Source organism: Lepidochelys olivacea, assembly GCF_965140295.1.
Source record: "Lepidochelys olivacea isolate rLepOli2 genome assembly, chromosome: 20".
Lineage (NCBI taxonomy): Eukaryota > Metazoa > Chordata > Testudines > Cheloniidae > Lepidochelys > Lepidochelys olivacea.
The window spans coordinates 18,237,656-18,298,954 of NC_140430.1; the positions used below are offsets into that span (position 1 = coordinate 18,237,656).

Consider the following 61,299-nt stretch of genomic DNA (forward strand, 5'->3'; position numbering starts at 1 on the left):
AGACTCACACAATAACAGGCAGACACACAACTGCACGCATACACCACACAGACACAATCACACGAGGACAGAGTCACACAATAACAGCCAGACACACGCCCACATACACACACACTCTCACAAACAAAAGAGATACAATGACATGCACAATAACACAGACACAACCCCCCACACACACACAGAGTTACACAGGTGCACACACATACACACAAAATAGGCTCACACAATGATGCATGCACGGGTACACGCCCAATCACACATAGACTCGCACAATCCCACACACGCAGATAACCCCACAATCCCGTGTGCTACACAATCACACAGCTACACCAGGACACAGTCAGCAAGTCACGCCTATGATAACACACAGACACATGGACTCACTCCCACACAGTGTCACACACGCCCAGAAAGAGGTTCCTGGAGACACACAATCACACACCCAGACGCTCACACACAACTCTTCCCTCTTTGATCACCCGGCTAGTTCATCCCTCTCAAACTCTGCTTTATTCTCTCTCTCTCTTTATTTCTCGTTCCTTTCCTCCATTTATCTCCTTCTTTTCTTCTGGGGCCAGTTCCCTAGAGGGGCAGATGTGGGGGTGCAGGGATCTCTCTCTTTCTCTCTCTTTCTGTTGGATTTTCCCTCTCCCCCTTTCTCTCCTTCAACAAAGAACTAATTTGGGCCTCTTGTCCGCTTTGCGTTTCCCTTTTCCCTGCTGCCTCAGCCCCCACCCGTCCCTCACCCATCCCTTCCCCAGCTCAATCCAAGAAACTCCCTCCCCGCCCCACCCAGCCTCAAGCTGGGGGGTGAAGGACCCAACCGCCGGCTCGGGATGGGGCAGCGCTGGCTGCAGGGGAGAGAGTCTGGAGAAGAGCCACAGAACCGATCCGGGCTTCAGAGAACCGGAAAGGTTAAAACCCCCTGGCTGTGTTGAGTCTTGAGAAGAGAAGGCACAGGGGGGACCCGAGAACAGTGTGTACACCCGTCAAGGCAGTGGGCCCCAAACTTTTTCGGTCCCGCCCCCATAACGGGCCGTCCCCGGCAACCCCCAGAGCCACAGTCAGGAGCCGAGGCCGGGCGCTGGGGCTGCAGTCGGGGCCAGGAAGCGGGGGCCGAGGCCGGGTGCAGAAGCCAGGGGCCGCGGGCCACGGTGAGGGCTGGGGCCGTGGCCGGGAGCGGAGCTGCTGCTGGGGCTGGAGCCAGGAGTGGGGCCAGGGCGTGCAGCCCAAATATTCCTCCCCGCACCCCCCTAAGATGTGCCCCACAGCTTGGGGACCACCGCATTCGGGGCTGTTCTAAAGAGGACGGGGGTCAGTTCTCCATGTCCCCAGAAGGTAGGACAAGAAGCAACGGGCTTAATCTGCAGCGGGGCAGAAGTCGGGTAGAACTGGGGAAAACTTTCTACCTCCAAGGTAGATCTGCTCTGGATCAGGCTTCAGGGGGCTCAGGGACTCCCCATCCCGAGAGGTTTTTAAGGACAGGTGGGGCAAACCCCAGCCCTTGGTCCTGCCTCAGCGCGGGGGGCTGGAGTTGCCGACCTCTCGAGGTGGGTCCCCTCCCGTCCGACGTTTCTACAATTCGATGTGCTGAGCTGCCCTGCGCCCGCCCTTTTCTTTAGGCACAGAGGAGGTGATGGGACCCCCAGCGCTCCCGACGGGGCGCAAGGACCCCAGCTTTGCGCCGGCTCTGTCCCTCCCTCCCAGCTTTGCTCCCTCGGAGGTGTGGGACAGTGAGTTGAAGGCCAGAAGGGACCGTTGGGTCGTCTCTTCCAACCTCTCCTCTAGCGCAGGCCAGCAAATGTCACACCCGTCCCCCCCCCCGTACTGAGTCCTACGCCTGGCGAAAGCGTCTTCCAGAAAGGCCTCCTGTCCAGGAGCAGCAGAAGCTCCTTAGAAGTGGGGGGGGGGCGCCCAAACCATAGCCCCACCTGTTTGCCCTGCCCCTTCCCCTGAAGCCCTACCCCCACACCGTCCCTTCCCACGAGGCCCCGCCCCTGCCCCGCCCCCTTTCCCCCTGCCCTTGCACCACCCCTTCCCAAGAGACCCCGCCCCTTCCTCACAAGGCCACGCCCTCGCACCACCTCTTCCCCCCCCATTCCTCCCGACTCTCCCTCACTCCTCTCCACCCCCTCACCCCAGTTGCTCGGCCTCCCACTTTTAAAAGTGATGGGGGCCCTGGTCCCCTGGCGGCCCCTGTTCCGGCGCCCCTACTCCCGCCTGGATCTGGAGAGTTCAAGAGACAGTGAACCCTCCACTTCCCCGGGGAGTTCGATCCAGGGCTTAATCCCCCTCCCTGCTAAAAATCGGTGCCTCGTTTTGACTTTGAATCCACCTGGCTTTAAAGTCTCGCCGTTGGCTCTTGTGAGAAGCTGAACAGATCGGACCCTTGAAGCCGTTCACCAACAAGCATTTTTCTCCAGCCCTTGGATCATTTCTGACTCTTCTTGCTGCATCCCCTAGGCCATGGGTAGGGTGTAGACCCCCGCATTTGGGGAGGCTAGCCCCACGGCCCCGTCTCTTCCACATGAGGCCCCTGCGGGCAGAGAAGCCCTGGGCTGGCCAGACCCCCGAGCCCACCGCCCATGCCCTAGACCCCCCTGCTCCTTCAGAGCTGGGCCAGAACCCAGGTGTCCTGACTCGGAACAAAGAACATCGGCTGCACTCTCAGGGTGGGAGGGACTCTATCCCGGGAAGCAGTGACCCTGACCAAGATCCGGGAGCCGTGGTGGAGAATCAGCTGAACGTGATGCATGACACTGGGGCCAAAAGGGCTAATGGGATCCCAGGATGCATCAACGAGGGAATCTGGAGTAGGGGCAGAGAGGTGATTTTCCCTCTGTGTCAGGCACTGGTGTGACCGCTGCTGGGATCCTGTGGCCGGTTCCGGCACCCACAATTCAAGCAGGACGTTGACAGATCGAAGAGGGTTTGGAAGAGCTACGAGAATGATCAAAGCGTTGGAAATAACAGTGATAGACTCCAGGAGCTCAATTCTGTCAGCTTACCCACAAGAGGTGAAGGGGTGACCTGATCGCAGGCTCTACGCACCTCCGTGGGGAACAGATATTTAACAGGGGGCTCTTCGGGCTAGCAGAGAACGAGATAACACGGGCCAGTGGCTGGAAGTTGAAGCTAGACAAATTCAGACTGAAATAAGGGGTAAATATTTAACAGGGAGAGTAACCCAGGGTCGTGGTGGATTCTTCATCACGGACAATTTTTAAACCAAGCTTGGATGAGTTTCTAAAGTTCTGCTCTAAGGGCAGTTCTCCGGCCTGGGTTATCCAGGGGGTCAGACTAGATGATCAAAATGAACCTTTCTGGCTTTGGAATCTATCAATCCCCCCCCCCACACACACACTTTAACCATTAGACTCCACTCCCCTATCCCAGAGCTGGGGATAGAACCCAGAAGTCCGGACTCCCAGCCCCTCCCACTCCAATTTTTCAACTTTTCCTCAGTTTCCCCACCTGTAAAATGAGGACAATATTTTTTCCTTTTCTGTCTTGCCTATTTCAATGTTGGGCTCTTTGGGGCAGGGTCTGGCTCTCACTCTGTGATTGTGCAGCACCCATTGCGATGGGGTCTGGAGCTCAGCTGGGGTCCGTGCAGTGCCTGGCATTCTGGGAGGGGAGGGGAGTGGGGGGGTCTAGTGGTTAGAGCTGGGAGTCAAGACTCCTGGGCTCTATTCCCAGCTCTGGGAGGGGAGTGGGATCTAGTGGTTAGAGCTCAGGGGGGCTGGGTGTCAGAACAATAGTGGGCTCCAAGGAGCCCCTGGCGGTCGTCCTGTGTCTTGTTCTAGGCTCCTAAGAGAACCTGGTGCCTCCCTAGAGCAGTTCAACGCCCCCGCCCCGACCTCTTGGTGCCATCTAATGGCGACAACGGGGAGTTCCCTCCTCCAGACTCAGCCCCAGCCCCGCCGGATTCCCAGCCAAAACAGGCATCCCTGCTCCCAGCACAAACTGGAACAGGCTGCAGGGGAGAAGTGCAACCAGCCAGAGATTATAAACCCCCCTCCCTCATGGCCCTATCCTCTGATCTGGGTTCACTCCTGGATGGGGGAGATGGGAGGGAGCGTCACATGCCTGCTTCTCGTTAAATTGCACAGCCCCTTACATGCTGAAGAGAAAAGGCCGAGGGGTGAGGCGGGGGGGGCAGAGGGTCCTTCACATTACATGGGGTTGAGCAGCAAGCTTAGATGCTGATCCAGATCGGAGCTTCCTGGCAGGCTGGGGAATTAGGGACTGGGGTACTGGGTAACTGGTAGATAGATATGGAAGAGGAATGCAAGATGGATAGGACCGTTAACCCCATTTTACAGATGGGAAACCTGAGGCACAGAAGGGGCCTTGTCTCTGTCCTTCCCAAAAGTCTCCTCCCGCCTTCTGTTACCAGCGTTGCCCGTTACTTTGGGGTCCACTCATTTATTAGGGTCACTCTTCTGGGGTGGAGGGTTCTGTACTTCTATCAATGCGCCGTTTGTGTCACTTGTGTTGTCATACGAGCTCTGCTTCGCCCTGCTGCAAGTTCCCTCTCAATGGGCGATACCCGTCAGCTCTGTGTTCTTGGGGAAGCAGGGCACAGTATCCAGCCTGCCTGACTCATGAAGGACAGTCCCTCCTCAGTCTCTGCTTGAACCAAACCCGATCAGAAAAAAGACTTACAGAAAGCAATGAAAAGACCATAGGAGACATGCCTAAACCTCCGCTGATAAGGGTGACAGGATTATGGCAACTCCCCTAGCCTCATCTGCATTGAAGATGGGACAAGACGGCATCTCCATGAACATACAGAATGGAGAACGGAGATTCCAGGGCAAGAACCGCAGGGAACTCTGGGATCAGAAAAGCAGGGAAGCATGGCATGCTGGGGGATCTCTGCTCCATATGTTAATGAACCCACGCCTGCACACCCCCAGCTCAGCAGTGATCAGACCAATTCTAGTAATGAATCCTTGATTGGTATCCAAAATACTGAAGCTGCCTGTTGCATTGTGAGCTCCCTGAAAGGAACACCACCCATAGCCAGGAATGACCAGTTCCTATTGTCTAGCCGAAAAGTCGTCAGTTTACCCATAAACAAATCAAGTTTTCTCCCTTGAACCATTATTGTTTCTCTGCAAAAACCCCGACCCACACCCAAATAAGTGTTCTGATGCCTGAATCCAAACTCAGTTCCACTGGGACTTCATCTTCTCCTGACTGATCGGGCTGGGGGCTCTGCCTGTCTCCAGCACTCAGGACCCTGAGCTACCACCATCACCTGGGACCCCCGACCAGTTCAAGCTTCATGGAGTGGTGAGACACCCCCCCCTCTCTGTTTTCATTTCTACCACAGGTATAACTTTTTAACCCTGACTTGTTTGATCAGGTATAGTTTTGTATATCTGACCTTTGTAATCTTTAATAATGTAACTGTTATTTTGGTTCAGGCTCTCCTTGTGTAGTTATCACTGTTAGTCAATAAATAACTTTTATGGTTAAGCTGGTTGCTTCCCTCCCTCTCTCTCTCTCTCTGAACTTTACTGTTTTCTGGTTTTGGCTTCCCCATTTACTCTGAAGCAACGCTCCTCTTACCTAAGCTAAAGATCCCTATAGCGCCCCAAAATCCTGTGGGGTTTGCTCATCAAGTGGGTTACGACCAGAACAATTATAACGTGAAAGTGGGGATAGGGACGTGCTGAACCTGGGACATACAAAGGTGGCAGCTTGGAAGTCCTTCTCGACCCAGTCTGCTGAGGCCAGGGCCATATAAGGGGTCAGCTGGAGAGTGCTGATTGACCCGGTCCACTCAGACTTGCTCTATTAGTGTATGTGTGTGTGTGGGTGGGTGGGTGTGTTTTCATCCCATTCTGGGGCTGGAGGGAACCCAGCCCTGGGGAACCGAGGTCCTGCAGGATAGCTCCACTGGGAGGGGACTTGCAGCAGGGAGAAGCAGAGCTCCGTATGAGAACACAAGTCACACAAGCAGTCAGAAGTACAGCACCCCCCCACACCCCCCGCGAAGAGTAACCCTAATAAATTATCATACCCCAAAGTAACGGGCAAATCTGGTAACATGAGGCTATCCTGCAGGACCTAGGTTCCCCCGGGGCTGGGTTCTTCCAGCCCCAGGATCGGACGAACACACACACACACACTAACAGAGCGCGTCTGAGAGGAGTTAATCAGCACTCTCAAGATGACCCCTTATATGTCCCTGGCCTCAGCAGACTGGCTCGAGAAGCACTTTCAAGCTGCCACCCTCGTATGCCCCAGGTTCAGCACGTCCCTATCCCCACGTTCCCGTTACAATTGTTCTGGTCATAACCCACTTGATGAGCAAACCCCACAGGATTGTTGGGCGCTGCAGGGATCTCTAGCTTCGGTACGAGGAGCGTTGCTGCAGAAAGAATGAGGAAACCCAAAAACACCCATGAGGGGGAGAGAGAGAGAAGCACCCAGCTTAATCATGAAAGTTGGTTATTGCCCGATAACCATAGGGAAGCCAAACGAACAAAGCAGAGATAATATTAAATCTAACTTAAATGTGATTGTAAAAGTCACAAACTAGAACTGATCACACAAGCCAGGGTCAGAAGGCTACACCTAGAGCGAGAGAGAGAGCTGGGTTCTCACCACTCCATGAAGCTTGAATTGATCGGGGGTCCCAGGTGGTGGTGGTAACTTAGGGTCTGGAGTGCTGCAGACAGGCAGAGCCCCCAGCACGATCAGTCAGGAGAAGATGAAGTCCCAGTGGAACTGATGCAGATTTTGGATCCAGGCATCAGAACACCGAGGCATCCAGAGCATGGGTCGGGGTTTGTCTAGAGAAACAGCAATGGTCCACTGGAGAATACTAGATTTGTTTATCTGTAAACAAGGGAGGGTACCAAAGTTGATTTGTTCAGGCTAGACATGGGAGCTAATCATTCCTGGCTTTGGGCCCTGTTCCTTGGAGGGAGCTCACAATGCAGTTAGGGAGCTTCACTATTTTGGATACCAATACAGGATTTATTACTAGAATTGGTCTGATCACTACTGAGCTGGGGGTGTGCAGGCGTGGGTTCATTAACATCTGGAGCAGATGCTTCCCTGCTTTTCTGGTCCCAGAGTTCCCTGCGGTTCTTGCCTTGGAATCTCCATTCTCATTCTGGATGCTCATGGAGATGCCTCCTTGTCCCATCCTGGATGCAAATGAGGCCAGGGGAATTTCCTTAATCCTGTCACCTTTATCCCAGAGGTTTAGGGGTGTCTCCCACGACCTTGTCGTTACTTTTTGTCAGTCTTTCTTCTGATTGGTTTTGGTTCAAGCAGAGGCAGGGGGCGGGGGTGGTAGGGGAGGGTCTTTTGTGAGTCAGACAGGCTGGGTCCTGCGCCCTGGTTCCCCAAGAACACAGAGCTGTTAGGTAACACTTCCTATTGCTGGATCTCCCCCACGCCACACACAATATTTAACCTGCCTTCGAGCAGGCCCAGGAGAGCGTCTCTCTGCTCAGGTCTTCATTCCAGGCTCTCTGTGGGGCCTGCTGCTTGCTTAGGGGACGGGAATGGGTAAGCAGCTGGCGCATGGAGTAGCCACGGTGTGCGGCCCAGCGCTCGAGTGCAACCCTACAATAATAAGCCGAGACATGCAGGCCAGACATCACGAGCAACCCTACAATAATGAACCAGCGCCCACAGCCCAGCACTCTTGACTGCAGCCTGTTCTCATCCGATCCCCCTCCCTGCCCAAGCGCACAGCCCCATTACTTCCAACAGGCCAGCAGCAACACTGGCTCCATGGCAGAGGTGGGCAAACTATGGCCTGCGGGCCACATCCGGCCCACGGGACCGTCCTGCCTGGCCCTTGAACTCCCGGCTGGGGAGGCTAGCCCCTGGGCCTTCCCCTGCTGTCCCCACTCCCCCGCAGCCTCAGCTCGCCGTGCCGTGGCTGGCTCCGGCCAGTAAAGTGGTGGGGAGAGGGGTAGGGGGTGTGGATAAGGGGCAGGGGGGCCCAGGGGGCAGTCAGGGGACAGGGAGCGGGGGGGGGTTGGATGAGGGGTGGGATCCCAGGGGGCGGTTAGGCGCAGAGGGTCCCGGTAGGGGGCAGTCAGGGGACAGGGAGCTGGGGGGGTTGGATGGGGGGTGGGATCCCCGGGGGGCAGTTAGGCACGGGGTGTCCCAGTAGGGGGCAGTCAGGGGACAGGGAGCAGGGGGGGTTGGATGGGGGGTGGGATCCCCGGGGGGCAGTTAGGCACGGGGTGTCCCAGTAGGGGGCAGTCAGGGGACAAGGAGCAGGCGGGGTTGGATGGGTCGGAGGTTCTGAGGGGGGCAGTCAGGGGGCAGGAAATGGGAGGAGGCAGGGGCAAGGCTGTTCAGGGAGGCACAGTCTTCCCTACCTGGCCCGCCGTACAGTTTGGCAAACCCGACGTGGCCCTCGGGCCAAAATGTTTGCCCACCCCTGCTCTATTGGGAGGTTGGAGGCGATGAGGAGCTTTTCTCAAACTCACCAGCAGGGGGAGCTCAGCTCCCATCCATGGCCCCATCGGTCCTCGCCCTCCTAGTCCCCTCCTGACATACCGGTGGCCAAGCTGCCCCTGCCCTACTATGGGCTGTCCACGCTCCCCAGCAGGGGGCGCTGCATGCATCAGCTGCACAAAGTCGCCTTTGGCCTGTTCCCAGCCCCTGAGAAGCACCTGGTGGAACTGGGAGGATGGGAAATGCGCTGACGGGCAATGCACAGACCCCTCCCAGAGGCCCCTCTTCAGCTGCTCTGTCAAACTCCTCTGCCCCAGGCGTGGGTGCGAAGGGAGGGGAGAGCAACGGAAACAGCCCCGGGCTTCTCCTGAATCACCTCAGCTACTACTGCAGGGTTGTTGTTATTTGTGTAACCACCAAGCTTTAGAAGTGCCCAGCTAAGATCGGAGCCCCGTCGTGCCAGGCGCTGCACAGACCCCGACCGAGATCAGGGCCCCCCGTCGTGCCAGGCGCTGCACAGACCCCAGCCGAGATCAGGGCCCCCCCTTGTGCCAGGCGCTGCACAGACCCCGACCGAGATCAGGGCCCCCCCTTGTGCCAGGCGCTGCACAGACCCCGACCGAGATCAGGGCCCCCCCTTGTGCCAGGCGCTGCACAGACCCCGACCGAGATCAGGGCCCCCCGTCGTGCCAGGCGCTGCACAGACCCCGACCGAGATCAGGGCCCCCCGTCGTGCCAGGCGCTGCACAGACCCCGACCGAGATCAGGGCCCCCCCTTGTGCCAGGCGCTGCACAGACCCCGACCGAGATCAGGGCCCCCTTGTGCCAGGCGCTGCACAGACCCCGACCGAGATCAGGGCCCCCTTGTGCCAGGCGCTGCACAGACCCCGACCTCGCTCTCAATCCCCTGATGCTAGCTGCTGTAAAGTGAGAGATGGCCCAATGCCCCAAGCAGTTTATAATCTAAACAGACACAGCAAACAAAGGCAAGAAGAGACTTATCTGGATATAGAACCAAGGTGTCCTGAGGCCCAGTCCAGGGCACCATCCCACACCGCCTACCAGTTACAGAGTCTGCTTTTGCCATTGGCTGAGACCCAATCCTCTCAGTGTACATACTGAAAAACTTCCCCCCACACCGCCCCCTGCTGTTCTGATTCACCCCCGCCCTGGGGCGAGCAGGGAGCCCACACCCTGGTCAGCAGGGAGGGGAATCAGGGTCCATTGTGGGTATTTATGGCCGTAGATACCAGCCCTGGTAGGATCTGGGCTGAGACCCCACTCAACTCATTTCACCTGGAGGTCGCCCGATGGCCTTAAGCTGGGATAGGCTGAGCTCAGGGACCCCAGCGTGGATTCAGAGTGAGTCTGGATTGGCTCAGGTTTAAGAGGGAAGGCCAGAATCCACCCATCTAGTGATTTAGAGATGAAAGGATCCCTAATCTGTTATAGGCCAGCCATCCCACCCCCTGCCAATCTAGCGGGGAGTTCAAAGTCACTCCCTTTGTTTGCTCTTCCCTCAAAGAGGCCGGCACAACGTTGCCCTACCAGAGCTGTGACCTTCCCTACTGTTCCTAGCTGGCTGCCAAATCATTTAACCCTTTCACTGCCGCCTCCCCCCCCCCCCCCGCCCCCATTTGAAGAAACTTAAAGCAACGACGTTTTCATGCTGTGATTGTCATTTGGATTCCTTTTATCCGTGGACAGTTAGGAGGGGCCCAGGGGGTTGGGCACCAGCCAGGGAGCCAGAACGCCTGGGTTCTCTTCCACAGCTTCGCCTCTCAACTGCAGGGTGAGACCTTGAGCAAGGGGGTTGGACTGAGGACACACAGACAGCAGAGCTTGGCTTTGCACCCTTAATAGCCATTGAACCGAGTTTTTGTCTTCATTATGTGTAGTGATTATTTTTACAACACCTAGGAGCCCCAGTCGTGGCCCAGGACTCCATGGTGCCAGGTGCTGTGGGTTATTTATTAGGCGTATTACAGTAGCGCCTAGGCACCCAGTCGTGGCCCAGGACCCCGTGGTGCCAGGTGCTGTGTGTTATTTATTAGGCGTATTACGGTAGCGCTTAGGCACCCAGTCGTGGCCCAGGACCCCGTGGTGCCGGGTGCTGTGCCTTATTTATTAGGCGTATTACGGTAGCGCCTAGGCGCCCAGTCGTGGCCCAGGACCCCGTGGTGCAAGGTGCTGTACAGGCGCAATTTGTTGTGCTGTATTGCCAAGGCCAGGACTGAGCTCTGGGCCCGGTCATGCCGGGAGCTGCAGACACCCGGCAAGTGACAGTCCCCGCCCCACAGAGCTCACAGTCTAACCCTGCTAACACTGACTGCGCTTGGACTGAACCAGTGTGGGGTTAAAGTCGTACAAGCCCGAGTGCGGACCCAGGGCTACCAGCATAAAGGTACTTGTGCCAGGGGAGTTTCTTCCTGTCCGGGAAGGGCAATAAGCTACACTGGTGTAAAGCAGCTTTATACTGGTCTGATGACATCCATACATGGGGTTGTATCCTGATCAGTCCCCACACCCCCGCTGGGCCCCTAACTCCCCTCTCTGGCCAGCCCCTCACCCCCCACTCCAGTCCAGTCCACCCCTCCCCTACCAGCCCTCACCCCTCCACTCTGGCCAGCCCCCACCCAGCCACTCCCCCATAGCCAGACCTCTCTCCCCACAATCCTCCCCATCCCAGCTGGGTCCCACGCCCCCTACTCAGTCCAGCTTGCCAGCCAGGCCCCTTGTCCCCCCATTCCAGCCTGCCCCCCCTTCCCGCTGTGCCTTTTGCCCCCTCACTCCAGCCAGCTCCCCAGCCAAGTCCTTCACCACCACCGCACACACACACACACACACGCTTACTGCTCTTTCAGGCCTCCATTTGCACTTTAAAAGTTGCATGACGCCCAGAGTTAGGCCAACTCGCAGGAAGCCTGCGACCCCTCTCTGTACCGGTAACCCCCCCCCCCCCAACCCTGAGTGGTGTGGTTAAGAGCAGTGCCTAGGGGACAGGGAGACAACTTCTGCCCTTAAAAGTCAGCGGGCATGCAGAGACGGGGGCAAAGCTGGGGTGCAAACATAGACTCGGAGACTTTGAGGTCAGAAGGGACCGTTGTGGTCCTCCAGTCTGACTTCCTGCAGATCGCAGGCCACAGAACCTCACCCACCCACTCCTGGAATAGACGCCGAACCTCTTGCTGTGTCACTGACATCCACAAATCACAGGTGAAAGACTTCAAGTTACAGAGAATCCCCCATGTACTCTCGTCCAAACCAACGAGTGACCCCACACTGCAGAGGAAGGTGAAAACCCCCCAGGGTCTCTGCCAATCTGACCCAGGGGCCAATTCCTTCGTGACCCCAAACCTGGCGATCAGTTGGACCCTGAGCATGTAGGCGAGACCCACCAGCCGGACACCTGGGAAAGAATTCTCTGGAGTAACTCAGAGCCCTCCCCATCTTGTGTCCCATCTCCAGCCATTGGGGATATTAGCTGCTAGCAATCGCCCATCGGCTCTGTGCCACAGAATCATAGAATATCAGGGACCTCAGGAGGTCATCTAGTCCAACCCCCTGCTCAAAGCAGGACCAATCCCCAATTTTTGCCCCAGATCCCTAAATGACCCCCTCAAGGATTGAACTCACAACCCTGGGTTGAGCAGGCCAATGCTCAAACCACTGAGCTATCCCTCCCCCTCCCATTGTAGGCCCTCCTGTCATACCATCCCATCCAGAAACGTATCAGCTCAGTTAGGCTTTTCCCCCCACGGCTCCGGGGACGGATTCCAATAGAAGGGTCCAGCCCCTCCCCCTCACACACATTTTAGGAGTTGCTGTTTCCACCGGCCTTCCTGGTTTTCCCCAGTGCAAAACAGCCCCCTCTTTTCTTCACAAAGTCGAGGGGACAAAATCGTGCCCAGAAATATCCCCGCCCCGACTTGGGGGTTTCTTCCACTATTGCCACAAGGTGGAGCTGTGTCCCCCAAGGGTGCAAAATCAGAAGCCATTTAAAGCCATCTGTGCAAAAGGTAACTTTCCCTGCTGCTGGGGAGGGTTTGGTTTGCACAGGTCCTGGGGCTGGGGAAAGATCCGAGAGCTTAGCCACCATGTCCTGCCCCACTGAACTCAGTGTGGGTGTTACCGTTGCCTTCAGGGGGTGCAGAATGGAGCGCTGAAGGCCTGCTAAACCTAGCAATGGCCCAGCTAGGGCGTTGCATGGCTGTGGGCATCCTCACTTGGAGAGACAGGCCTGGAAAGTGCCAACACAGGCCTGTGAATAACTTTATGCATGGGAGCGGGCTATTATGCAGGTATGCAGTTTAATGCAGGGGGAAAGGCCCCTATAACTCAATAGGGACTGGGGTGAGGGTTTGCAGGGCCGGGGGGGGGGGATAGTCAGAGAGTGGGGGTTCCTGGGGATAGATAGCTAGATAGAGGAATGTGAATGGGGATGCATAGATAGAAAGGTAAACGACTAGTGCAGTGGTTCCTATGTGGGACCCCACCGTGCCCCGCCTGGAAATCCCTCTCCCAGCTCTTCCTGCTCTCTAGATTCACAGCGGGGAAGCCAGCCACAGGGGACCATGGCGGTGATCTGGACAGACCTGCCGCATGGCGCAAGCCAGAGGTTCCAGCCTGGCCAGGGAGCTAACACAGATGTCTTAACTCAATCTAAGGTCTTTATCTGGACCCCCTGAGCACCTCACAGCCGCTCTGTTTATCCTCACACACGCCCATCCCGCGGGGGAGGGCAAAGCTGTTCATCCCCATTGGAGATGGGGAAACTGAGGCACGCCACGGTAAAGTGACAGGCCCAAGGTCGCAGCAGGGAATAGAACCCAGGTTCCCGCAAAGCGGAGGCCTGAACCCCTCTCACCGGGCCAGCTGGGCTTTGGAGACCCCCTCTCGCCACCCCTGCTCAGTCCTCCCCCCTGCCCCATGGCCTTGGGGCTGGGGCTCCCGGAGTGTGGGGGGGGGGGTCGAACAGGTGGGGGGGGGGTCGCGACCCCTTGCTGGAGGGTCCCAGGCTGGAGAGACGCTGAGCTCCGCCAGCCAATCCCGCCCGTCTCTCCCCCGCACCGATCCGTGCTCCAGCCCCTGGGAAGCCCAGAGCCCGCGTGGGGCAGGACGGGGAGGGAGGAGCCCCAGTCCCAGCAGCTGGAGGTGGAAGGAGCAGCCGTCGGCGCCTCTCAGTCCGGCGCTGGGCTGATCAGGAGCCCGGGGAACGAGCCCCCCAGCCCGGCTACAGGGAGACCCCCTGCCCCGCTCCCCCGGCGGCGGGGACAGGAGACCGGCCCCAGCGAGCCGGGAGCGCAACGGGGGAGCCCAGGGCCGGCGAGCGCGGCAGCGGCCAACAGGTACCTGGAAGGGCTTCCCCGGGGGGAGCTGGGACCCCTGGCTGGCCCCCCTGTCCCGGGACTCCCCAGTCTCCGGCCCCCTGCCATCCGAACCTCTCCTTCCCTGGGGGGAGCTGGGACCCCTAGCTGGCCCCGGTTCCCGGGCCCCATTTTCCGGGCCTCTTGCTCCCCGAGCCTCCGCTTCCCGGGACCCCTGAACCTCCCTTTCCCTGGTGGAAGCTGGGCCCCCTTCCCGGGATCCCCAGACTCTCCTTCTTGGGACCCCTGCCCCCCAAATCTCTTCTCCACTGAGGGGAGCTGGGACCCCTGGCTGGACCCCTTCTTCTGAGGATCTCTGCTTCCTATATGCCCCTTCCTAGGTGCCCCCTTGGACTCCCCTTCCCCCACAGGGAGCTGGGACCCCATGATTAGATCCCCCTCCTCTGGATCTCACCTGCCTGCGGGGTCCCCCAGAGGAAGGTGCCCTGAGCTCTGATCTCTTTGCCCCATCTCCATCCATCTCTGGTATGTGCAGTACCTCCTGGACCCCCCTTCCTGGGCCCCACTATACCCCCCCTTCCTGGTCCTCCACCCCACTGAACCCCTCCTCCCCTGGGGGGAGCTGGGACCCCCTGCCTAGATCCCCCTATGCAGGCCCCCTGAATCCCCTCATCCATGGGGGGGAGCTGGGACCCCTGCCCCCCCAAAGGGGAGGTTCAGGGGCACAAGAGGCCTGGGAAGGGAGGGGTCCAGCCAGGGGGAGCTGGGATCTCTGCACTCATCTCTGCCCTCCCCCCCCACCACACACACACACACACACACACATTGTGGGCAGCTGCCATCTCTGCCCATGGTCTCTTACAGCTGGCCCTGTGCGTGCCCGTCCTGGAGCTGGGATCTCTGCCCACAGCCCTTCCGATGCCGTCATCCCTGGAGCATAGATCCTTGGCATCCCCCCTACTGAGCCCCTTCTCCTCCCATGCTGCCCCCCAATGCAGCCGCAGCCTTGGTTGACCTGTAGCTTAGAAAGGTTTGTTTGTTTTGCTGCTTTCCAGGCTCCCTGATCCCTATACAGAGAGAGGAGGAGAAGGAAAGACACCAGCCCTCTACTGCCCTGTCCTTGTGCCAGGCTGGGCTTGGAATCCGGATTCCCTTCCAATCCCCTGCCGCTCCTGGGCTGGAAATCCACATTCCCCTGGTCCTGCTCTAGGAATCTGGATTACACCTTTCCTCCCCCGCCCCAAGGCCATGCAAAAGGGCAAGTGTGAACTCCTCCCCGATCTGCCCCCAAGGCTCTCGGTGGAGCCCCAGGCATGGCGGGGAGGCCAAGGAGACGTCCGGGTAACAGTCCGGGGGCCCAGCTCCCAGCTTGAGGATTATGCCGCTCCGGGGCTGGGGCAGAGAAAGACCTTGGTTGTCCTGGATATCGTCTGTCTGCTCGTGGGTGAGTGCAGTGCGGGCAGAGCCCCATGCGGTGCAGATCCACCTTCCCCGGGACCCCTGGCTCCTGGTTCTCCTTCCCACAGGGAAGCTGGCACCCCTGCCTCCCCTTTCTCTGGGGCTCCTGCCCACTCTAATGTAATGCTGCGGCTCCCATACTGTGCCGGGGCACTGAAATGCAGCCACCTCTGGGGAGGAAACTTGGGCCGGGACTTGAGCTGGAGGGCGTCGACGTGGGGGAGTGATGCCAGCTGGTCTGGGGGAGGAAGCAGAATTACTAGCTGCCCCATGGAGGCAAAGATTATGTCTCCCTATAGACAGAAATGCTGGTTCTTATTTTGCGGGGGGGCTCGGATCCAGCGCAGTTTAAAGTCCAATCGTCCCCATGCTATAAATCGCATGGAAGCCAGGTTAGCCGGCTGGAGCATGAGGATCAGTTGGGTTTGCTGGGAATGAAACCAGTGACTCCGGGGAGCCTGGATCTGCGCAAACCTGACGATTCAAAGCTCCAGGCCTTGTATGGTGTGTCCGGGGCATCAGTTAGGCCCCAAACCTTCTCCTTTGGAGGGATATTTAATGGCACAGTAGCAGCAGGGATCTCACTTCGATCTAGCACCTCTCCCCATCAGGGCTGCATCTGGACCCGAGGGATCAGGGCTTTCAGAGCCTGGTACTCAGTAAACTGCTGGTGTCACTAAGCGAAAAGCAAGGAAAACGTGTTAGGCTGGGAAGGAGAATAAGATGGAAAATATTCTAATGGCATCAGTGGGCCAGACCCACCAGGGAGGCTGGGCTCAGTTCAGAGCCATCAGCAGAAGGATGTAGCATTAGACGGTTGGAGCATGGCTTGAGGCCTGAGAAAAAGCCTCTTACGGGGGAAGAGAGAGATTAACATTGCGGGAGCGTTAGAGGTGAATGAGGCAGAGAATCAGATAATATCTGGGTTGGAAGGGACCTCAGGAGGGTCCAACCCCCTGCTCAAAGCAGGACCAATCCCCAACTAAATCGTCCCAGCCAGGGCTTTGTCAAGCCGGGCCTTAAAGGTAGATCAGTTCTCTGTGCCTCACAATACAAAGGGGAAATTGAACGAAACCAAAAGGTGGCTCACTCAAAACAGAGCAAAGGAAATACTTTGCGCATGCAGTTTGTGTCCTTGGTCTGTGGAACTCCTTGCTACAAGATGTCCTTGATTTCAGCAGGGTGGTGGTTGTTTTTTAAAGGGGAAGGGCAAATGAGACTATCTGGAGTGAGAGGGCTAAAACAGTAATAACCAAGAGGTTTGAAAGGACTAGAAAGGGCCTGTTGGTGTATACATTAACCTTTGAATCTTGGAGGTTAATATGTATTCTTCCTTAACGGCTGACAACAGGATTTTATTCTCTGGCACTGCCTGCTCTCAGAGACAGGGTAGTGAGATAAATAGATCCACCAGTCCATCGCCAGTCTGGGTTCTGATGTCTCTGTCTATATATAGGCAGAAATATCCTGGGATAATCTACAGGATTGCTCTATTTTGGATACTGGGGGCCAGATAAGTAAAATTGGGCAGATAATGGATTTTATGGTTGGTTTCTTTCACTGAAACAACAAAGCAAAATAATCGTTTGGGTCGAACAAAATATTTGTTTGACAAAATCAAAATGTTTTGACTTGACTGCAGCCGTTTTGAAACATCGGGCGGGGGGGGGGGGGGTTTAAGTAAAACTAGAGGACATTTTGGAAGGAAACGAGTCGTTTCAAACCAAGAAATCAGAATGCTTTGATTGATTTCTGAGCACACAACAGGTTGAGCAGACCTGATGCACGGACCAACGCACAGTCAACCGGTGGAACTCCTTGCCAGAGGACGTTGTGAAGGCCAAGACTAGAACAGGGTTCAAAAAAGAACTAGATAAGTTCATGCAGGATAGGTCCATCGATGGCTATTAGCCAGGATAGGCAGGGATGGTGTCCCTATCTTCTGCTTGTCAGAGGGAATGGGTGAAAGGGGATGGCTGGGATGGTATGGGAAGGGGCAGTGCTATCCTCCCAGGGCGCCATGGTCACAACTCTTTCCCCCCCCCCACCCCCCACGCAGCCAGTTCAAGACCCTTTTAGCCCCCAAGTGCTGGGCCCAGAGGAGGGGAAGGGCTGGGGCACCCATTGGGCTCTAGCTTCTAGTCCCAGCCAGGCCAGGAAGGGATGGGATTTCCCCTTCCCCTGCATGGACAGCTCCCAGGACTGGGTCAAACCCACCTCCGGGAAGCTGCACGGCTGCTGGCTGGGAGCCCGCCTCTGAAGGCAGCACCTCTGCCAGCAGCGGGCAGAAGTGAGGATGGCAATCCCGTGTCACCCTAGAATAGCCTTACCACCCCCCACCCCACCCCGAGGAGCTCCATTTGCGTCAGTGCCCCCTCGGTTACAGCACGGAGACATTTCAGATCGAAACATCTCAACTCAGAATATTTGCTGTTTTGAAAATCCTATGACCCTGAAATGGACCACGATGGCCCGTGAATTTGGAAGAGCCCTACGTATTGGCTCGGGAGCTGATTTAAGCTAATTGGGGGGGGGGGGCAGGGGGGTGGACAAGATCTGACATCAGTTTAGTTGACACCGATTGCAAACGGAACCCATTTCAGGGGGTCCCCGCTGGACGGGAGAGGCTGTGCTGGTGTAGGTCTGTTTCCAAACCGATTTACAGACCCTACTTCCGTTCCACTTCAGTCAAACGGGAGCAGGGCAAAGCCAGATAGCGCTCGTTCTCGCAGGGAAGTCTTGTGCCCTGGTATCCAACCCCTCGCCATCTTTAATGTACGTTGCCTCACAGCCCCTCTCTGTGGGGTAGGACCCCCTGGGGAAACTGAGCCACAGAGAGGCAAGTGACTTGCCCAAGCTCTGTGGCAGAGCTGGGAACTGAGCGCAGGTCTCCCAGCTCCCAGGCTAGCACACTAACCACTGGGCCATCCTTCCTCTCTCTGAGCCCCCTGACCTGACCACACTGATGGCTAGCCACTGGGCTCAGAGGGGCGGAGTCAGTGGGGTGAGCCAGGGGACTATCCTGGCACGTTAGCAGAGCTGGGGGTGCCATGGAGGGGAGATCCGAGTCAGTTTGGCTTGGGGAGCACTCTGCAGCATGGGGGTCGCTGCTGGACTGGGGTAGCTCAGTTGCTGGGGGTGGCCTTCAGGTCTAAGGGGTTGGATCATGTTGGGGAGGGGGCAAAGTGGGTGGGATCATGGGACTGTGGCAGGGTGGCCTGGGTCAAATCCTGGGGGAGGGGGAGGCTGGCAGAGTAGATCATGAGGGTCGGAGTTGGAGAAGGGGTCAGATCGTGGGGGGGCAGTCTGGCAGGGTGGATTGTGGGGGGTTGGGACAAGGTGAGTGGGGCTGGATCCTAGGGGGAGGGATTGGATTGCAAAGGGAGGCTGTTTGGGGGGATTAGGTCATGGGGGGGTGTTAAATGGGAAGGAAGGGAGGACTCACTGGTGGGGCAGGTCGTGGGGGTTGGGCTGTGGGGAAGTGGGGGGTCAGGTTGGGCGAAGGATGGACAAAGCTGATCTCCAGAAGGCTCTGGAATAAAGCACTGGGCGAGGGGGGGATTAAGAAGGGGTCATGGGTTGTGCCAGGTCATGACCCCCCCCCCCGCTACCCCCACCGGGGCTCTGCCCACATCCCAACTATCCGCCTATGCCGGGGAGTGCCCATGCCATCATCCCAACTCCTGGGGATGCCCCCCATCTGCTGCGGGACCCCAGTGCTCCCCCTCTTCCGCTGGCACAGCCCACCCCAGGATCGGGACCCTGGCTTGGGCAGCTTCCAGGGCCCATGGCACCAGCTCGCTGCCCACCAGGGGCCTACGGGGGGGGGGGCAGGTGTAGTGGCATGTGGGGGGGGGACTCCCCTCCTTCTCTCTCTGCTTCACCCTTTCTCCTCTTGCCCGCTTTTCTCTTCCTCCTTCTGCCCTGGTTGCATCCCGTCCCTGCTGCCCTCCCTCCCCGGCCGTGAGCTCTTGGCTGCCATTCAGGGCTGGCCGCGCCCTGCAGCTGTTGCCTGCTCCTCTCCCTAGGCCTCCCCGTGCCCCCTGGCCTCCCCATGCCCCCTGGCCTCCCCCGCCACCGGTTCTGCCTGCTTCCGCCCCTCGGTGCCCGAGCCTGTTGAACCAAGCCAGGAGTGGGGGAGACTTTCTGGCCCTAGACACCACCCCGGGGGCTGGGGGGAGCGGGTGCTGCAGGGGCAGCGGGGCTGCCACGCTCGTCCCGAGTGCAAAAGGTGTTAGTGGCACTTGCACGCTCGTGCCCTGCAGGCCATGGGATCCGTTCCGCAGAGCACTAGTCCCAAGGGCCCCCACCCACGCAGGATCGACCCACTGAGGCAGTAGCCCCAAGAATCCCTCCCTGCCCCGCGGCACGGTAGGGAACCCCCTCCCGGGCCCTGTTCTCGCCCTCCCAGCCTGGGCCTGAACGGCAGGGAGCCCCTCGACCCGGGCAGCCAGCCAGGGCGAGTGGGGGACGCCCGAACATGGACAAGAGAGTGACTATTAATAGCCCAGCCCTCTCCGAATAGCTGGGAGGTTTGGCGTGTGTGAGATGACGGGGGCCCCACGGCTGGGCTGGGCTGGGTCAAGGGCAGGCTGGCTGCTGGGGGCACTGGGCTGGCATTAACAGAGCTGATGTAGACCAGGGCAAGGGGCTGAGCGGAATCATGCCCTCTGTGGGCACAGGCTCATGCCCCAGTAACACGCGCGCCGGCTAAGAAGCTGCCTTCGGCTAGTGGCAGACGAGGAAATTGACGTCTTCGCACAAGCCGCCGCTCGGTGGATGTGTTTGCACGCCTGCCCGCCCCGCTCGCACGGTGGTGTCCTGGCAACAAGAAGCTCCCCCATGCATGGCTAGCTGAACCCCCATGCACACACGTTTGCGGCCCCCCCCCCCCAGGGGGTTGGGGCTCTGGCTCTGAACGCACGGCTATCACTCCAGCCCTGGGCTCTCGGTATAAATACGCAGCGGGCGCAGTCCGTGGCCAGGCAAGGCGCAGGGCAGCCAAGTCAGGATGGAAACCTGGAGCTGGCTCAAGCCAGTCCCTTAGGCCTTGGTATCCGCACAGTGTGGGAGGAGCTGGGTGGGCTCCAGCCTTGGCCCTGGCCGACCGTCCCCAAGAGTCTCAGATCTTTGAAATCAAAGCCTAGGGTGGCTCCTTCCTGCCCCGGGGCTGCAGAGCTGCTTCCGGCGTGGCTGTGTTCTTCTCCTGCAGGCAGCAGGGTGACGTGCCCCTCTGGCATGCCCAGCCCTGGGGGGCTCCTGCCCCAAGCTGGCAGTGCCCCCTGCTGGACATTCCCAGCTCTGGAGTCCTCGCTTTCTCCCTGCCCGCCATGAGGGTGGGAGTGCCCCCTGCTGGCCCCCCAGGAGAGCACACCCAGCCCTCGCCACTCACCCATCGCGGCGCCCCCTCCTGGGTCCCAAGGTGCTCTGCAGGCGTCACCCTGGATCTTGGCGGGCGGCCTAGCCCGTCGGAAAGAGTGATCCTGAGAAAACTCGGTTGCCAAGCGAGACGGGAAGGGAGGGAACCTGGGAACCGAACGTGGAAACATCGTTCTCAGCCCCAAAAAGGAGCCCAGAGCCCCCTGGGGAAGGTTATGCAGCCTCGTTGTCTCTTAAAGTGACAGCCCAGGCATGGCCTACTAGGACACCTGGGTCCCACCAGGGCTTGAATCCCACCGAACTGAAGCAGAAGGGGGAACCATTTGCACTTCCTACCCCTCCCTACGTCAAACCCTCCCTACGTCGACCTCACTGGGATCTTCTTCCGTCTCTTCACACTCCCGTGCCAGCCTGCTAGTGCCCAGGTTCATGCTCCCAACCTCTGAGTGCACCAGGATCCTCATGCCTCCCAGCCTCTGATCATGTTGGTGTCCAAGCACCCGAGTGCCAGGCTTCCTGCTCCCACCCTGGTGTGCAGCTGGGCCCACCTGGCAGGATTCACACTTAAATCGCCCAGCATGCTGGGATCCACACCCATTGCCTGGTTTCACATTTGTAGCCCCCACGTGCGACAGGATCCGTGCGCGGGAGCACCAGGGTCTCTGCTCCCACCTCACCAGGATCTGTTCACCATTGCCCAGCCTGGTGCTTCCAGCCCCCAGCGCTGCAGGGGTCTCTCACAGGTGCAGGGTTCATGGTGGAGAGGGGGCAAGGTGGGGCCACGTGGGCATTTTTCTCTTCTAACGAGGGAGGGGGAATTTGGCTTCACTGCCCCTTTAAGAGCCAGGCAGGGACGTGGCTTCTTGGAATCAGGAACTCACCCATCCTGGCTGGAAGTTTAAGGCCTAATCTTCTCCCCCGCCCCGCACCCCCCCTCCTTGGCTCCTGCCAGGAGCCCTAATGCAAAGCAGATTGCACCCCATCCTGGCATCCAAGGGCTGCCGGCATTGTTTCTGCTGGGATTGGAGGGGAGGTCTCCGCGCTCTGCTCCCAGATCAGATTTGGGGGGGCTGCCACCTGTTGGGGTCTGACCCATGTGCGCTGCCTTGGGGTGGTGGTGGCAGGGAGGGGATGGGGGGTGAGGAGCAGAGAGGAGTTGGAGGGTGGGGGGGAGGGGGGAGCCCCGCCAAAACAGTGAGGCTGGTTCCTGGAGGTGGGGTATCAGGAGTGGGGGGGCTGTCACAGGCCAGTCATGGGGGGTGAGGACATCAAGATGGAGGGGGTGAGACATGAACTGGACCTGAGGGGGAGCAGGATATTGTGGAGGGGGGGAGTCCTGGGCTGGTCCTTGGGGGGGTGGAGGCAGTGGGATGGGGTTTGGGTGGTATGATATGATGCCCAGGGGAAGGGCAGTGGGTTTTGAATCTCAGTTGGGGGGTGTGGAGGCCGTGGGGGGGGTCGTTGTTGCAGGGTGGTCCCTGGGAGGGAGCATTAGGATGGGGGCAGGGTGTCATGAGCTGGTGCCCGGGGGTGGGAGAGGCAGTGAGATTGTGGGGGGAGAAGGCAGGGCAGTCCCCTGAGGGGGACAGTCAGATTGGGATGTCCTGAGCCAGTCCCTGAGGGAGAAGGGCTCATGAGATTGGGGGGGCCACAGAGGGGCCCCCAGGGCTGGGTTAGCCCCTGCTCAGCACCCCACTCTCTCTTCCCGCTGCAGCCTCCGTCCCGTTCTTGGTCTGCGAGGTTGGCCTGGTCCCCCCCATGCGCCGCGGCTTCTACTGCAACGACAGCAGCATCCGCTACCCGCTCAAGCGGGCGGAGACCGTCAGCGACACTGTGCTGATCTCGGTGGGGATCCTCATCACCTCCCTCTCGGTGAGTCGCTGTGAGAGGAGAGCGCCCCCTGCTGGGCCCCCCGCAGCACAGCGCCCCCTAGTGCCCCACGGGGACCGGCACCGACTGCCAGGGGAGAGCGCCCCCCTGCCACATTCCCTGCAGGGTGTCAGGGGCTGGAGGTGGCAGAGGGGTGGGCTCTGGGTAGCTCACCCCCATGTGCCCCTTACGAAATGCTAGCCATGCCCCTCGGCGCAGAGCACCTGTTTCCAACCCTTCCTCCAAAACATCAGCCATTGGCCCAGGAGACAGGATCCCAGACTGGGCGTGATCCATTACCGCTGAACGCCACATCCAGCAGGCTGCTTGCCTCGCGGGACTCCCTGCTGCAGGGCATGGGGCAGAATAGGATGGGTGAGGCAAATTATTGGGGGACAAGGGCTGGCTTTAAAAACAGGGTTTGGTGGGATGAGATTATGGGGTAAACCAAGGGGCTGGGACAGGGGAAGCAGGGAATGAGTCCTGCTGCTCTGCAAAGTGCACAGGGAGTCCCCCCTGCTCCCCATAGTCGCTCCTGAGCTTCCCACGGCCCTGGGGGCTGGTCCGTGTCCCAGCACGTGGAGGGGGGAGCTGGCTGGGATGGCTGCCCATCTCAAGCTGCCGTCCCGCGGTGCCTCCCCGTCTTGCCGTGCAGATCTCCCTGGGCGAGAGCTATCGCATCCACTCCCTGCGCCTGGGCTCCCGCTCCTTCGTCCCCAACCCCTACGTGGCCGTCCTCTACAAGGAGATCGGCGCCTTCCTCTTCGGCTGCACCGTGGGCCAGTCCCTCACCAACATGGCCAAGATCACCGTCGGTCGCCTCCGCCCCCACTTCCTGGCCGTCTGCCGGCCCGACCTCCTCGTCCTTAACTGCTCCCGGGGCTACGTGGAGGAGTACACCTGCACTGCGGGGCCGTCGGAGGAGAAGGAAGCCAGGTGAGCTCCCGGGGGCACTGTCCCTTTAAGGCAGGGTGGGGGGCTGGCTCTGGGGGCTTGAGCTAAAGGAAGGGTCCCCTTCTAGTGGAGCCAGCTGAGGAGTGCAGGCCCAGGTTTGGGGGGGGCCCTAGTGGTGACACCCGGCCGTACAGGCTCAGGAGAACCGCAGGGTCTGTCTGCATCCAGCAGCCTGGCCTGAAAAAAATCCCCTATGGATTCCCCCACAGAGCCATCTCGGCTCTTGCCGCTGAGACCAGGGTGAAGTGATGGGGGGCCAGGGGGAGTTCTGATATTAGACTGCTCCTTGCCAGCGTCTTGCCCCCCTGCTGGCTGCCCTGGCCCTGTATCGGGGCGGGGTCACCGTGGAGGGTGTCGGGGGGATCAGGGTTACCTGAGCCAGGCCAGGTTTGAACCGGTGTCTGCTCAGGGGAGGCCCTCTTAGGCCCTGTCCTTTCGCACAGTGCAGGCCAGTTCTTCTTGGGTCAGAAGCGTTGCAGGGGAAACTCGGCGTAAACCAGCCACCTCTTGAGACCGAAACCTCTGGGGCTCCAGCCCTCCTGCTTCACGCTCTGAGCTCTGCTTAGCGAGCCCAGCTGGGACAGACCCCGGGGGGGAGGCTTGTCCGCTCCTCAGGGACCCAGGAGTCCCAGTGACGCTCCAGCCGTGGGTTGATTCATCAGCCGGGACCCAGCACAATTGGCGTAGACAGATGGAGACTCGAAGGAGACTCTGGTCAGACCAGAGCTCTAGTGACCCCTATTTGCATGCCCTGTGCGTGTCTCTGATTTCCTCAGTTCCCAGGTGAAAGACTCATCAGGGTTTCCAAGCCAACTTATCCCCCACCGCACCTCTTCCAGACCTTTGTTTCCAAGATAGGGTCTCCGCTCTCCCTCTGCTGCATGTCCGTGAGGCACCGGGCTGGCATCATCTCTCGGTCGATCCCTTGTTGATCTGGGGGGATTTCAGCCAGTTCCTTAAGGACTATTCAGTCCACCCAGACAGAAAAGTGACATGAAAGCAAACTTCATCCCTTCCCCTGCTGGGCAGCCATGCAGTGTATCGGGGAAACTGAGGCACACACAGGCTTCAGAACAAATATTACCAAAAATTCCCACTTCAGCACGCCGCCAACTTCCGCCAAGGGGTCCAGGAGGTGCCCACGTTCTTCAGATTCTTTGGCAGGATGCGACCACTTGGTTAAAGGTCAGAGTGAAGGGTTCCCAGCTACTTCATGCTGGCCCTTTATACCACCAGCCCCTGGGCCTCTGGACCCTGGTCCGACCCAGTCTGTGCAGTCGCTCCCAGAGTCTGCAGTAATTGTCCCCCGCTGAGTTTAGTCCTTAAAGGGAGCTTGGTACTGCACCCCCAGGGGGGCAGAACGTGGCCCATGGCTCGCACCGATGCAGATCGCAACACTGGGACAACTGGCATCAAGATATTGTGTGTGTCTGTAATACCCGGAAAGGTTCCATGGAGGCTGCCCTGTCCCAGGGTCTGGGGCCATGGGGGTGGCTCCCCGTGGAGACTGCCCCCACCGTGCTGGACAATCCCACACCCCGGGCAGCAGCTTTGGAGCCCCCCAGCCTTGCCCGCCTGGCCCTGGACAGGATCTAAGGCAGCTGTGGAGGTGACAGGCGGAGGGGTTGCTGGTGGGATCCCTCTGCACCCTACACCCCTGGCGATGGGCGGTGCCGCCAGCTATAACCTTGGCCTTTATTTGCCCCCTTCCAGAAAGTCCTTCTACTCCGGCCATGCCTCCTTCGCCATGTACAGCATGACATACCTGGTGGTAAGCGCCCCCGCCCGGCCCCACAGACCTTAACGCTGCACGGGCCCGATCTGATCATCCTAGAACCTTCCCTGGCAACCCTGGCCCATCCCTCTTGGGCCACGCCTGAATGCCCGGGGGGGGGGGTTTCCTGGCCCGAGAAGCCCTGGGGGGAAGTCACTGGGGAGCATGGTGGGATCTCCCCGCAGAGCCAGGCTGGGGGAAGTGACTGGGGAGCATGGTGGGATCTCCCCGCAGTTCCAGGCTGGGGAAGGTGACTGGGTACATGGTGGGATCACCCTAAAGGAGCGGCTGGGCCTGGCAGCCCCTCTTAGCCAGCGACCCCTGTCCAGGGTCCCACCCTGAGCCATCTGCGATTGAGACCTCAGCAAGGAGTGGAGCCAAGTGCCCAGAATAGCCCAGCAGAGGGTCCCTCCATGCCAGGCACTTCCTGCTAGGGTGGCAGTTGTCGGTGTGGGAGCTGGAGGGTTACACGCAGAGCCCACTGGGGGGCCAGGATGCCTGGGTTCTATTCCTGGCACTTGGAGGGGCATGGCTCCTTGTGGGTTAGAGCAAGGAGGGGCTGGGAGTCAGGACTCCTGGGTTCTATCCCCAGCTGTGGGAGGAGAGTGGGGTCTAGTGGTTAGACCAGAGGGACCTGGCTCTGAGAGTGGAGTGGGGTGAGCAGAGAGCTCCCTCCAGTGGCTGGTGGCAGAAGGGTGATTCTGTGCCCCACATACCTACAGAGACTCATCTGGAGCCAGAGCAGCCAATTGTATGAGGTGCTCCCAATGTCTGGCTGCCCCGGCTCCTGTCTCTTGGCTGACCCAGGCTGACCTAGGCTGGAGGGTAGTGCGGGCCAATGCGTGAGCCGCGGCGCATCCTCTGAGAACTGGAGAGGAGTTAACTCACTGCTCCTCCCGCCCAGCCCAGGCCAGTACTGGCCCCTCTGCGGATGGGGAAACTGAGTCACGCAGAGGGGAAAGTCCTGATGCCCAGCCCCCTGCTCTAACCACGAGACCCCACTCCCCAGAGCTGGGGATGGAACCCAGGAGTCCTGACCCTGCTCTCAGCACCTGTCCCGCTCACTGCCCTCATTTCCTCCACTCCCCGCACCCGACCAATCTCCCCCCTCATCAAAGTGGGTCAGTTCCCTGCTTCCGCCACCGCACCCGAATGGCCCCCCCGCCCCGGATGCCTGGGTCCATGTGGCTGGCGGTGGAGAAGGGCCCCTTGTTCCCTTGGGGAGTGGCACAAACAGGCCCTTTATGCGTCCCTGGCTGATGGGCCTGAATGTGGGGGGGTTGGGAACGTGTCTCGGGCTGGGGCAGCGGAGACGCCAGCGACTAGGACTGCGAGTAGCCCCCCAGCTCAGACGCCCTTTATTCTTCTTGCTGTGCCGGGGGATGGGGTGTGGGAGCACGGTGCGGGTGGGGAAGCAGCATTTGGGGGGCAGCAGGGTTTGCAGGTGGGGCGTGAGGGGCGGGGCATGGGGCGTAGGGGGCAGGAATCAGAGCACGAGGGGGGAGCTGGTCGGGTTTTGGGGTGGGAGCAGCAGCGTTTGGGGGGAAGGGGGCAGAGTGGGGGGCCAGGAGCAGCCTGGCCCCTTTTCTCCCCCTTACTCCCCGCCCCCCCCCCAGTTGTACCTGCAGGCGCGGTTAACCTGGCGGGGCGCCCGCCTGCTGCGCCCCCTGGTGCAGTTTGTCCTGTTACTGCTGGCGCTGTACACCGGGCTCACCCGCATCTCTGACTACTGGCACCACCCCTCGGACGTGGCCGTGGGCTTCCTGCAGGGGGCGCTCATCGCCTACTGGGTGGTAAGTGGGAGCCGCCGTCCGTCCGTCCGTCCCTCCCTCCCCCCGCCCCCCACCAGCCGGCTGTCTGTCTGTCTGTCCAGGACTGATCAGTGCTTGGACCCCTCTGGGTCACCAGCTCGACTCTGGCCCGGCTCCCAGAAGAGCGATGAGTTTGTCTGGTTTCTTAGAGCGCCGGGGGGTCCACGTCCCAGCCCACCCCGTGCTCCGTCCATGAGCCCGGCTGGGAGCCAGGACTCCTGGGTTCTTTCCCCAGCTCCGGGGTCGAGTGGGTTAAAGTAGGTGAGGGGAGCGGGGTTCTGGGAGCCAGGACTCCTGGGTTCTTTCCCCAGCTCCGGGGTCGAGTGGGTTAAAGTAGGTGAGGGGAGCAGGGTTCTGGGAGCCAGGACTCCTGGGTTCTTTCCCCAGCTCCGGGGTCGAGTGGGTTAAAGTAGGTGAGGGGAGCGGGGTTCTGGGAGCCAGGACTCCTGGGTTCTTTCCCCAGCTCCGGGGTCGAGTGGGTTAAAGTAGGTGAGGGGAGCGGGGTTCTGGGAGCCAGGACTCCTGGGTTCTTTCCCCAGCTCCGGGGTCGAGTGGGTTAAAGTAGGTGAGGGGAGCGGGGTTCTGGGAGCCAGGACTCCTGGGTTCTATTCTTAGCTCTGGGAGAGGGAGTGGAGTGGAGGAGTGGAGTCTAGGATTTAGACCAGGGTGGGCTGGGAGCCAGGACTCCTGGGTTCTATTCCCAGCTCTGGGAGGGGAGGGGAGTCTGGTGGTTAGAGTGTGGGGGCTGGGAGCTAGGACTCTCTATTCCCAGCTCTGGGATGGGAGGGGAGGGGAGTCTAGTGGTTAGAGTTGAGGTGGGGGACTGGGAGCCCTGGGTTCCCTCCCCAGCTCTGGGAGGGGAGTGGGGTCCAGTGGTTAGAGCGGGGGGGCTGGGAGCCAGGACTCCTGGGTTCTCTCCCCAGCTCTGGGAGGGGAGCGGTGTCTAGCAGTTAGATCAGTGTGGGGGCCAGAACCCAGGACTTCTGGGGCTCCATTCCTGGCTCTGCGGCTGACTCGTGTGACCTTGGGCCAGTCCCTTCCCCTCTCTAAGGGGCCGCAGCGGTGGAGGGAACGTGTGGAGAACGCTCTGACCTCCTTGGGTGGCAGGTGCTGCAGCCAGAACCGGGATTCTCCCCCGTGTTCTCCCCACCCCCGGCCTTGGGGGGAGGGGGCTGCGAAGCCGGCCAGGAGCTGAGGGGCTGAAACACTGTCGCTCCCAGGGCCGGAGCCGTGGGCTGCCAGGAAACGGCACAGGAAACACCTCCTGCTTCAGCATTAAAACAGGCAACAGGGAGGAAATCTTCCCTCATCACAGGGCTCCCGGCCAACCTCCCCTCCCCTTCCATGGGGGCCCAGCAGCCCAGCTCGCAACCGGGGGGGTCCTTAGCACAGCACAGCCCCAGCAGGAGGTGTGAACTCCCTTGTACTCATGTGGAAACTGAGGCACAGAGGGGGGGAAGCGGCCTGCCCGGGAGCATGGATTCTGGAATCCAAGGGGCTGGGAGTCAGGACTCCTGGGTTCTATCCCGAGCTCTGGGAGGGGGATCTGGTGGGTCAGAGCAGGGGGGCTGGGAGTCAGGACCAATGTTCCCTCTAATTTTTCCCATCCGTGTGTGGAATGAATTTTACGTGCACCAATATAGAGGTGATGTGTGATGGGGGTGGGGACGAGGGGTTCGGAGTGGGGGAGGGCGCTCAGGGCTGGGGCAGAGGGTTGGGGTGCAGGTGGGGGGGGTGAGAGCTCTGGCTGGGGGTGCGGGCTCTGAGGAGGGGCCAGGGATGAGGGGTTTGGGGTTCAGCTTGCCCCGGGGCCACAGCGGGGAGAGAGGACTCCCCTCAGGCCCCTTTCCCCACAGCAGCCCGGGGCCGGGGGAGAGGCACCTCTCCCGGCCAAAGCAGGTCCAGGGCTGGGGGAGAGGCGCCTCTCCCCACCGCAGCCCTGAGCACCTGCGCGGCCCTTAATAGGTTGCTGCACGGCCGTGCAGCTTAGAGGGAACTTAGGTCAGGACTCCTGGGTTCTATCCCCAGCTCTGGGAGTGGGAGAGGGTGGGTTAGAGCAAGGGGGCCCTATTCTTGCCTTACAGACTGATTCACTCTATAACCTGGGCCTGTGGCTAGACTAGAGCCTGCCTCGGTTTCCCCCCAGCTGTGGAATAAACCCCCACCCCGAGAGCAGGGTGGGGAGGAGGGTCATGTCAGTGCAATTAGCTCTCCCCTGCCCCGCTCCCCTCCTTTTCAGTCTCTCCCTCCTCACACCCTGTTTTTCTCTCTCTCTTCCTCCTCCCAGGCCTCCCACATCTCAGGCATGTTCCACCCCCCAGCCTCCCGCCTGCCCCAGCTTTGCCCCGATAGCCCGGACTCCAGCGGCCACACCAACTGCTAGGCGTCGCGCCGGAATGGGGGGCTGGAGGGATCACCCTGCTAGGAGCAGCACCCAGCACCCAGCTGGCCTCCGCACGGCCAGGGGGAGGGCCAGCCCCTCTTTCTGCTCCTCCACAGAGCACGTGGTCCTCCGTGCTTCCTCTCCGGCAGGGCTGGGCTTTCCTCTGTTGCTCTGGTCGCCGCCGTCTGTTTTCCAAGCACTTTAATTTCCTCTTGAATGCCTGCCCTGGGTCAGGCCGTCACCACCTCCCGAAAGGCTTCCTATTGGGTGGGGTTCTCCTCTGTCCGCCGCAGGAAATCCTGCCTTCCTTTGGCCAAGGCATGGCAGGAAGTCTCACCTTTTTCTAACAAGGATATCGCAGACGCATCGCAGGAAGTCCCACCTCCCTCTGGCAAGGGCATGGCAGGAAGTCCCGCCCGCCTCTAGTATGGACATCACAGGAAGTCCCACCTTCCTGTGGCAAGGGCATGGCAGGAAGTCCCGCCTGCCTTTGGCACGGACGTCGCAGGAACGCTGCAGGAAGGCCCTCCTTCCTTTGACATGGGCATTACAGGAAGTCCCACCTCTCCCCTCACCACCCCCACACACATTGGGATTTCCCAGATCACTGAAGGATTATGACGACGATTTGCATGTTACGCTTTGGCCACCTTCCCAGACTCTGCTACCTGCCCCTCCAATGAAAGGGCCCCGCCCCTCTCCGCTGCCGGGGAGGTGGGCTGTGATTGGTGGACAGAGGGATGAGGAGGGCGGGGAGAGCGGCAGGTGGTCAAACATGAAGGATGAACCACAGGCTGCTGGGCCATGGGAGTGGGGTCCACAGGGACCGCTCAAAGGGGGCTCATCCATGCCACAAGTGGCTCCCATTCTCAGATGCTTCCGGGCTCCCCCCGGGGGCTGGACTGTGCCTCTCGCCCCCCCATGCCCAGCTGGCCCTGATAATGTGAATGGTATTTTTGTAATAAATGGTACAGACAATCGACTGGGTTGGGGCTGGCCCTGGTGTGGGGAGCATGGGTCAGTCCTGGGGCTTCAGGCAAGGGGCTTTCCTCCTCTCCGCGAGACTTGCCTTGGTGGCTGCCCTCCAGGACTCAGGCGGGCGATCGGGGGTGGGTTTGAATGGAGGGGGCTGTCAGGGCGGGGATTGTTCGGGGACCGAGGGGCTGTGAGCCCAGAGCTGAATGGTGGTGGCAGAGAGGCTAATTCCTAGCTCACGCAGGAGCTGCAGCAGGGTGGGATTCAGAGGCACTGGAGAAGCTGGGGGGATCCCAGGGCTGGGGTAGCAGGGGGCTGCAGGTCGGGACTGAGGGACACTTGCAGAGGTGTTGTACAGCAGAGGCGTGGGGCTGAGGGGCTGGGTTTCAGTCATGCCCTCTGGATGACGGTCCCAACCCCAAGGAAAGACACTGCCTCGTTCTCCCGCTAGGGACGGGGCTCCCTCGCGCCGCCTGGCCCCGTCCTGGCCGAGTGGCTCTGGACGCTGTGGTCGGCCTGCAGCTGGGAGACATTCCACGCAAGTCCTTGACCCTGGGAGCGGGGCTGCGATGGGGGAGCTGGCCCTGCCCCAGCCGTGCAGGGGAGGCAGCTGGGCTGATGGGGTTGGGGGCCAGCAGGAGGGCATGGCCTGGCCTGGCATGGATGAGCTGAGCTCGCCCGCTGGGTGCAGGAGAGGGGAGGATCAGGCCCAGGGCATGCCCGCAGGCAGCTCCTGCTGCTCTCTGGCTTTGGAAGTGGCACCAAGGAGGCCTGTGTGACGAGGGCCTGTGAGCTAAGGAGACTCAGGCATGGTTTGTTCTTGGATGGGAGACCCAAAAAGGCCCACCGTGCCCCTGCTCAGGGGAATGGGGGGATCTTAGTGCCAGCCCCCATGCCCTAGGGGGTGCTGTGCAGCAGGGAGCAAGAATGGTGGCTCTGTCGGGAACACTGGACAGTGGTGCTTTGTGGCTGTTAACCAGCTGCCAGGCCTCACCCCAGAGCTGGCTGCATCTCGGAGCTGGCCCAAGCAATCCCTGCATAGTTCATCAAGTGTTTGGGCCTTTTTAGGAATTCAGGGTTGGTATCAACAGGCCCAATCAACAAATCCTCAGGGGGAATCCAGGCTCTTGAACCAGAGCCCCTGTCTGTCTCCTGCCTCCGACTATTTCACAACAGCCTCTGGTGGGGGGGAGGCTGTGAGTTCCTTTCAAGGCTGCCATGAATGACTCCTTTATACCCCAGTGGGAGACAGGGGCCGTGTGACTCCCAGCGCTAGGCTCAGGGGAACAATAGCCGGAGCCGTATCTGCTCCTTCTGAGCCCCAAGGCAGATGGTAACCAAGCAAAGCCGCAATACCAGCCCTGGGAGATAAGGGATAATGAGTCGTTTTTACAGCGGGGGGAAACTGAGGTACAGGGAGAGGCCGTGACCTGACCAAAGTCACACGGCAGGACACTGAACAAAGAGTCTTGACTGTCTCTTGCTCTAAGCACTAATCCCCACTCCTTACCCCAGAGTTGGCAATAGAACCCAGGCGTCCTGACTCCCGGCCTCCCCTGCTCCAACCACTAGACCACATGGCCCGTTCTGTGGTCCCACACTGTGGCTCCTAGCATTTCTGGCAGTCCCTGGATGCCTGTGAAAGCATGTGGAAGAGGGAGCCAGTCTGGTTGTCCCGCTGGCTGAGGTGACAGGATGTGGGTAGCAGCACACTGGGACACACACACCCCGGTCTCTCTTAACCTCATTGTACCACGCAAACCACGGCTGTGGCTTCCCCAGGGATCCAGCAGGTTCATGAGCAGGAGGGGAGGTGGTTGAGGGTATCACAGTTAGGAGCGGAGATGGTTGCTAAGAGCTGCTATGGAGACATGGGTTCTAATCCCACTTCTTGCACCATGTTGCCAGCAGCTTCAATCAAGAAGCCACTGGCAGCGTAAGAAGCACCGGACCTGACCTGACCTGACCGATTTATGAAGAATTTGGCTTTGGAGCAAACTCCTCCACTGCTTGCCACTACCCCCGCCCCATAACACGCATCATGCATCATTTCAATGAACACCACCACACAGCATGTCTTCAAGGGCAGAACACTTGCTCGCACAATAAGAACTTGGAAGACAACGTGCAGTGATGTCCCCCTCTCCCTGCAAGGGCTCCCGCTGTAACAACAGAAACACTCCAGTAACGACAGCCAGGAGATCTTTTCTGTATTAGAACCGTGGCCTTTGCTAAGGGAAAATGGGAGCCTTCCCCCAGGCTAGCGACAGGGGTGAAGCCAACTCTGGATGGGTTTCTGGAGTGGGGTGGAGGTAAAACGAACCAGCGCTCTGGACCCCAAACCAATGCAATTGACGTGAGTTCCCCCCAAACCAATGCAAGTGACGTGAGTTCCCCCTTGGGGATATATCCAGGGTGGAAAGGGTCCTTCTACTACCTCCCGCTCGGCCCAAAATAAACAGCGGCCACGGAGTCTGACCCAGCACTGACCCAACTCTGGAAGATGCAGTGAAGGGGGGGGCAGCTTTGCACCAGCCAACAGCTGGGGAACAGAGAGGATTGTGGGGCGGGGGGGGGGAAGTCTGCAGTTCCAGCTGTCCTTAACGAGGTCCAGCTGTTAGCTTGGGGCTCATCAGATGGGAGAGACGTGAAGGGGGGAAGCTCCTGTTGTGTAGAGGTTGAGGAAGTGCCTGCCCACCCCAGCCACGCGCTCCCATGTGTTTGTGGCCGTTTTCAGGCTAAAATTTGAGGAGTGAGGGAACAGGTACAAAGCAGGGCTGGTTGGTTGGATCAATACCCTGGGCAGGGCACAGCCCCCGGCACTCAATCCTGGCCGGGGCACCCCAGGCCCTCGGAAGGGGGCACATTAATAGAACAGGGTGGCTCGATACCAAATACCACCCGGGGCACAAGGACACAGGCCTGCGAGGAAAGCACTGGACTGGGAGTCAGGCTGCCTGGGTTTTAGCTCCAGTTCTGGGAGGGGAGTGGGGTCTAGTGGTCGGAGTAAGGACGGGCTGGGAGCCAGGATTCCTGGGTTCTAGCCCCAGCTCTGGGAGGAGAGTGGGGTCCAGTGGTTAAAGCAGGAATAGGCCGAATGGTGTTGACACCATCAGTTCCATCTCTCACCTGACTTGTGCCTTGAAGGCCCTGGGTTCTGACCCCCCCAGTTTACCAGCTCCTGGCCTGACTCCCACGTGCACCAGACGGCTGGGTTGGCCCAGCCTCCCTGCTCTACCAGAATCCTGCCAGGGCTTGTCCTGGGAGAAAGGAAGCAACCTGCAAACGGCTGAGGCGGAGGCTTGAGACTGGAGCCCCGACTCGCCCTGGCAGCAGCCCCCTGTGGGGCTCAGTGCGGGGGAGGGAGGGGGGCAAAAGTCCTGCAATGGGATTGGAGCTGGGGGCAGAGGTCGTGTCTCCACTGCCCCCTGCTGGCTAGGGTATTGTGGGGGGGGCACATTGCCTGCAGTTTTGTGTGTATATGTGTGTGCGCGCCCCCCCATGCCGGTGTGTGCATGCATGCACCATATTTATGTGGCTGTCCCCGGCGTACTTGTGCGCCCAGCCCCAGGGCAGCTGCTGCGATGGGCTGGATACTAATTTCCTGGTTGTTTTTCCCATTGTGTAACCCACTGGCTCTGAACGGGAATAGTCACTTCCCAGCCTGGCGGGCGGCCAGGGCTGGAGGGAGGCTGCAGCGCTGGGCGGGGGCAGAGGGGACACCTCAGCCTTGCCCCCGGGGCATATCTCATGGCCCGGGGAGCCCAAACGCTACCTGCGCAGCCCTGCTTGAATGCGCCCGCCTCTGGGGTGGGGTAGGCCAGTTGTTTCACAGCCACACTGCAACACTGCCCGGGGCTGGCTCACCCAGCGCTGAAATGCAGCCACCTCTGGGGTGGGGCACGGCAGCTGGTAACAGAGCACAGCGATGCCGCACAGGGGAATAAGCTGGGGTATTCCCCCCCCCCGCCCCGTAGGAACCAGAGTTCAAATTGTGCCAGCCGTGTCATAGGGTGACCCCTTGTGATGACACCAGGCACTGCCGGCTGGGACCTGGTGAGACCTGCCATGTGCCCAGCTGCTTCAACAGAGCCTGGCCAGTGGGGGGGCTGCACGGTGTGTCCTGCCTGGGATGGACTCCCCCGGTGATCTGGATTGTTTGGATCCAGGGAGAGGGTCAGCTCAGGTCGGCCTTCCTGTCTCCCGGGAGAGAAGCCCTGCAGGCCCGAGGAGCCGGGTTTGTTTTCTGCGTTTCCGGGCCATGGAGTCTGTTCCAAGAGGCAGGGCCCCCTCGCTGGCCTTTTGCATTTACATCGCATGCAAAGCTGCGACTTGGGGTGACGGGGGGGGGTGTGTGCCAAGAGCTTGGGGCTGCATCTCAGGGTGATCGGGGGTGGGGGAGTGCTCTCACCGGGGGGGGTCACATGGTGGAGGGCCAGCAGGGGGTGCTCTCACTGGACAAGTACTGACAGCCCAGAGTGGAGGGGGGGCAGGGTCCCAAGAGGGGGGGTCGCTCTCACTGGGTGGGGGGGGGAACTGGCAGCAGAAGGGGAAGGCACCATTTGCTTTCCACCGTGCACGGGGCTGCCTCCCTCCCAGGTGGGGGGCACCTGGGTGAGTGGGGGTGGGGCTGTGTTGTGGAATGAAGGGGGATTTGGGCAAGCGTACTTAGGAGCTGCAGCGGCATGTGGGGGGGAGAGAGAGCCGTGCCTGGAAGAGGATGGGGTGATTTGCACCTTACCCCGGGCGTACCCTCACTTGGAGCAGGGCACCCCCGCAGACCACTGAATACAGCTGAGCCGGGCCTGCTCTGAGCCGGGCCCTTTCCTGCAGCCTGCGTCTATAAATAGGGGTTTTCCCCAGAAGCTGGGATGATTCCCAGAACTGAGACCAGGGCCAGAGCCAGTGATAGGGGGAGGGGCTGATAACACCCCAGCTGCCATCATTGGGTGGGGGGGAAGGGGGGAATTGCCCCACCCAGACACTGGTGGGTGGAGATCCAGCAGGGGGCGCTCTCCCACACAGGCAGCGCTCCCCCTAGTGCAACACTAGGGGGCGCTGTGATGCAGGGAGCAAGGTGGGGGCTCAGGAAGGGGCGCTTGGCCCACACAGTCAGTGCTGACCCCAATGCCCCACTCTGTGCGAGCGCATGCGACTCACAGCCCGCTGCTGGATGGGCTCAGCACTGCCTGACTGTGTGTCATAGCCCCCGTAGCGATAGGGTCTAACGGAGAGCCTCCCATACGTTCCTCCTCATAGTCAGCATCGGCCAGACTGGGCGGCTGCTCTCCCAGATCAGTGCCCTATGGCTAGAAGCCCCTGCCAGCCTCTTCAACTCCTCCTCCCCCCCCCCCCCGGCCTCCCCTCCCACGAAGGCCCTGCCAGATCTGGGTCCCTGAGGCGGCAAGAACTGGCCCAACCAAATAAGAAGGGAGAGAATTGGGGGGGGGGGGGCGGCGGGGGTTACTCTGCAGGCTTGAGGCTAGTGGGAGACATTAGCAAGGCCTAGAGCGCCACCTCCTGGCTGCGAGGGGTATTGCAGGGTGTGTGTCTCCATCTCTGAAAGCCTCTTAGCAGCTGAGGCTCTCCCCATATGAATATCTCCTCCCTCCTAGGCAGCCGAACCCAGCCTCCCCCCCCCCCCAAACACACACACACCCCAGGAGCCCACCTCACAGCTCCTGCCCCCACCCCGCTCCCTGGGGCCCTGCCCCCCCTTCCCCTCCCTCTGGGGGCATCTGGTACCTGCCCTGGAAGTGATGGGGGACAGATCATTGGGCAGGGCGGCTCCTTGGCTCATACCTGTCCTTTGAAAGGCCAGACCGAGATTTGGGCAGGTCGGCTCAGCCCTAAAAATACCCCAAGGGGGGCTCAAGTTACCCAGAGAGCGGGGCTGGATATCACCGCTGGCCTTCCTGTGTCAGGAGACAGGGGTGCTGCTTCCTAGTGGAGAACAGACCTACTGTGGCTGCCAGTGTGGGGACCCATGCGGGCGCTGCAGTGATGGGAGCAGGGAGTTGCTGGAACTGAGGGTCAGGGGTTCTGGACCCCCCCGCCCAGCAGCTCTGGGTTTGGTTTAGATGCTGGGTTCATCCCCCCTCTGGCTGTGATCCCTTCTGGGCTAGATATAGTCACTGGGTGACAGGGCATGGGGCCAGCCCTGACTGATCGGGGAGAGCACCCCACTCCCTGCGGCACCGTGCCGGGGTGAGCACAGCGCTGGCTGCGAGGGGAGAGCACCCCCAGCCTGCGTCGCTCATACCTGTTCAGCAGAAGCCCGGGCGGGGGCTGTAAGTCGTTGTGACCCCCTCCCCCCTTGGGGGAATCACACACACACCGCTTGTGGTGTCGGGCCTCCACTTGATATTGCTTCACAAATGCTCTGGGGTCGGACCCATTGAAGAAAGTAGAACCATCCCCCTTTCCACCCCAACCCCACCACTAGAGGACCCCATAACACAGCAAATGCAGCTGGCTCCCTGCCCAGAGATACATGGATAGACCATCATAGAATCCTAGGACTGGAAGGGACCTCGGGAGGTCATCTAGTCCAGTCCCCTGCACTCATGGCAGGACTATATTTTATCTAGACCATCCCTGAGAACTGTTTGTCCAACCTGCTCTTAAAAATCCCCAATGATGGAGATTCCACAACCTCCCGAGGCAATTTATACCAGTGCATAACCGCCCGGACAGTTAGGAAGTTTTTCCTAATGTCCACCCTAAACTGCCCTTGCTGCAATTTAAGCCCATTGCTTCTTGTCCTATCCGCAGAGGTTAAGAAGAACAATTCTTCTCCCTCCTCCTTGTAACAACCTTTATGTACTTGAAAACTGTTCTCATGTCCCCTCTCAGTCTTCTCTTCTCCAGACTAAACAAACCCAATTTTTTTCAATCTTCCCTCATAGGTCATGTTTTCTAGACCTTCAATCATTTGTGTTGCTCTTCTCTGGACTCTCTCCAATTTGTCCACATTCTTCCTGAAATGTGGCTCCCAGAACTGGACACAATACTCCTGTGGAGGCCTAATCAGCACGGAGTAGAGCGGAAGAATAACTTCTCGTGTCTTGCTCACAGCACTCCTGCTAATACATCCCAGCATGATGTTGGCTTTTTTTGCAACAGAGTTACACTGTTGACTCATATTTAGCTTGTGATCCACTATGACCCCAAGATCCCTTTCCCCAGTACTCCTTCCTAGGCAGTCATTTCCCATGTTGTAGGTCTGCAACTAATTGTTCCTTTGTAAGTGGAGCACTTTGCATTTGTCCTTACTGAATTTCATCCCATTTACTTCAGACCATTTCTCCAGTTTTTCCAGATCATTTTGAATTATGAACCTATCCTCCAAAGCACTTGCAACCCCTCCCAGCTTCATATTGTCTGCAGACTTCATAAGTGTACTCTCTATGCCATTATCTAAATCATTGAGGAAGATATTGAACAGAACCGGACCCAGAACTGATCCCTGCGGGACCCCACTCGATATGCCCTTCCAGCATGACTGTGAACCACTGATAACTACTCTCTGGGAATGGTTTTCTAACCAGTTTTGCACCCACCATATAGTAGCTCCATCTAGGCTGTGTTTCCCGAGTTTGTTTATGAGAAGGTCATGTGAGAGACTATCAAAAGCCTGACTAAAGTCAAGATATACCACATCTACCGCTTCCCCCCATCCACAAGACTTGTTACCTTATCTATCTATCTATCCATCCCTATACACTTGCATCCATCCATCTCGATACACACCCATCTACCTACCTACCTACCCATTCCTATACACACCTAGCTAGCTAGCTATCCTCAGACTTCTACCTATCCATCATGCTGTTTGTAGTGCCTGGGGGGGAGTGGGCCTCACTACTTACTATTAATACTCCATTAATCAACAGTAATTAATATGAATCAATCATGAATTATCCCAGAGAATCTCCCATCTTAATAAGTGACCCATGCCTTGAAAAAGTCTCAGCTCCCCCCGGGTGTCACTACAGCTCGATGCCCACTAGGTGGCGAGAGGTCCCTAGCCAACGTTAACCCCTGAGCCACAGGTGGAATGAATGCAGCAGGGCTCAGCTGAGGGGTGCCCAGCAGGGGGCAGTGCAGCCCTGGTGAGGGCCCTGCAGAACCGGCACTCATGTTGCATCCAAGCAGCTATGCAAATGCAACCTGTCCTGATTCATGTGACCCACAGGTCTGGGGGGAGAGGGGTGGCTAAGGCATCCACAGCATCAGATCTGCAACCTCTTCCAAACACTGGGAGGGGACTGTCACCTGCCTCCCTTCCCCCATCCCAGCCCCTCTGGATCTTCCCAAACCAATCCCAGATTCTTGTGGATAGAACCAGAAATAACTCCCCCCACCTAGCTCCTGCTGGGCACCCCCACTAGAGCCACTGGGGGAGGGAGGCTGACTGGGGAACCTGCCCCGAACACTCCTGTGTGAGAGAGATCTCCAGGGAAAGAAGTAGGCCAGAGCCGGGGACAAGGGCAGCAGGAAGGGCCTCCAGGGAGCTCAGAGCCAGGGCTGGTAACCCTCAGTCCCCCACTGCCCTGCTCTCACCACCTGTTGCATCCTGCCCGAACCTGGGTCCCCCTCCCACAAGCCCCCACACAGGGTCATGCTCCATTGCCCCCAGGCAGGGCTGAACCCAGCCACTCTGGCTCTTAGAGCAGGTGCTAATGGCTGTGACATTATACTTGGTATGGCAACAGCCATTTTTTCATGTTCTCTGTGTGTATCTATATCTTCCTACTGTATTTTCCACTGCATGCATCTGATGAAGTGGGGTTTAGCCCACGGAAGCTTATGCCCACATAAATTTGTTAGTCTCTAAGGTGCCACGAGGACTCCTCGTTCTTTTTGCTGATACAGACTAACACGGCTACCTCTCTGACACCTTTTACAAGAGCGATCACTCCTAGTCTGCTCACAGCCAGCCACCACCATTTAAATCACTCCCAGCTGAGAGCTGTAGGCAGCCACTCGTGAATTACACAGCAGAGCCACACCAGCAAATTCCCCGGCCTAGACTTTCCCCCAGAAATTGCACCTTGCACCCTCCGGGACAACACGAGCTCGTATAAAACCCATCATCTGTCAACAGAAAATGACATTCACAAATCCTGTTATGCCAAAGGAGTTTCCCCAAAACACTTCAATCCCAACACACTGGTTTAGATAACACAGCAAAGCAAAGGTATTGACTACAGAGAGATGGATTTTAAGTGATTACAAGCAATGAGGCATGATTATTACATGAGGATTACAAGCAATGAAGTCAGAATCAGTTACAAAGAGATAAAAGGTAAAACACAGCTAACACCAGACTTAACAAGTAAAGTGAATGCAAAGCAAAGAACTCTCTCTGTCAGTTACAACAGCTTTACCCAAACTGGCTGAATCTTTCAGCCAAGATCTCCCCCAGTCCAGTATCCCTTCTTTTCTTCATCAAGTGTTGTCTACACCATTGGTAAAGAGAAAAGGAAAGAGACCATTTAGAATCATAGAATCATAGAATATCAGGGTTGGAAGGGACCCCAGAAGGTCATCTAGTCCAACCCCCTGCTCAAAGCAGGACCAATTCCCAGTTAAATCATATTTGCATATCATAAATTTGGGCCAATTGCTTTCTCCTCTTAAAGCCTTCTCAAGAAACACCTCCAGCTGGGGTTCCTGAGACAAAAGGCCTGAGTGGAGGGGAACTCCCTGCTGTTTCTTTGTCCAGATGTAGATTTTTCTGCTCACACCCTCTTTCCTGCCAAAGAATGGCCACTTAACTAGGTGATGGTCCATTTGATTTCACTGACACCAGGCTGAGGCCTGGGCTAGCTTTTGTCGCTGGGGAACTGGTTTGTCCTTGCTTGGAACCTGTCTTAGGCCACATCTACACCAGCACTTAAAACTTTTTTCGCTCAGGATTGTGAAAAAACCCCTCTCCCATCGGCATAACACAGCTACACGCTACAGCCGTGCCACTGGAAACTTGTCAGTGTAGACATGGCCTCAGTAGTATCCTACAGTGGAACTCTATGTCTTTACACCCAAAGCTGCCACACATATTCCATCCATACAATAATGATCAGCAAATTATGAGTTTTCAGATGATACCTCACCAGGCATACTTGGTACAACATTCATCACCTGTCTACGAAAGGGGTGAACATCGGGGTACAGAATGTCACAGCTGGTAGCCTCAGAGCCGCAAGGGCACGCAGCAATTTCACTGCTGCCATAGTGGTCTGGTTTTAACCTACGCTGTCACTCTGCTATGTTATCTGAGGCTTCAGCTTGTGGTGTGCAGGGTAATCAAGCGGGGAAGCTCCCACAATTTAACACTTGGAGGCAGAGCGAGGACTCCTTTGTAGCCACAAGCCAGAGGATGGCGCTGGAGTACAGCAGTAATCATCTGGAGCTGTGTGGTTTAGCCTTTCATTTCCATCCACATAAAGGCATGAGAGGCCTTCCCCTGGCTCAGCTCCAGCCCCAGGTTCGGGGGGACTGGCTGGCTGGCTGGTTCAGGGGGAGGAGAATGGAATCTGGGGCCTTTCCCCTGTAGGGGACACCGGCTCTGATCTAGACGCTGGGCAGGGGACGGGACTGGCTGGCTCAGGGGGGCTGGGAATAGGATCTGTGGCCTTTCTCCTCAAAGGGGCACCAGTTTCTCTCCCCCACACAGGGGAGGCTGATCTAGATGAACCTATTCCCTAACCTGGAGCAACTGGCCTAGATGGGCCCCTTCCTGGTCTGATCTACCTGGCAACGCTAACGGTGAAGGAGCAGGGTCATCAGCACTCCCTGGTGCACAAGAATGGCCTAGCGGGCAGGGTGCTGCTCGCTCACAGGGACAGGATACATCCAGGCCCAGCGCTTGGGCTGTTCCCCCGGGACGTATCGCTTCCCTCCAGAGAACAGTACTCCGGGAAACCTGGTACTTTTGGCCTACTTCCCCCGTGCTCCAGCCTCGTCTGTTACCTTAGAGCCCCCATCTTTCCTGCTGCACCCTGTTTTCCAGCTCAGCCTTATAGGAGCTCCGCCACTTTTTTCCACCTGTCTTCCCCCTCGCACCGCAGACTCTGCCCTCCTTCACTAAATCCCCAGGAAAACCTTAATAAACCCCAGTCATCTGTGGGGCAAGCAGAGCACGTCTGTCTTCTAGGGGGGGCGGGGGGAGTCTTGGGTGAGCACAGGCTGGGCATGCAGAGTGCATGGGGTTATTGGGGGGCGGGGGTGCTGAAGCTGGGGGCATGGGCTACTGAGATGGGGGTGCAGGCGGTGCTGAAGTGGAGGGTATGGAGAATTTGCGGAGGGGGGGGGGGAAGGTGCCGCAGGCTAGTTGAGTGGGGGCGGGGGGAAGCAGCCGGGGTACAGCCATGGGCGCGCGCAGCGGGGTGCAACACGCGCGGGGGGGGGGGCAGCTCTGGCTCATGCGCAAATTGCACAGCGGCTCTCGCTGGCCCGCCCCTCCCCGTCTCCCCCGGGCTCCATTTAAAGGCGCATGCGAGGCCGCGGACGGCTTAAGGGAAGAGCCGCAGCCAGAGCGAGACCATGCGGGAGATCGTGCACCTCCAGGCCGGGCAATGCGGCAACCAGATCGGAGCCAAGGTCAGGGCGGGGGCCGGGCCAAAGGGGGTGTAGGGAGGGGCCCTGGGGGTGGGGACCAGGTGGTGGGAAGCGGGGGCCCGCAGGATCTCAGCCCGGCCCCTGGTGGGGCGGGTAAAGGCTTTGGGTACCCCTTTATCCTGGGGTTTGTCTTTCCCTGCCAGGGTCCCTAGCCCAGTGCGACCCCCACCGCTCTCAGTGCCCTGCTGATTGGGGAGACCCCTTAGCAGGCGCTTGCGTGGGGGGCGGGGGCTGGTAACCTGATCGGGCAGCTAGTAGTTCTGTGCCCGGTGTGGGTGGCGGGGTCTGGTTGGGGTACCCCCCCCGGTCTGGCTGGGGTACCCCCCCGCTTGCCCACCCCAAGTCCTTTCTGTGCCCCGATCCCGCCTGCCTGGAGAAGGACACGCCGAGCAGCTGTTTGCTGCAGTGAGGGGTGGGGTGGGGTGGGGTGGGCAGAAGGGCCGGTTCCCAGCCCCCCTGTGCCTGAAATAGCTGCGGATTCACGGGGCGGGCTGAAATAAACGGGCGAGATAGCCAGGGGAGCAGCCCTTCCCCACCCACCCGGGACGAAAATGCAGCGTGTCGTGTCCCCCCCCCCCCCCCCCCCCCGCTGCAGGAGAAGATCCGTGGAACGGGGCGGGGGGAGAAATCTGCCAGTGCCGCATGAGTGGGGCTGGGTGGAGAGGCGGCCCTGCGCACACTCGCAATGGCTCCCTTCGGGGAAACCTGCCCGTTGCAGGGAGCGCCTGTGGGGAGAGGTGGGAGCCTTGGCCTGGCTTTTTGCTGGCCCTCTAGCCTCTTAAAATAGCCGCGGGCTTCCCCCTCGGTTTGCCCCCTGGCAGGGGCAGCTGGGCAGGGTGGGTCTCTTGCAGTGGCATGAGGCCGGGGATGAACATGGCTTCCCCTGCTGCTGATGGAGAAGCCAAGCTTGCATGACGGGTATGGAGCGGAGAGGGCCCCGGATCCGTCTGTCCGGCTCTTCCTACACGCAGCCGGTGACTCACCAGAGAACGTGTGAATTAGTCACTGCCAGGCAGGAATGGGGCGCAGGATCGGGTGGCAGGGAGATTCCTGGCCAGGCGGGCAGGGATGTGCCGGCCCAGCTGCCAGGCGGGGAAAGGGATCTGAGCAATGCGGGAATAATGCAGAGCCTTTCCCTTGGGAAAGCTGCTCCTCTCAGATGCCTGAGCGACCCACCCATCCCGGAGGGGGCAGAAATAGGGATGCGGCTCTGGCCCGAGCCTCCCCTGCCAGATCTCGTAAATGAAAACCTGACCGCTACAGTCTGATGCTAGACAGTATATGGCAGCTCCCCCCCACACACACACCAGTCGCTGCACAAGTTGGCAGAAAGGCCCATTTCTCTTTATTGGACCAATCGCCCCATGCTGGAGCGGATAGGGGCTGTGATGGTAAAGCACCAAACCTGTGCCAGGTGTCTCTCTCTCCGCGAAGTGAATCTGAAAGGCCTGGCATGGCTGTGCCAGTTGCACCTGCTAAATGGACTCCACTCCACTCCGTTAGCCCCTGTCTAGGTTGGAGTCCTGGTCCGCTTGCCTCTCTCAGCGTCCTCCAGCTGGGGTATTAAACCCCTGCGGTCCTCCCACCATTGTCTCTGGCTGTCCAAATGGAAGCCAGATCCCCTGGCATGCCAAGCCCGGGGGCGCCTTGGATCAAAATGCCCAGCTGTGGTGGGGAGCAGAGTGGCTTGTTGGCAGCCAGTGCCGGAGCCACCCTGGGGGAATCTTGCCAGCTCTGGTATGGTGACGTCCCCAGGGCGTCTGGCAGGTCAGGGTGCTGCTGGTTTGCGGGCGGGAGCTGAGGGTGTAAAGTTGTGAGCATTGGGGAGCAGACAGGGGTGGGAGAGCCCCTCCCAGCCCTAGTCAGCAATGAATCTCCTCTCCTCAAAGGCACTGAGTGCTGGGAGTTGGTTCGCTCCCTGCCTGATGGGGTACCGTAGTTGCATGACTGATCCAGAAGCTGCACGTTCACTTAAGGCGGGGGCCTTATCCCCGGCATGCACTTGCGGGGGTCTTATCGGCTGAGCTGGTACCTCGCCTGCCTGGCATTGCATCAGCATTGTAAATCCTTTGTTACAGGGGAGGCGGAGAAAAAAAATCTCAGAATCAGAGTAATTCACCAGTCGCAGCCTAGCTGAAAGGGCAGCTTCCCCTGCCCAGGGAGGGATTCCAGAGCGTGGAGTCCATGGGACTAAGGCCAAAGAGCTGGGAGCCTGGAGCACTGGTTGGAGAGGGCGGATCTGGCCCTACAAGGCTGCTGTGGGCTGGTGACGGCCTCAGACAGGGAGTTCTCCCGGGCACTCAGAACCGTGGTTGGCCTCGGCCCTGAGTTTCTTGATCTGTCTAGCAAGGCCTTGTGCGGGGATGGCCTGGTGGCTTGGCCAGAGGCTGGGCGGCGTTGGCTCATGCCAATAGGTTGCGGGGGCAGGCCCAGAGCATCATGCCAAGTCACCAGGTGGGGCGGACTTGCCCTGCTCCCAGTGGAAGTGGGGCGCATCCTGATGCGGGCCACGTTGCCTCTCCTTCGGATGGGGCCTCTGGCAATGGGGCGTGGTGGCTGGGGTGTCCAGCTGCTCCATCTGCACTGGGGGGACGTGTCCTAGGATCGCCCCCATTCTCCTAATAGGCCTAATTGATCTACAGGGTCAATCTAAAAGTCCCTGGCAGCCCTGCTTGCCTGCGGTGTTTTTCCCCGTCCTCCCCCTCTTCTCCCCCCCACCCTCGCCTGGCTAAGGCTGCTGGCGGGTGTTGCTAGGATGGCTTTGGAGATGCAGATCCAGCCCACTCCGATTGCACTTCCCCAAACATCTGCCCACCCCGGGATCGGAAGGCTTTTAACCAAAACTGGGAAAAAGACACCCAGTGGTGGTGCTAACCCTTTGGGGGCTATAAGCAGGAATATTCTCTCCCCCCCCCACTAAAACAGGCACTTTCTTATGAAAACAATACTAAAAGCGAATGGGGGTCCCCTTGAGCTGCCCCTAAGCAATTGCTTTGTCTGCTTACACCAGGACACCCCAATTCCAGCCTTCCCTGTAGGCGGGGGGGGGCAGGAGGAGAGTTGTCCTTGGGCTCTCTGGGAGGGGCGAGGGCAGTTGTGTTGGCTTATCCATAGCAAGGCCATGTTGCATGGGGGTGGCTGATCTGTATTTGTGTGTGTGTGTGGGGGGATTCTGCCCAGTGTGGCTATGGGAAGCCTGGCCCCATCTGGTAATGGGATCAAGGCTCATGTTCCCACATGCCTCCTGCAGACAGAACAAAGCTCGGATTTAAACTGCCCCTGCGGGTTTGCAGGCCCCTCCGCAAAGAGGGCTGGCGCTGCCCCTCCCCTGCCCTCTTTCAATGGCCCCTCTCTTTAAAAAGCCGAACCTGTCAGGCCAGGGCTGGTGCAGGGTGGAGGAATCTGCATGGGGATGGGGGGTTATTTTTGGATCCCTGCTGGTGTTGGTGGGGGGAGGGGTGTTCAGTGGAATCTGGATGGGGGGGGCTGTCCCCTGGAGGGAGGCTGGAACAAGCTCAGTGGCTTGTTTCACCCTTTGTTTTTAGGGGTTCAGTTCCTCCTGTGGAGGCCGGTTGCCTGCAAACCCCCCCCCAAGATACCAATTCTCCTTCCCAGCCCTGTACACCAGCAGGGAACGGAACCCCTGAAATTGAGGGGTGAAGCCAGGCACCGGAATAGCTCCCTCAATATATTTTTGTTGCATCCTTGGGCCCCCCAAAATGTGCCCCAATTCTGGCCAGTTGGGATCCAACCCCCAATTCTAGGGAAGGGCCCTGCTGCCTCCTCACACCCCAGTTGCAGCCAGCCAGGATCTGAGACCCCTGAAATATTAGCCCAGCAAGAGGGGAGACTTGCAGTCTACAATTTCCCCCCGCCCCGTGCTTCAGATTTTAGAAGAGGGACACCCCTACCCCTGATCTTCATCCCCATCCCTCCTGGGTTCTAGCCTCCTCTTCACTGTTGGGGTCTAGTGCCTGGGGGGTGGAGGGAAGGATGCCTGGGTTCTATTCCTGGATCTAGGGGTGCTGGCAACGGAGGGCACCCCTTCCTGTAGCATGTGGTGGTGGGAGCAGGGGGGTAAGTGACAGCGCGAAGACCAGGCAGAGGAGGGGAGTGGGTGCCTGCTGTCCTAGGGGTTTTTTTAAGGGGTGTGTGTGGGGGGGTCTGCTTCTTTGCTGTCCCCCCAGGTTCTGCCTTAGCAGATTCCTTGCCACCCACCCCCACTTCCTCCCATGTCGCCAGCACCGGGTATAAATAGAACCTGCTGCAGCATAGTGCTGAGATCGAGAGAGGCGAGGGCTTGCGGCTCCATTTTAGAGCCATGCTGCAGAATGGCAGGGAGGGATTGCTGGGCGGGTGCCAGCTGGGGGGTGGGGTGTGTGTGTGTGTGTGTGTGTTTGTGTGTGTGTAAATCTCCTGCTGGACAATAGACTGGTGTTCGATCCGTGCTGATTTCTTTTGACCTGAATGTTGCAATTCAGTCTTCTCTCTCTCTCTCTTCCCCCCTGCCAGATACAGACCTGATTGTCTGTGACGGTAAGGGGCAGCAGGGAGGCAGGACTCCTGGGTTCTAGCCGCCCCCCCCCCCCCCCCGGGAGAAGAGTGTGGGGTCTAGTCGCTAGGGTTGGGGGCGGGGGGAAGGGGTGGCTGGGTTCTATTCCTGGCTCTGGGAGGGGAGCTAGAGAAGGGGGCAGGGCTGCAAATCCCGATTCCTGGGTTCTCTCCTAACGGGGAGGAAGCTGGGTTTCATGGCTAGAGACTGGGACAGGGAGTTGGACTCCTGGATTCTTGAGCTGGGAGTATTGGAGTGGTGAGAGAAGCGGGGAAGCCAGGGCTCCGTCCTGGGTGCTCCACCCCCTCTCCAGTTCTGCCTGCGAGTGCAGGTGGATCGATCCCCTTATTGTAGGTGGGGTGTCAGCCAGCTGAAAACTGCTGTCGTTTAAGCTGATCCCGAAAAAGGGGGCCTTGTACCTTCCAGGAGGGCCCGAATGGCCGTGTGGTGCTTGAGAGTGGCACCAAAGCCATCTGTTGCCCTGGTCTGCGGGATGTCCCATTACCCTGCAAATTCCCCTGGGTTCACAGGCACTTAACCCAAGCACCCAACTGTACGTTAGACCAACACTTCCAGGGTCGCTGTTCCACGACTGATCAAATCACAAGGACCCCGCCCTGGGGAGCGTGCTCGCAAACAACCTTCCAGAGATTTCCTGAAACATACCAGCTCTGACAGTCTCGCATCCCTCCCGATGGCTCCGTGTGGGCTGGGATGAAAGAGACCTGGCTTCAGTTCACGTCTGAGCTCTCAAACCGAGCCGTGATGGGCGGTAAATTCTCCTGACAGTCTGGATTTTAAGCACCCTAGATGGAAGCAGAGCCCTTGAAAACCTAGTTCTAAACTCCCTTGAAAACATGGCCCTTAATTGTTCTCTGCCTCAGTTTCCCCATCTGTCTATAAGGGAGATAACCCTTTCTCTGCCGTGCCTATTCTACCTTGTAAGCATCTGAAGCAGGGAGTGGGTGTGTGTGTGTGTACAGACCCTAGCCCAGTTGGAGCCCCGATTTTTCTTGGGTTTGAGGTCTTTAGTACTTCTGGAATTTTAAAAAAGCCAGACACTTGTCCTGGGGAAATGGGGTAAGCCAGTTTCTCCACCCCACCCCCGTTTTCCCCCCCAGTCTCCCCCAGCAAGCTGGTTCTGAGTGAAGTACTAACCCAGCTTGTGGAAAGTGACAGATAATACTGCCAGTGTCCCTGTAACTGGTGCAAATGCCACCTGCAGTTAGCCTAGCTATGATGACAGCTTGATAAATAAATTACACTCCCATCTCCCTGCCTGAGGTGCAGAGACCACTGAAAGCAAATACAATATGCTCCTTACAATGAAGGCACCACAGACCCAGGTATTCAATCAGTTTTCCTAAAAGGATCTGAGGCAGGCAGATGCTAATAACTCAGCGGGTGGGGGGAGAAGGGGATGATATGGCAGGTATCTAGTTGCACCTTCTCACAGAGGAGGGGGGCTGCTGCAACAGCTATCAAGCTGAGGCAGACCTGGCTAGAGCAGGTTTAATGATCATGCTTCAGGGCACCTTCCAGTCACCAGCTAGCGGTCAGGAAGGAATACATCTCTCATGTGGCAGGTTAGTGTTGCATAAGCTTGGGTGGGTGTCTCTGTAGCCAGCCCTGGTGCCAGGCTAGATCCAGTCTGCAATTGCTCGTGGAAGGGTTTGATTGTGTGATTTCTTTTAACCCCTTCCTCCACCCTCTCCCACAGTTTTGGGAAGTCATCAGTGATGAGCATGGCATAGACCCCACCGGTACCTACCATGGAGACAGTGACTTGCAGCTGGAGAGGATCAACGTGTATTACAATGAGGCTTCAGGTACAGAGTCTGGAGGGGTGGGTGGAATTGAGGGGCGGGGGTCTCTAACCGCAGCCTGTCTGTGACTAGTGGGTCTAGAGGGATCTCCCCTATTTACATGCAACTTCCCGGAGGGCGCTTAAAGCTTCGTGGCTAGTTCCTTTTTTAATGTCACGCTCGGAGGGAAGTGGCCTGGCTGGGAGTGCACCCTAGTGGGTGGAACACAGGACCCAGGGAGTCAGAACTCCTGGGTCCTATCCCCAGCTCTGGGAGGGGAGTGGGATCCAGTGGTCACCGCAGGGGACTGGGAAGCAGGAATCCTGGGTTCTCTCCCCTGCTATGAGCTCTTGTCAGATCACTCAAGTGCTTCATTTCGTCTCCTCTTCAAATAGCGAGTGCCCAGGTTTTGTGGGGGTGGATACGAGGCTGAATGCTCCTTCCTGGTGCGCTATGAGAGCCTCTGACGCAGGGCGATACTTGCAAAGTGAGAAGCAAATTGCTGGCAGCACCTGCCCTCAGTGGAGAGTTTGGGGGGCCAGGGGAGGGAGTGTGTGGGGGGGGAGGGCTCAGCAGCTGCTCTGGCTACATCTGTAGCAATCCATTGCTTGGGGAGGAGAGGAACCACCCCTGCAATGCACACACCTTGGTCTCAGGCCTACTGAGGTGAACTCGGTGCTTGGCCCCACCCGCCAGCTAGAAACTCCCAGGGCAGATGGGTGACACAACCTGTGATGACACAACCCGGCCTCCTGAAAGCGTCTGATCTCTCTCTCCCGAAGGTGGGAAGTACGTGCCCAGGGCAGTCCTGGTGGACCTGGAACCTGGGACCATGGACTCGGTCCGATCTGGTCCTTTTGGGCAGATCTTCAGGCCTGACAACTTTGTCTTCGGTAAGGTGGGCAGCACCGAGTTGCTGGGGTCTCGGGGGGTGGATGGGGGTCCCCAGCAATGCAAGAACAGCTGAGGTGCCCTGCAAGTTTCTTCCCCAAATAGCTCCGTCTGTAATTGGCTAGTTTCTCCACCGCTTGGCAGGGGGTCCCCTCTCGGTGGGACCCGTGTTTCAGGGACAAGGGGAGTCCCTAGAGGGTAGGTTAATGATCATGACCCCACAAGCTACCCATGGAGGAGACTGACTTCCCCCCCCATCACAGAGTCCCTGGGCGATGCTCTGGAACTGCTCCATACGAAGCCAGTCAGGACTTTGGGGGAGCCTCCTCTTTCTGAGCAGCCTGTCCGTCTCCAGGGCAAGAAGCTTACACGGCTTCCATCTTCCTGGGTCTGACCTCGGAGCATTCAGCACCCCCTGCCCCTCCGTGCGCTTCCCACAGCAAGTCTGCACAGGTGGGGTCCTGGGGAAGCCGGAGGACCCTGCCCCCCAACTCCACAGTCAGACGTGACTCTCAGCCAGCCAGTAAAACAGAAGGTTTATTAGACGACAGGGACATGGTCTAAAACAGAGCTCGTGGGTACAGAGACCAGGACCCCTCAGTCAAGTTTGTCTTGGGGGGCAGGGAGGCCAGAGCCCCATCTGGGCCTCCCTCCATTTCCCCAGCCAGTTCCAAACTGAAACTCTCCCGCCCCTCCTCTGGCCTTTGTCTCTTTCACAGGCCAGGAGGCCACCTGATCTTTGTTCTCCATCACCTTCAGTTGGCACCTTTGCAGAGGAGGGGCCCAGGCCATCAGGAGACAGGGTGTCGGCCATTCTCTGTGCAGACACCATCACAATGGCCCCCTAGGGCTCTGCAAGAATCACACACCATTATCCCACCACCTAGATACTTAAGAACTGCATAGGGGAAACTGAGGCACCCACACAGTATTCAGAGAAAATATTAAGAACATTCCCACTTTGTCACACCCCCCACAAGGTGGGAGGGGCAGGGCCTGTGGAGGGCCAGTCTATTCCCAGGTCAGCCTGTTTTCTCCCAGCTGGTGGGTAATGGCTTCTGTCCCTGCACTCCCTGTCCCCACCAAGAAGGGGTGACAATGAGATGGTTAGGAAAGGTGGGGCTTGGGTTATGGGTGGGATTTTGGGGTACCACCCCGCTGTCCCTCTCCAACTTGACCCCTTGGGTTCCTGTGCTGGTTCTGGCCAGCGGTGTGGCCTAGTGGTGAGAGCAGTGGCTGGGGGGCAGGGAGAAGCCAGGTCTCCAGAGTTCTCAGAAAACTGACTTCCTCCCCAGAAAAGACAATCTCTCAAAAGGGATCTGGGTGGGGTAGAACTTGCTGAAGAAGCTCAGAGCATTTGTGAATTGCTTTTAATTACTGGGCAAGGCACTTTAATTAACAACCCCCACCTACACCGTCTGCATCTTCAGGAAGGAATTGGAGAGCCCCAAGGCATTGGCTGATTCATTCAACTATGGATTTTTGCCAGTGTCTGGATCCCATGTTGGACCAGATGGTGCAGGATCTGAAAGCTGCAGGCTTACCCCAGGCTCTCCAGTGACATGCCCAGGCTTCTGAGCAGGGGATGGGGCTAAGAAGCTGAAGTCTCGGAAAGGGGGCAGTGTCAAACTTCGGCCCTCTTCCAGCAGGCCCAACCTTTGTGGCACCGTGAAGGGGCTGGAGATCCAGCGGGTGGGTGCTTGGCGCTGTCTGAATTGGGCCACACCAGAGCCAGTCTTGGCTGGAGGAGTTATTGCACAGTTGTGAGGCTGCAGCACCAGGTGGGGGTGTTGTCCCCTGGCTCCCCGCCAGTCGGTGTGCTTCCTTCCTGTCCTGTCATGGGCAATCTAGTCTCCTTGGTCCTCTGCCCCATCCTGCTGAAAGGGCTGGTTGTGTCTGGCAGCTGTGTGCACACAATGAACTGTCCAGGGGGCCCATGTGTCGAGTTTGGTGGAACTCAGCCCTGGGATCATCAATAGAGCCCTCAAGGCTGAGATCTGCTAAACTCAACACACAGGCCTTCAACGGAGACCATGTCCTCCTGTCGAGGGTTGGCTTGGTAGAGGGTGGAAACTCCCATCCCGCCCCCAAGCCATGCAACCCTTAGTGCTCCTGGAATGGAACTGGACCCCTCTCCAGTTGATTTAATTGGGGATTTAACTGGATGATTTAATTGGGGATTGGTCCTGCTTTGAGCAGGGGGTTGGACTAGATGACTTCCTGAGGTCCCTTCCAACCCTGATATTCTATGATTCCCCACCTTCCTTGCCGCCTAGGTCAGAGCGGAGCTGGTAACAACTGGGCCAAGGGTCACTACACGGAGGGGGCCGAGCTGGTGGACTCGGTGTTGGACGTGGTGAGGAAGGAGGCGGAGAGCTGCGACTGCCTGCAGGGCTTCCAGCTGACCCACTCGCTGGGCGGCGGCACCGGCTCGGGCATGGGCACGCTGCTGATCAGCAAGATCCGGGAGGAGTACCCCGACCGCATCATGAACACCTTCAGCGTGGTGCCGTCACCCAAGGTCTCGGACACGGTGGTGGAGCCCTACAACGCCACCCTGTCCGTCCACCAGCTGGTGGAGAACACGGACGAGACCTACTGCATCGACAACGAGGCCCTGTACGACATCTGCTTCCGCACCCTCAAGCTCACCACCCCCACCTACGGCGACCTCAACCACCTGGTCTCGGCCACCATGAGCGGCGTCACCACCTGCCTCCGTTTCCCCGGGCAGCTCAACGCCGACCTCCGCAAACTGGCCGTCAACATGGTGCCCTTCCCTCGCCTCCACTTCTTCATGCCTGGCTTTGCCCCCTTGACCAGCCGCGGCAGCCAGCAGTACCGGGCCTTGACCGTACCGGAGCTGACCCAGCAGATGTTTGATGCCAAGAACATGATGGCGGCCTGTGACCCCCGCCACGGGCGCTACCTGACGGTGGCGGCCGTCTTCCGCGGCCGCATGTCCATGAAGGAGGTGGACGAGCAGATGCTGAACGTGCAGAACAAGAACAGCAGCTACTTCGTGGAGTGGATCCCCAACAACGTCAAGACGGCCGTGTGCGACATCCCGCCCCGCGGGCTCAAGATGGCCGCCACCTTCATTGGCAACAGCACGGCCATCCAGGAGCTCTTCAAGCGCATCTCGGAGCAGTTCACCGCCATGTTCCGCCGCAAGGCTTTCCTCCACTGGTACACCGGCGAGGGCATGGACGAGATGGAGTTCACCGAGGCGGAGAGCAACATGAATGACCTGGTCTCCGAATACCAGCAGTACCAGGATGCCACGGCTGAGGAAGGCGAGTTCGAAGAGGAAGCAGAGGAAGAAATGGCATAGACCTTCCCGTTCCCTCTGTCCCCCGACACACGCACCTTGTGCCCACCAGTCCTACTGAACCAATGGACCACATTGCCCCTGCTGGCATAGGCTTGAACGTTCTCCACCCAGTGAGAAACCGATAAGAGCAAACCCTGCCCCCTACTGGTAGGTTGGGGAAGTTCAAGGTGTCTGTGTAGCGGTGGGAGGGTTTGTCGGCCTTGTTTGGAAGTTGGCAGCAAGTGGTAATAGGTCTAGGTAAAACTGTCAGTCTCTTCCCTTTTCATCCACCGCATCTCGCCCTCCAGAAACACAGCTCTCCTGCAGTGAATTCTGTCTTCATGTCATGTACAGTCATGTGATTTCTCTTTCTTTCCAGAGATGAGTATGCACTAACTCGTCACTTGTTCTTTTTTGTTTGTTGTTGTTTTTGTGCTGGGCTTAAAATAAAACTAGAGGATCATGGAACTCATGGGGGGGGAGGGTTTTGTGGGAAGGGGCAGGGTAAGGAATTGATCTCCAGGGTGGCAATCCCCCCTAATCCCCCCCAAACCCCCTCCAAGATCTTTCTGCTTTCGAAACAGTTTGTCTGTGTATGTTTCCACAATAAAATATTGAATAATATTAAAGTGCAAGCGTGCTGGTCTCTTTCTCACAAAGATCAGCCACAAATGGGCACACTACAGGATGCTTGGGGGGTGCGGGGGGGCCCATATTCTATCAAAGAATGCTATTGATAAGTGCTGTGATCCTATCCATCCATAAATACCCACAGGTGGTGGGGAAGGTTTGGGCTTCCATTTTTGTTTGGAATGTGCTGATTGTCCATATCAAGATCTTCAAGAGATCCTAGTGGGTAGCGCACACTCCCCAGAGATGCGGGCAAGAGGGCACCAAGCTATTGACTCTTCTGGGGTGGCTGTTTTTTTGCAGGGGGGAGGTGGAGAAAACCTCAAAGGTCTTGATTTTCTTCCTGCTGTGCCATGGGGTGAGAGAGCCAATTTCCACCTGCCTCTATGGATAATGGTCATGTCTACCCTTAAAGTCTGGGCTCCAGTTAACTCCATGAGCCTCCGTTCTGTAGGGTGGGAGGTGGATGGAACCAAGGCTGCGGGCTCAAGTCCAACTCCCCTTCTGCCTAGTTGCCCAAACTCTGGGTCATGGTCCCTGTTCCTAGTAGACATATTCATGCTGCAGCCTTAACAGCTAGACCATGTTCTCTTAGGTGCTTCAATACCATCATAATGGGGGGCCAAAGAGCACCCATGGGTGCTCTAAAGCTATCACCGTATTACAGGTGGATGGAGTATGGTTCAAGGTCACATGGAGTCTGGTAGAGCAGGGAACTGACCTGTCTTGCAGGCTCCAGGGGACCCCCACCCCCATGGTCATGGTGGAGCCCCACTGGCATGGGGGTGCAGAAGGCTAGGTTAGGGTGGCCACATGGCACCCAATGTTGCTCATGGCTCCAGAATTGTGCTCATCCTCCCTGCAGCCTCAGAGACTGCTGCCACTAGCCACAGGCAACGAAACTGGCAAAGAGGCCAGCTGGGGTGGGGTCAAGCTCTCTGTGCTGGAGAGGCTGGGGTTATTGCATGCAGGAGACCTGGCGGGGGGGGGCGGCTCAGCAGTCCAGCTGAGGCGGGCTGTCTCTGGTCTCCCACCATGTCGCAGCCCCTTGGGCCGCGCAGCAAGGCAAGGGCGGGCACACCGCTGCTGCCACGCCAACCCCCCCAGGCTGCTGGCGAGGGAGCGCGAGACCCAGGAGGCAGTGGTGGGGCTGAGGCAGGTACCAGGGTCATGTCTGCAAAGGGCTTGAAGCCCCTGGATTGGGTTTGGGCTCAGCTCTGGGGTGGGCTTTAAAACAGGGCTGGAGCCACCTGCTAAGGCTCCAATCAAGTCCGGCCTGTAGGGCCAGTTTCCCTCCCTTGCCCACTCTGGCTGGGGAGTTGCACTGATTTCCCCCCCCCCCCCCATTGCCCTTCCTCCCACGGGGGTGATGCAAAGCTGGGCTTTCTATAGGCAGCCCTAGGCTGGGCTTGCCAGGGCCCATATCTCCCTTACAGCTCAGCGAGGCCTGGGTGCTGCACTCTGAAATGCCCCCTCCTGGCTTTCACTCCCCTCCAATTATCTCCTGAGCCCCCTCGCCCTTAAAGAAAAAAAAGCTGGCAAAGCTGCTCATGCAGCAGCCGCTTCTGCCACCCAGCTGGGCTTCTGGTAGCAAGCAAAGGGGGCTGCCCGCTCCCCCTGGTTCGAGCAGGCCTGCTCCCTTCTCGCTGGAGCAAGGCCCGGAGAGCTGACTCAAGGTGCAAACTTGGCTGGCTGGGCAGCTAGGGCTGAGCTCCTGGGTACCAGCAGGAGCAGGCAGTTCTCTGCAACGCTTCCCTGTGGCAGTTCCTGGTCTTGGCCAGCAGAGCGGTGCTGCTACCTTGCCACCAGAGGCCCCAGGGCTTCTCCTGAGCTCAGTTCAGAGTCCCTTCAGGGGCTGAGGGCTTTATACCCTTGGGCTTGGCCCTGTGATGGCCTAAGGGCGTAGATCTACCCCAGGGGGCAACAAGCAGGGTCAAACAAAAGCCATTTCCCCCCTGCCCCGTGGGCCAGAGTGCATTGTCCAGCAACAACCCCCCCGGCATAGCCTCGGCCCAGCGACATGACCTCTCCCACGGTGCGTGGGGTGGAGTGCTTTGGTCCAAACGCTTTGGAGGGGGGAGAAAGAACAGCCCTCCCCCGTTCCCCTAGCACTGGCATCTGCAGTGGGAGACTCCCTGCGTGCAGTACAGAGCTCATGACACTGAGTGGAGGAGCTCCAATTCTACCCATTGCTGGGGGGGGCCACGTTGAGCCCTAAGGCCCCAGAGGAAAGCTGCCTCACAGCCATGGCTGGGGGAGCAGGACTCCTCTGCCACTTTGTCCAGCACTAAATACACCAGGACTGCAGCACACCTGTTCCGGGCTCTGCAGCAGGCGCATGGGGCAGGGAGAACCGCGGGGCTTAGGGGTGGAGGGGCAGGTTCTGTCCCCAAGGGGCTGGGCTATGGGGTCAGTGACGCAGCCTGGATTGGGGAAAAGAATAAGGTGGACCCCGACTGGGATCAGGGCCCCATTGTGCCAGGCGCTGCATGGACATAGTGTGACAGACAAACAGTGCCTGTCCTGAAGAGCTTACAGTCTAATTAAACTCAGGGTGCCAGGGGAAACTGATGCCCAGAAGGGTGAAGTAACTCGCCTCAGGTCACCCATCTGGTCAGCGGGACTAGAACCCAGGTGAACTTAACACAGTTCGACTCCCTACCCACTGGCCCTTGTTGCCTTCCAGCCAAGCTGCCCACTGCAGCATAAGGAGAAGGGTGACCGTTTCTAGGGGTGAGCTAGCAGCATGGGCTGAACAGGGCCCTGCGCTAAGAGTCAGGACACCTGGGTTCTGGACCTGCCTCGTGACCTGGGGCACAGCACATCCCTCCTCTGTCATTCAGTTTCCCCTGGCCGCCTGACTCTAGTTAGACTGTAAATTTTTGGGACAGGGACTGTGTAGCAAAAAGGAACAGGGCGGCATCCCTTTAAATAGTTGGTGAGCCCTAGAACAAGGCTGTCAGCTTCCTAAGTCATCAAAAGCCACCCCAGAGCAGCGGGCTGTAAGCATCTAGGCCTCCTGTGTGTGTGTGTGTGTGTTTAATGAACACAGACAGACTCTTGCTGTGTCTGTGCAGCGCCTGACACAACGGGGCCCTGATCTCAGCGGGGGCCTCGCACTGGTTGAAAGCTTTCTGACGAAGAGAAGAGTCACAAGAACCGTGAAAGGATTGGAAAACAGACAGGAGCAGGATCTATTCAGTTTAACACGGAGAAGGTTGAGGGGTGACAATCTCAGACAAATCCCGACTGGAAATAAGGCCTATATTTTTAACAGGGAAGGAATGAACCATGGAAACAACGTAATAGGGCCAGGGCAGAATCTCCATCCCTGGCAATTTTTGAATCAAGACTGGACGTTTTTCTAAAAGCTCTGCTCTGGTTCACTCAGGAACGAATTGGGGCCTGCGTTTTGCATCTAGGAATTGTCCATTCCCAAAGGAAATTTGGCAGGAAACAGCCCATTCAGGAGGAAAGCTGCTGGAATTTCTCACCCAGCAGAAAACCCCGAGTTTCCCCCAGCTCCAACGGGACCTTTCAGCGCTATTGTAATTCACCAAACAAGGCTGGATCTTAGCCCAGAAACACCAGGCCACATGCCCTTCACCCAGATTTCTCTCCTTTCTAGCACACTTTTGCTCTGTGTTGGTCCAGCACCTCATGCGACGGGCACCTTGATCTTTGTCTGAGGCCCCCAGGCGCGACCACAGTACGAATAAATAACAATCGTAATTGTAGAAGCAAAGAGAGGAGATTTTGGCTCAGATCCTCAAATGTATTTAGGTGCCTAACTCCCAGTGAAACTTAGATAGCTTTGGGGATGAGGGCCTTTGTTCCTAGGCGCACGTGAGCAAGACATGCCCAGCCTGGGGCATGTTGGCATGACTCTGTTTACACCCGACACGTCGCTACTCCGGCTGGGATTGTGCAGCCAGCCACAAACTCTCCGAGGTCCTGATGTTCAGCCAATGTTCCCGTGCCCTGCACTCCTCTTTGGAGCTCACACCCACACACACACACAGGCACAGAGTTGAGAGGCTTTGGGCTGTGGCAAGGCATTAACTAGCGTCCACGACCCTCCATGCAGCTTGTCAGAGGGACGAGCGGCTGGCCTGCCGAATACGCGCCCCCAGCCCCGTCAAAACTTTGTAGCTCCTGACTGTCTTTACAGGCCGTCTCTGGAAAGTTAGCTGTGTAGTGCCGTGTAGTGGTTAAAGCAGCAGACTGGGAGTCAGGACTCCTGGGTTCTGTTCCCAACTCTGGCAGGGGAGTGGGGTCTAGTGGTTAGAGCGGGTGGGAGGGGGCTGGGAGTCAGGACTCCTGGGTTCTGTTCCCAACTCTGGCAGGGGAGTGGGGTCTAGTGGTTAGAGCGGGTGGGAGGGGGCTGGGAGTCAGGACTCCTGGGTTCTGTTCCCAACTCTGGCAGGGGAGTGGGGTCTAGTGGTTAGAGCGGGTGGGAGGGGGCTGGGAGTCAGGACTCCTGGGTTCTGTTCCCAACTCTGGCAGGGGAGTGGGGTCTAGTGGTTGGAGCAGCGGGGCTGGGCGTCCGGTTTCCTGGGTTCTAACGCAGCTGAGGAACACGAAAGGGGTCTGGCAGTTGGTGGGAGGGATTGGGAATCCTGGACTGCTGTGTTCTAGGCCCAGCTCTGGAAGGGAAGTGGTGTCTGGTGATTAGAGAAAGGGGGATGCACACACCCCGCCAACATACACACACACAGAAAGAGTCACACATATACACCACAGACACACACTCACATCCTATCTATACCCATCGCCGAAACAGCGCGTGGACACAAAACACCCCTCAGGCCCTGGTACAAAACACCCAGGTACCACCCGGACACACAATGCCCATCACACACACGTGCGATGCACAAACACGCCCGCCACACGCACAGAGAAAGCCCACGCTCCGATCCCACGCACGGGCGCAACAGCCATGCCCCACATCCCCCTCCGCCCGTCTCCCACTGACACGCCACACACGTGATACCAACGCGTATGCACCAGGGACACCGCTCGGGCGCAAAGCACAGGGTCTCGCACGCCCGGGTGCCATGCACAGGCATGGGCGCACATCTCACGCAGGCACCAGGCGAGGTGCATCACACACAGGTGCCGCGTGGGTGCCGGAGGCATCTCTCTGCAGGCAGCTGGCTCGGGCATGGAAGGGGCGGGGGGGTGGGGTAAATGGCGCTGGTAGGTGGCAATCTAGGTCAGTGTCCTATCAAGGGGGGAGGGGAGTGCTGCAGGGAGCCAGCTCTTCCCCCCCCCACCCCACCCCCCATGCCAGCCGCTGTGAATGAGGTCAGCGCCAGGCCTCGCCCAGCAGCGGAACAAAGTGGCATTTGTCTCCATGCGGGGTCTCCATGCCATCAGCCATGCGCACGGGATCTGGCTGATTGCAAAGCCCCCCCCCGCCCCGCCATGCACTCAGGGAGCGGGGGGCACGTGACCCACCTGCAGCACAGATCCTCTCCCCCCCCCCTGCCCCCGCTGCTATGTGATTCAGTGCAAAGGGGCCCAGGCGCGGGTGGGCTGATCCTCAGGGGTTGTTTCAGGATAACCAGGAAGAGGGCGGTGGTGGAATGACTGGTTCTATGCCGCTGGGGGACGGCCCATAGCTGGGGGTCTGGTGGGGGTGAGAATCAGGACTCCTAGGTTCAGTTCTCAGCTCGGAGAGAGGAGTGGGGGGTAGTGGGTTAGAGCAGGGTGGGCTGGGACTCAGGGTTCTAGTCCCGGCTTTGGGAGGGGAGTTGGGTTTAGTGGTTAGTGGGTGGTCAGGACTCCTGGGTTCTATTCCTGGTGCCAGGAGGGGAGTGGGGGCAGCAGGTTAGAGCAGGGAGTCAGGACTCCTGGGTTCTATTCCCAGCTCTGAGAGAGGAGTGGGGTGTAATGAGTTAGCACCACTAAGCCCCCACGCCCCTGCCAGAGCTGAGAATAGAACCCAGGAGTCCTGAGTCCCATTCTTGCTCCTTTAACCACTAGACTCCCCCACCACAGTGAGTGATAAATAGGATGTGTACCAAATTTGGGGGCGGGAGGGCACACACTGACATGTGAGCTGATTCCTACACGGGATTAGCAAGTACCAGTAAATGAAGCAAACAACAAACATAATATAAAAGGGAATTAACACACAGAGCCACACAACTATTCACACTGATCCTCTGCCAATTCTCCTTCCTGTTACTCCCACAGCTGTATATATCCACAGAGCCTTAGCTCCGCCCCCCTACTGGCCTGACCCCACCCACAGTGGGCGGAGCTTACTCTACATAAACCTCAGCTTCCAGTTTGGATTCTTTCTCTGAACCCAACTCCTGCAGGTAAAAACTGACACAGCTCTGGGTGGATGGGTTAGATTATGAACTACGCCCATTTCTGGGAGAGGGGTTGTTAACTGCAGGGCTGCGTGAGATATGGATCCCTATAAATATTTTGCACTGATTAACTTTCATGCTTGGGGGGGGGGGGCGGAATCACTTAATGGGGGTTTTGCTTTGGGGAGAAAAATAACATTGCGATCCTAAAGTGTGCAAAAATCATCGTCAGGACTAGAACTGGGGACAGTGCGTTGTCTAAAATTTTTTTTGGGGGGGGGCCTGTGGAAACAGCAGATTCCAGTCAACCAAAAAATTTAATGAATTTGTCTTGATTTTGGCAAATTGTTTGGTCCAAAACCACCCCCTCCCCCCATCTAAAAAGCTCTAAACAATTTGATTTTTCAGGGGGGAAAGACATTGTGTTTAGAAATTTCCTTCATTTTTTTGAAATGCTAAAAATTGAAAGAAAAACATTGAGTTTGACCTAAAACACTTTTTCAACTTTTCCATTTGCTGAAAATTCTGAAGAAAATTGGTTTTGTGTTGATCTGAAACAAATTATTAGGTTTTATTTGCAACTACCAGTGAATCAAAGCAATACATCTGTTTCTCCAGCTCTAGTCAGGTCCACCCAAAATCGCAAGATTGGTGCAAACATCATGAGATATATATATATATATTTTGAACATAGTATGTTTGGGGTTCTTTCTGGCTGTCTTTTGTTTTATTTAGGTCACACTCAGGTCCCATTTGAAAACTTTTCTCTAGGAGAGAGGCCTAGAAATGTACTTTCCCCCATATTCCCATGACTCCGGGAGCTGGGGCTTTAAGGAAAAACAGCAGATATTGCAAGAGTTCGCAGCACTGGAGAAATCCCATTTCTGCATGTGCCAGATGATCTAATGTGGGGGTTCTTATCCCAGATTTTGCATCCCCTCCCTGCCCTTGTTATTAAAGGGGAGGGGATCCCCACTAGATCCCAGCTAAAAGGGGCAAGGGTGTCCTTCAGAGAGGGGTCCTGCTATGGTAAAGGTTGAGAATCCATTGTCCGCTGTCTTGTCAGCACTGGGAGTGTAGCCACTTGTGCTGACCCCTATACACCACGACAGCCTGACTTGCCCCATTGCAGCTCACCTGATTTGATGCACAGGACTCCTGGGTTCCAGTCTCGGCACAAGGGCTCCCGGCTAAGCTGCATCAGCGCAAACTGCGGTAGGCCATCGTAAACTGCGTCCGCATGAGGGGACTGTAACAGTCCAGCTACAGCTTTGGATCAAGCCCAGGGTGCACCAGACCTCAGGCCCCAATGAACTCAACATAGCCTGGGGTCCCATTTAAGTCAATAGGGCCTGTGTGGACTGGGGCCTCTATATTGCCCTGTAAATGGATTGAACCCTGGAGTCCTGATTCTCATACTTCACCACTAGACTCTCTAGCTGGGGAGAGAACCCTGGAGTCCTGACTTCTGCCCCCGCACCCCTTCTCCCCCCCCCCCCCCACGCACGCTCTAACCACTAGACCCCACTCTCCTTCCAAAGCTGGAAATAAAACACAGGAGTCCTGATTTCCATTCTCCCTGCTTTAACACCACTAGGCGACACATAATCCCAGGAAATGAATTTGCTGTCTAGGCACAGAAAGTGAAACTGCCCGGGCTGGTGTCCCAAGCAGAAGTAGGTGCAAAAGGTAACATCCCTTTAAATGAACTCCGAGTTGCCTGCAGGATTGTTTGTGGGGGCCCTACCAGGGGCCTAGGAACTGAGCCGTGGGGGGCTAAGCTATGAT

General features: G+C 58.3%; 1 protein-coding gene across 2 annotated transcripts; it reads left to right on the forward strand.

The window, feature by feature from the left end:
* The first annotated feature begins 13,545 nt into the window (after positions 1-13,545).
* Positions 13,546-53,187, forward strand: TUBB4A (tubulin beta 4A class IVa). Of its 2 annotated transcripts, XM_084610172.1 has the most exons (9): positions 13,546-13,790; positions 14,825-15,213; positions 22,321-22,478; positions 23,131-23,411; positions 25,143-25,200; positions 26,820-26,996; positions 48,270-48,378; positions 49,137-49,247; positions 51,522-53,187. In XM_084610172.1, the coding sequence occupies exons 2-9, from the start codon at positions 15,018-15,020 to the stop codon at positions 52,577-52,579; spliced, it is 2,148 nt and encodes a 715-aa protein (XP_084466298.1). In that variant the 5' UTR covers positions 13,546-13,790; positions 14,825-15,017; the 3' UTR covers positions 52,580-53,187. The 2 variants fall into 2 exon arrangements, with proteins under 2 accessions (XP_084466298.1, XP_084466297.1); XM_084610171.1 differs by lacking the exons at positions 13,546-13,790; positions 14,825-15,213; positions 22,321-22,478; ... (1 more) ...; positions 25,143-25,200; positions 26,820-26,996 and adding an exon at positions 41,826-41,979.
* Positions 53,188-61,299: the final 8,112 nt, after the last annotated feature.

What these genes read in the sequence shown, in the direction of transcription:
- TUBB4A (XM_084610172.1), top strand. Translation starts at nt 15,018, where the DNA reads ATGCAAAAGGGCAAGTGTGAACTCCTCCCCGATCTGCCCCCAAGGCTC. An exon ending in TATCGTCTGTCTGCTCGTGG is followed by an intron (nt 15,214 to 22,320) that starts GTGAGTGCAGTG and finishes TTCCCGCTGCAG; the next exon opens with CCTCCGTCCCGTTCTTGGTC. An exon ending in GCCTGACAACTTTGTCTTCG is followed by an intron (nt 49,248 to 51,521) that starts GTAAGGTGGGCA and finishes CTTGCCGCCTAG; the next exon opens with GTCAGAGCGGAGCTGGTAAC.